This window comes from Chrysochloris asiatica, unplaced genomic scaffold (assembly GCF_000296735.1).
Source record: "Chrysochloris asiatica unplaced genomic scaffold, ChrAsi1.0 scaffold00017, whole genome shotgun sequence".
In the NCBI taxonomy this organism is placed as follows: domain Eukaryota; kingdom Metazoa; phylum Chordata; class Mammalia; order Afrosoricida; family Chrysochloridae; genus Chrysochloris; species Chrysochloris asiatica.
The window spans coordinates 31,229,715-31,287,559 of record NW_006408535.1 but is presented as its reverse complement, the minus strand read 5'-3'; the positions used below and the strand labels follow the sequence as shown (position 1 = coordinate 31,287,559).

Here is a 57,845-nt window from a genome sequence, read left to right as displayed (position 1 = left end):
CTCTCATTGCATCTTTGTGTGTGTTCTTTCCTTATCTCTGTCGCCGCCAGTTCTCCCTACTTCGTGAACCGAATTCCCCTGTCGAGGCCAGACCCTGACAGGTTTACACTGAGGGGACCTGACCACTTGCCTTGATGTCTCCTGGGCAAGCAACTTGCTTGTTCTTGTAGTAACAGTCAGTCTGCCTATATTGTTTTGTTCTTCTGTTGTCCTTTGATGCTTTCTGCATCATTCAATAGTTTGCCCCTGGAACCCTTCATTTTGACAAGATGAGGCTTGAATTTTTTATTCAGTTCTTTCAGCTTGAGAAATGCTGAGCATGTTCTTCCTTTTGGTTTTGTAATTGCAGGTCTTGGCACATTTCATTATAATGCTTGACTTAGTCTTCTCAAGCTGTCCATTGAAATTTTCTGTTCAACTCTTTTACTTCCTCATTTCTTTCATTTATTTTTAGCATTTATATGCTGGAGAACAAATTTCAGAATCTCTTCTGACACCCATTTTGGTCTTTTCTTTCTTTCCTGTCCTTTTAACGACCTTTTACTTTCTTCCTGTAGGCTGTTCTTGATGTCATCCCACAGCAATTCTGGTCTTCAGTCATTCGGGTCTAATGCATCAAATCTGTTCTTAATATGATCTTTAAATTCAGGTGGGATACATTCAAGGTCATATTTTGGCTCTTGTGGATTTATTTTAATTTTCTTCAGCTTTAGCCTGAACTTGTGTATGAGCAATGATGGTCTGTTCCATAGTCTACACTAGTCATGTTTTGGAGGATGATATGGAGTTTCCCCACAATCTCTTTCCACAGATGTAGTCAATTTGATTCCTGTGTATGCCATTTGGTATGTAAATTTGAATACTATTGGTATTAACTGATCTTCTTTGTTGTTGTAGTTAAGTGCCCTTGAGACAGTTCTGACTCATTGTGATGCTGCATAGGGCTTCCAAGGAGCAGTGATGGGTTTGAACCACTGATCTTGTGGTTAGCAGTCCAGTGCCTGTCCTACAATACGAAAACAGGACTACAGTCTTCTTTGTAGACTTGTGGATACTATCCTTTCACAGAGAGCTTTATACTTTAAGACAGATCTTGAAATGTTCTTTTTGATGATGGATGTGATTCCCTTACTCTTCATTTTTTCATTCCCAGCATAGTAAACCATGTGATTTTTAGATCCCAAATTACCAATACCAGACCATTTCAGCTCACTTATGCTTAGAATTTCTATGCTTATGTGTTTTGTCCCTGGGTCCCTTAAATTTTTCTGTTTTTTTTTTTTTTTGACATCTTGCCTCCACCAGCTTAGATCTTCATCTCTGTATTTTTTTTCCAAGTCCACATGTAGAGGCAGTGGAGAAATGGACAAGAGCTACCTGACATTTTTCTTTGCTCCATGTCTGTTTATCTCTTTGTAACATTTTCATTATCACTGATTTTAGTGGTTGGTGCATTTGAATACTAGTGATATTAACTGGTCTTTTGTTGTTGTTGTTGTTAAGTGCCATTGAGTCAGTTCTGATTCACAGTGACCCTGTGTAGGATTTCCAGGTGGTGGATTTGAACTCAGTTTGTGTGTTTCATCATTATAGGGCATGTTTGGAATTTCTCTAGCAATTTTTCTTTATGGTTTCCTTCACTGTATGTTCTGGTGCCTATTATGACCTTTTTAATGAACAGATTGGGGTAAGTGGGTAGAAAGTGGGGCCAATATTGTTTAGAAGGCAGGGAGATTTGGTGCCTTTACTTTTATAGTTGCTTTTGGGGGATGTTGTTATCTCTGCAAATAGGTCTACAATAAACAAGTTTAACCCTAGGATACATGATGGATTCTTTAGTAATTTAAGTCTTGTCTCTATATATTGTCGTTGGTATGTGCCGTGGAGTCGGTTTCGACTCATAGCAACCCTGCACAGGGTTTCTGAGGCTGTAAATCTTTATGGGAGCAGAAAGCCTCATCTTTCTCCTGCGGAACAGCTGGTAGTTTCGAACTGCTGACCTTGAGGTTAGCAGCTCGATTTGTAACCACTATGCTACCAGATAGGCCTGATCATCTCAGAGGGGTATGTGGGGACAATCTATACTTGAAAATTTTAGTATGTATTATAGAAGACTTGGGACGCAGCAAGGATATTGCCTTTGAAACATTTGGCTACTTACAAACACCTTTGTATTTTTGGTCTTATTTTTTAGAGGCGACACATTTTGTAAAATGTGGAGAATATTTTTGCTTTGAACTATTCTCAAGTAGAAGAGACAAATGAAGAGGTTTCTAGTGAGATATTTATGGAAACTAAGTTCTAGGATGCATATGGGGCATTTTGGGCACTTGTTGAAGTGGTGTTAGTACTAATTTACTTGATAGTCACAGGTGAGGTTTCATTTGTCAGTGGATGTTGAATCCCTGGTGTATATTACAGTGGTTAGTACAGTGGCTAGACAACTCATACTATGCTAATTGCTAAGGTTTGGATCTCTTCCATACTTGAAATCTGTTGGTTTTATTGTCCATTTATTAAATAGCTACATAAGTTGGTCTAGTGACAGGAAATGCCTTTGAAATGAAAAACTTTTAATAATACCCCCGAGTATTCATTGATGGTAAGTTCAATTACAGTCTTGTAATCATCACTTCAAGATCCTATGTCAAATAGATAAAAATCCTAAAGCTTTCAAGCCGGAAAGTCACCCTGTGTAGATACTTGTGCTTCATGAGTTTATATACTGGGCTTCTATATCAGGGTTAAAAAGAAGAATTGAATTATTAGAGAAAGTTCAGGAACAGGTGGTAAGTATCTAATGTCAGTTAGAGAATTTACTTTTGTCCTGTATACAAGTGCTACTGGTCTTATATAGAAGAGTATTACTTTGGCCTTTTAAAGATAGTCAGAATTTCATCAAACTACTGGTTTGACTGACTTGATTGGATGATAGTAAACTTTTCTACCCTCTTTCTGCTGCCCCTTTATAAAGTGATAATGATTTTTGTTACTTAGTTAAGGTTGATGTTGAGGAAAGGGGAGATAATTGGATCTTCAAAGGAAGCTTAGCTTCTGTGAGTGATGAATGAAAAGTGGTTTTCCTGTACACCTCAACTTCTCCATATTTCTATCTTTAAGGCCATTGCAAAGAAGGTAATTAAAGGGAGAGACATATGACTTGTTTCTAAGTAATGAAAATAAAATTAAATGACTTGTCCAATTGTATCCAGAGATGTGATATATAAGTTGGTTAAAGGACTAAAAAACACAGAATCTAAAAATGTATCTCTTATTTAACTCACAAAATAGGTCTTCAATCAGCAATGTTCATTAGCTTAGCTGGATAACAATAGAATCTAAGACTACCAGGCTTTGATTTGACAATGGTTTCTTAAAAATGTTTATATTTTCTTGCTATAAAATTTTAAGCTTAAAATCAGTATCAGGTCATATCTTCCATACTATACTAGTTAATATATACTTTTATTAATTAGAAATAATTATTTTACTTCACTAATAAATGTTACCATCTCTAGTATTGAAATTGGTGGTCACTGAGTACCAGATTCTGGGACTTGGTAAAATTAAATTCTAATACAGACAAGCCTTGGAGATATTGTGGATTAGGTTTCAGACTACTGCAATAAAGTAGTTATCTCAATAAAATGAGTAACTATATTGATCTATATTATTATTATTTGGTTTCCTAGTGCATATAAGTCCTGGTGTGACCCTGTAAGATCAGTACTGGATTAGTCACCACAAGGTTGGTGGTTCAAATCCACCAGCTACTCCTTGGAGCTCCTATACAGGTCACTATGAGTTGAAACTGACTTGACAGCACTTGAGAATAACAACAATGCATATAAAAGTTGTGTTTATAGTAGACTATAGTCTATTAAATATGCAATAGCATCATGACAATATTTAAAATACTGCCAGAATTACCAAAATCTGACACAGAGACACAAAGTGACACATGCTGTTGGAAAAATGGCACCAATAGACCTCCTCGACCCATGGTTACCACAAACCTTCAATTTGTAAACAACTCAATATTTGTGAAGCACAATAAATCAAAATACAGTAAAATGAGGGCTGGCTGTCATGCTTGTGGTAGTTACTGATTGAAATGGAGATAAATAGGCTTACTATTTTATTGGGCCAGAAAGAAGGCAAAAATATTGAAAAGAACAAATGAACAAGTTGAAAAGAAGTAAAAGGATTAGAAAATCCATGGACCATTATTAAAAATGCAAAACAAAACAGAAAAGCAGTTACTAATATCCAAGTCAGAGTTTTTGTTTTAACTTTGTCTTTTAATACTATGCTTTCTCCCTGTTTTATTTCTAGAGAGAATTGTGAAACAATGAATGAAAGAGCTTTATAACACTTGGCTAAAATTTCCCTGCATAATTGGAGAAAATTGGTAAGTTGTACTACCTTTACCTATGTGCTTGGCATGCTTTTAAGTATGCACTTACATTCATGTTGCATGTGCATGGTATTAAGCAAGACCCTATCTCAACCACTTGTTTAGTTATATCTAATAAGCATGTGTTTAGAGATTTACTAGATGGTCTTTTTTTTTTCCTTTAATGACTTTTTTTTATGATTTATTGTGAATTATGTGATAGTATACATGGGAGAACATTAGTTTTACATTCTTTCTATCGTATATTGTCTCATTGCCATGGTTACAATCCCCTCCATGCAATCCTTCCCCCAGGCCTCCCAGGTCTTCAGCACACAGTCACTCTCCCTCTCTGGGTCTAGAGTCTCCAGCTGCTCCATAGCTCCACATCATCATCTCTGGCTCCATTTCAGGCATCACTGCTTTTCTGGGAAGGGTCCCACTCTCTGCTCTTCTCCCTTGATGGTCCTAGGGACCTCCGCTCCTAGACTGAAAAGTTAATCACTCCCCTCCTTGCTATAAAACGTCCACCTTTACATTTCCGACCCTCACAATCAGTCCTGATAACAATTATTCACTATTGTATCACAAGAGACCCGTCTGCATTTCATTGCATCAGCCCTGCCTAGTCAGATTGAATACTACTCACTGGAGATTCTACCTTCCTCCAGGCCCTCTGGGTCTAGGTTCTCTCTTGAAAGCTTGTAAGCCAGTCACTTCTTGCCTTTGTAGCCCCCAGCTCCCCATTTTGGGTAGCCAATGTCCAAGTTGCCCATCCCTGTCTACTCTGTGTGTGGAGGGGGTGGGAATGATTCTTGCTGTAAGGATTTGCTCCCTCTTTTGAGCTACTGCTTCCATAGGTGTAGGTCAAGTTCATCAAATTGTATGAGAATATATATATATATATATATATATATTTTTTTTTTCCCCTCTTCTTTTTACTTCTGGTTGAGATCCAATCTTCCAGTCATCGAAGCCAAGACAAGTAGGTATTATCTGCAAGTGTGGGTGTTCTTATGCATATGCCCTCTCTTCTTATCAGCTGGATGCTTCACTCTCCACTCTAGTCCTCTGTGGCTATGTCACTGACACTGAGCCCAAGGGTCCCCAGGTCTTGCCACACTGCTGGCCAACCAGGTCTTTACCCGGGTTCACATAAGTCTATTGAATGTTGTAGGGCTCAGCTCACTGCTTCATTGCTGTTTTTCCCTCACGTCCCCTTATCGGTGTCGAGCGTGGTCACCGATCACAGCGTGTATTCCCATTGAGTCTTAGTCTTGGAAGGGGGTTTTCTCTGAGGGGACTAGATGGTCTTTTTAATCTATGAGAATCATTTACATTTCTTTTCTGTCTGAGGACTTAGCATACCTTTCCATAGTTGTTGTTGCTTTAAGTGCCACAGAGTTGATTCTGACTCATAGTGACGCTGTTAAAGGAGCAACTGGTGAGTTCGAACAGCTGACTTGCAGTTGAAACTGACCTTGTGGTCTAGTGCATTATCCTGCAGTGCTAGCTTTCCACTAAGGTTCCTAAATATAAACACACACACACACACACACACACACGTAAATACACACATTTTTAGGAGTCTTCAAAATGTCTGGGATTATGATGTGAAGTTTAGATTTTGCCACAGTTCTTGTCCCTTTTTCCTAGGTATCACAAAAAGCGATAGGATTATAGAGTGATTAGAAGGGATCAAGACCATTACTTCTCTCAGCCTCTTTATATTTCCATCCTTAGCACAGTGCCTGGACTATAACAGACACTCATGAATGTTTATAGAATGAATATTGACTATGATACAACCTTCCAAAGAAAAGTTAAATCTCTTCTAAGAGCAGATGCTTCTCAGTCTTTATTTGCTTCTTAGTCTAAACTAGGGAGTTCTTGCTGCTACTGGAGAATGCTTGTTCCTCCTGTGCTCTGAAAGCCAGCATATAGATTAGATTTAGACTGTCCTGGAGAAGCTATGGAGGACTACAATTGAAGCGTGGCAGCTCTGCTCCTTTGAGCTTTCTCTACTCAGGGTCACTCTCTGGGCCATAATTGATTATGGCACACATCACTGGAATGTATGGGGAAGTACTGTTGAATGCTTTCTCTGTGTGTAGAGAAGGGGATCCAATGGTCATTGACCCAAACCAAACCTCTAAAAGCTCAGAGCAACTTGCATTCTCAGAGCTCTTTCCCTATTTTGGTTGACAGCTGGGTAGATTGTTTTCTTATATATTGTGAAGAATATAAATATTTAAAAAGAAACCAAATACATTACTAAAAGAAGAGATTTGGGAGTTGAATGGGTTTAACTCTCTGGAGGCAACTCTTGAGTAGTGAAAAGACCTACAGTAGGAGAACTGAGACCAAGTTTATATGTGTAAGTAGTTTCAGAACCTGGTGTGGATCCATAGGACAAGCACTGGACTGCTAACTGAAAGGTAGGTGGTGAGCCACTCCTAGGAAACCCTATACAGGGTCACTGTGAATTGGAACCAACTGGTTGGCTCACAACAACAACAACAACAACATGTATATATTAATAGCATAAGACATTTGTGTTTAAACACTGATATTTCCTTGGGGACAAATCGTATGATAGAATTAAAAAATTAAGTTTCTAAAGTCACTTATTAGCTCCATTGTGAGGGAAGGATTGTATTCTTTTTCAGGTTACCAAGGAAGTAAGGTTCAGTGCAAGTTAAAAACACTTAATTTTTTTTGCGTATCCACTGTGTGCAAGACCCCATCATAGGTATAAGAGATAAGTCATGTGTGGTTTTTGATTTTAAGAAAATTCCACTTTAATGGGGAACCTGTAAATAGACAAAGAAGCAGTCATGCAAACGGAATGAGGGGATACTGAATGGTTGAAAATCAGGAATGGTGTGTACCAGGATTATAGTCTTTCACCATACTATTCAGTCTGTATGCTGAGCAACTAATCCAAGAAACTGGATTATATGAAGAAGAATGTGGAATCAGCATTGGAGAAAGACTCATTAACAATGTGTAATATGCAGATGATACAACCTTGCTTGCTGAAAATGAAAGGAACTTAAAATACTCACTGAAAAAGATCAAAGACCAAAGTCCTCACAACTGGACCAGTAAATAACATCATGATAAATGGAGACAAGATTGAAGTTGTCACAGACTTTATTTTGCTTGGATCCACCATCAACCTTCATGGAAGCAGCAGTCAAGCAATCAAATGATGTATTGCATTAGGCAAATCTGCTGCATAGGATCTTTTTAATGTGCTCAAGAGCAAAGCTGTCAACTTGAGGATTAAAGTGCACCTGGCCCAAGCCATGGTATTTCCAATGGCCTCATAGGATTGTGAAAATTGGACAATGAATAAGGAAAACTGTAGATGAATTGATGCATTTGAGTTATGGTGTTGGAGGAGAATATTAAAGTACCATGGACTGAATAAAGTACAAACAAATCTGTGTTGAAAGATGTAGAACCAGAATTCTCCTTTGAAGTCAGGATAGCAAGACTTCACCTCTCATATTTTGGACATGTGAAAGGTAGGTGGTGAGGGATCAGTACTTGGAGAAGAATATCATGTTTGCTAAAGTTGAGGGTCAGCAAAGGAGAGGAAGACCCCAACAAGACAGATTGGCATAGTGACAATTGTGAGGATGATGCAGGACGGGACAGTTTTTCATTGTTATGCATAGGGTTGCTATGAGTTGGAACAGACTTGATGGCACCTAACAACAACAAAGTAAATATCTAAAGAACCCTGGTAGTGTAGTGGGTTACGAGTTGCACAAGGTCAGCAGTTTGAGTCTAACAGTCACTCCATAGGAAAAAAGATGAAGCATTCTGCTTCTGTAAGGATTTATAGCCTTGGAAATCCTATGTGGCTATGACTTGGAACAGACTCAACGGCACACAATCACCACTATCACTAAAGTAAATGTGTTATTTTACTTTTACTTTTGATTACAGTTAAATGCCATAAAAGGAGTATAGAAGTGAAGAAATAAGATTTCATTGATGGTATCAGGAAAGCTTTCCTAAATGTAATACTCTTTGAGATTGTTTTGATGGATGAATACTATTTTAATAGCAAATGCACCTGATTTGAGAGTACATTTTTTTGTGTGTAGAGGAAACAGAATAAATAAAGGCAGAGATGTTGTAGGTAGTTATGGCATGCCTTGAGGATAGTAACTTGTTTAACTGGCGATGCAAACTCACCAGCTGCTCCCTGGAAATCCTATACAGGGTTGCTATGAGTTGGAATGGACTCGATGACACTTAGCAACAACAACATATTGGAAACTGGTAGTAGAACTTTGAAGACTTTGAATATATTGTTTAATTTGATCGGTAGAGTAAATACTGAATGATTTTAATTGTGGGTTGAATTTAGACTGTTAATTTGATGATTTGAGTGGTCTAGACTGAAATGAAAAGAGCCAATTAGCTAATGACAGGGATTTTGGCAGTATATTTATTCTTGTCAAGGTTTTTTTAAAATTTCATCTGCAAGACAAGAACAATAATGCCAATACAATGGTGTTGTGATTAAATAGCATGGTGTATATGTGCATAAAATGCTGGCATAACTCCTGATGTGACACTATAGGATAAGCACTGGGTTGCTAACAGCAAGATCAGTGGTTCAAACCCACTAGTTGCTCCTCAAAAAGCCTATACTGGGTTCCTATGTTTCAGAATCAACTTGATGGCACGTAACAATAACAACAACATATTGTAGCAATGATTATTAAATTGATTTTATAGTCACAAATAAGCAATATTTCCTGAAAATAAATAAGCAATTCAGATAGAAATGCAGTCACTTCAATTAGTTCCATTTCTAAAGTATTCAAGAAAAATTAACTTTCATTTCCTACCCTCCTGCCCAAGGTCTTTTGGAAAGCACATTGGATGGATGCACTAAATCGAACAAGAGTGATTGAATTTGTCTTCTTGGGACTTATTGATAACTGGGTGCTGGAGATAATCTTTTTCATGATATTCTCAGTCACTTATGTACTCACTCTTTTGGGGAACATTCTCATTGTGGTTACCATTGTCTTTACTTCACGTCTTCACACCCCCATGTATTATTTCCTGAGCAATCTCTCCTTTATTGATATCTGCCATTCATCTGTCACTGTGCCCAAGATGTTGGAGGGTTTTCTTTTAGAGAGAAAGACCATTTCCTTTGAAAATTGCATTGCACAACTCTTCTTCCTACATCTCTTTGCCTGTTCTGAGATCTTTCTGCTGACCATTATGGCCTATGATCGTTACGTAGCCATCTGCACTCCACTGCACTACTCCAATGTGATGAATATGAGGGTCTGTGTACAGCTTGTTTTTGCTCTCTGGTTCGGGGGTACTATTCATTCATTGGTGCAGACCTTCTTGACAGTTCGTCTACCTTATTGTGGTCCCAACATTATTGATAGCTACTTCTGTGATGTGCCTGCTGTCATCAAACTGGCCTGCACAGATACATACCTCACAGGAATGCTAATTGTGTCTAATAGTGGAACAATCTCCCTTACCTGTTTCCTGGCCTTGGTAACCTCCTACACAGTCATCTTGGTTTCTCTTCGAAAACAGTCAGCTGAGGGGCGCCGGAAAGCCCTGTCTACATGCTCGGCGCACTTCATTGTGGTTGCCCTCTTTTTTGGGCCATGCATCTTCATCTATACTCGACCAGACACCAGCTACTCCATCGACAAGGTGGTATCTGTTTTCTACACGGTGGTTACACCTCTGCTCAATCCTCTCATTTACACCTTGAGGAATGAAGAGGTCAAAAGTGCCATGAAGCAGCTCAGACAAAGACAAGTTGCTTTTATGAAATCATACATATGATCTACACTGGGGCTGTGAAGAGTATGGCAACGCAAAACCCAAACGAACCCCACGGCCATCTAGTTGATTTTGACTTTATAAGACAGAGCAGGATCTCATAGGGTTTCAACAGCTGTAAGTTTTTTTTAATTTTTTTTTTAAAGTTTTTATCGTGCACTGAGTGAAGGTTTACAGAACAGATAACCCATTTTACTTTAAACAAATTATACACTCCGTTTCATCTCAATGATTGCAATCCCCTCCAGGTAACATCTGGTATTCCTCTTCTCCCTTTGGTTCTTATTTCCATTCCACCCTCCTTTCTAACCCATCTGCACTTTGTTCTTAGGTAAATGTTACCCTTTTTGATCTTGAATGGTTGACCACTGCATGGTGAGCATACCTTACTAGTGTTGTCCCCACTTTGCACTTATCTACTGTTGGGCTGAAAATTGGGCCACCAGGGTGAGTTCCTTTTCAGACCTAAAGGATGGCAGAGGGCCATAATCACATGTTCCTCTGGTTTCTTTATGATCAGTAAGCCCTGCCTTTTTTATAGTTTTGAGTTTGTTTCACATTTTCTCCTACTCCATCTGGGACCTACTAATGTAATCCCTTACAGAGCAGTTGGTAGTGGTAACCAGGCAACATCTGGTTCTTCTAGTCTTGGTGTTGTGGAGATTGATGTTCCCGGGCTCCATTACTCCAGTGGACTAATTGATTACACGCCTCTTCAATTTTCATCACTCTTCTTTTTTTGAAAATGGAGAGACTAATAGTAGGACCTTAGATGGCCGTTCATGAGCTTTTAAGATTCCAGTCACTATTCACCAAAGTGGGATGTAGAACATTGTCTTTGTGGATTATGTTATGCCAATTGACCGTGGTGTCCCCTGAGACCATGGTCCTGAGGTCCCAGGTCCAGCAACTTTTTATAATGCTGTAAAGTTTTATGGAAGCACACTGCCACATCTTTCTCCCATGGAGTGACTAGTGGGTTTGAAACCACTGACCTTTTGGTTTGCAACTGAGAGCTTTAACCACTGTGCCATTAGGCTCATATCCTTAAAGAAAGAGCGTAAGTTGAGGTTCAAAATTAAGTGAAATGACATGGAACATTAAAGAGAGGGACTTATTAACTATTTTTAAATAAAAGAAAAGATCATGGTGGAACATATAAAGAAAATGCCTGGAGAGTTTAAAGATTGGGCACAGACTCAGTTTCCGGACCAGGTACAGCTGTGAGAATCTACTTTCCTGATTTATATTTTTCTGTGAGTATTGCCATGAGGAAGCTCTACATTATTCCTGTGTTTTACGTATTATAATGATTTCATTCTTATTTCCAAATATATCTTCAAGCTGTTTATTTAAGACTTTGCTTATTCACTTTGAAATAAACTTTGTTACTTTGGAAAGTAATTCTTGTACTTTTTGGTCAAATTTGGACGCCTTGTAGCCCTTATATTTTAAAGAAATAGAAACGTAGATATATAAAGAAGTTACTTTAAAACTCAACTCTTGTTGTGTACTGTCAAGTTGGTTCTGACTCATAACGATCCTATATAGGATTTCTGAGGCTGTGAATCTTTCCAGGAGCAGAAAATCTCCTGTAGAGAAAAGCATGAAGTCCCTAGTGGATTCAAACCATTGATTCTGTGGTTAACAGCCCAATCAATGTGTAACTCACCAAATCAATAAAATCTACATGTAATAAAATTTACCCATTTTAATTGTATGGCAGTGATGACTTTGACAGAGCTATACATCTATGCAATCACCTACCATCATTACAAACCGTTTTTCATTTTAGACTCTTCCCAGCCAATCCCTCTATCTTGCCCAAATATTCAAGGATATGATTTCCTTCACTGTACATTAGATTAGTCTTTCCTTGAGTTTCATATAAATGTAATCATTCAGTATGTACTGCTTTGTGTCTTTTGCATGTATACTGTTTCTGAGATCAGTCCACTTTGTGGTTATCAGTAGTTAGTTTTTGTTTATTGTTGGAGTCCTGGTTTTGGTTCTGTATGATAAGTATTGGACTGGTAACTGCAAGGTTGGCTGTTTAAACCCACTAGCCCCTCATTGGAAACCCTATATAATGGCACTTGACAACAACAACTGTTTAATTATTTGTGTATACCACAATATACTTATTTATTCATTATTCACATTTGATAAGGTTTGTTGTTGTTAGGTCTCATCGAGTCAGTACTGACTCATAGGGACCCTGTGTACAACAGAACGAATCACTGCCCGGTCCTGGGCCAACCTCACTATTGTTGCCATGCTTGAGCCCATTGATGCTGCCACTTTGCCAATCCATCTCGCTGGGGGTCTTCCTCTTTTTCTCTGACCCCTCACCTTACTGAGCATGATATCCTTCTCCAGCAACTGGTCCCTCCTGACAATATGTCCAAAGTGTGAGACACGAAGTTTGGCCATCCTGGCCTCCAAGGAGCACTCTGGTTGCACTTCTTCCAACACAGATCTGTTTGTTCTTTTGGCAGCCCATAGCACTTTCAATATTTTCCTCCAACACCACTAACTCAAAAGCATCAATTCTTCTACTGTAGACATTTATGTTCATGTCCTTGTATGGATGCATATTTTCATTTCTCTTGCCTATGTGCTGAGGAGCAGAGTTGTTGGATGACGTGGTAAATATGTTTAACTTGATAAGAAGTGAAAAAAACTGTTTTTTCAGAGATTGTACCATTTTCTACTCCCATCAGAGATATGAGACTTCCATATTTAAAAATTTGCTATTATTAATCTTCGGTATTAGCTATTCTAAGAGCTCTGGTAGTGCAGTGGTTACAAATCGGACTGTGAACCACAAGGTCAGCAGTTTGAAATTACCAGCTGTTCCTTGGGAGAAAGATGAGGCTTTCTGCTCCCGTAAAGATTTACAGCCTGGGAAACCCTGTACAGGGTCACTATGGGTCGGAACTAACTCCACGCACATGACAACAACAACAACATTAGCTATTCTAGTGAGAATGTGATCTATCTATCTATCTATCTATCTATCTATATATTTTTTACTGTAGCTTCCATATTTATTTAAATTTTGGTTGTGGAATTTATTTTATCAGATATAATGTAAGTAATCACTGTTTTTTTCAATATCTGTTCTAGTGTGAAGAAAATGTATTCCATACTTCCATTTAATTTTTTTTCACTGAAAGTTTTTGTGTCTCTTATACTTGGATAGACTCTGTTTTAGTTTCTAAATTATTCATCTTTCGTTTTAAAGAGAAATCGAACCCATTTATATCTAGTAATTATAATAGATGTTTGTAAATGCATACATAAATGACTTTTCAAAAACTTTACACCTAATTATTTTAAACTTAAGTAAATGAACTTACATATAATGAGAGATAGATAAAATATTATTTGCATTAGCTACCCAAAATGGGGGGGAGGGCCTACAAAGGCAAGAAGTGACTGGCTTACAAGCTTCAAGAGGGAGCCTAGATGCAGAGGGTGTGGAGGAAGGTAGAATTTCCACTGAGTAGTATCCAATCTATCTGGGTGCGGCTGATGAAAGGAGATGCGGCTAGGTCTCTTGTGATACAATAGTGAATAAAATTGTTATCAGGACTGACTGTGAGGGTTGGAAATGTAAAGGTAGATGTTTTGTAGCAAAAGGAGGGTAGTGATTGACTTTGCAGTCTAGGAGTGGAGGTCCCTGGGACCATCAAGGAAGAAGAGCGGAGAGGGGGACCCTACCCAGAGAAGCAGTGATGCCAGAGATGGAGGCAGAGACGACGACGTGGAGAGATGGAGCGGCTGGGGACTTTAGACCCAGAAAGGGAGAGGGGCTGTGTGCTGATGAGTAGGGGGCAGGCTCGCAGGATGTAGCCTTTGGTTGGTTGATGATGCACGAGGGGATGACTGTAAAGCTAATGTTCTCCCATATAAACTATCACATAATTCACAATAAAACATTAAAAAGAAATCTTGTTTGCTTATTTGACTTGGTGTCACACATTATAAATTAAATTGGACTTTCATTTGCTTTATCTTCTTTCACTGAAAGCATGATTTTCTTTTTTCTAAAATTGTAACAATAGAGACAACAAAACATTTGCCATTTCAACTATTTTCCCATGTACAGTCTAGCCACACCAACTATACTTCCCATGTTGCACAACCATCACCACTGTCCATTTTCTTATGTCAAACACTATTGTCATATGCCAGCTTTGTATTAAGATATATCCTCCTCAGTCTTAGTGAGAACACCAGGGCTCCTGGTGTGGCACTGTAGAATCAGCACTGGACTGCAAACCACAAAGTCAGCAGTTCAAACTCACCAGTTGCTCCCTGGAAACCCTATACAGTGTTGCTATGAGTTGGAAGGACTCTACAGTACTTAGCAACATTAGTAACAACTGAACTAAAAAAGGATGTTGTTGTTAAGTGCAGTTGAGTCAGTTTTGATTCATAGTGCCCCTGTTTAGGATTTCTGAGGCTTTAGAAAATCTTGGTAGTAGCAAAAAACCTCATCTTTCTACTGAAAAGAGGATAGAGTCCCATTTTAAATTCAAACAAAAAATTATCCTGTTTCGACAATCAACTAGTGGTTATGTCATTTAACAAGATGAATCCAGTAAACACAGGTAAGTGTGTACAAACAGAAGGTCTTTACAACCTATGGCACAGCTCTATGCCACAATCACTCACAGTAACTGAACTACCTTCACATGATGCAATAATGCCAGATAAATAAACGTGCTGGTGATAAAAGAAAATTATAAAGTGAACTCAAGATCACTTAGTCTTTTTTCTTCAACTTTATTCATTTATCTTATTATTTTTTTAAACTTTTTATTGTGAATTGAGTGAAGGTTAAACAGACAAGATCATCAGCTTTACTTTGAACCAATTATGCATTTTGTTCATCTCAATGATTACAATTCCCTCCCTGTTAACAGCAGTTATCCTGTTTTTTCCCTATGGCTTCTCTTTTATATTTTATATTTCACAAATGAACAAAGAAAAAATATTTGATGTACATATACAAAACAAAAAAATATATATTAATTTAAATGTCCAAAGGGCACATTTTGCAAGCCAGCCTCCTGCCTGTAGGCACACAGACTTTCTAGTCTATTGGCCTAGAGTCCTCAGCTGCTCTGTCTGTCCATGCCATCGCCTCTGCCACCGTCTCTGCTGTTTCTGTTTTTCTGGGTAGGATCTTATGCTCCACTCATGTGCTTCCTTTTTGATGGTCCTGGGGTCCTCTGTTTCTGAAATGAAAGATTAACTACTCCCTCCTTTTAGTTATACAGCTACAATTACACCTGTGACAATTGTGATTAATCCTGATAACAATTACTCACAACTGAATCATAAAATCCTATCACTATCCTCCTCCACCCCTTTTCACCAGATCCATCTGGAAAAGAGGAAAATGATTCATTGGGGATTCTACCTTACCCCACCTCATTCTGAAGCTAAGTACACTCATGAAAGTTTGTAAGCCAACCAAATTGTGCCTTTATGGTTGGTTACATGCTGTGGAGTCGGTTCTGACTCGTAGCGACCTTGTACAGGGTTTCTGAGGCTGTAAATCTTTTATAGCACCCCCACCCATTTTTGATAGCCAGTGTCTAGATTGCCTGTCTCTATCAACCCAGTGCACTGAGGAAACAAGCTTGATCCTTGATATGAAGAATTTTTCTACTTTAGTTGGAATTTTAAGCATCTGCATTCATAAGCAAAGGTTCAGTTAATCAAATTGTAGCAATTTATGCTTGCTCACAGTATCAAACTTCTTTATCTTCATATGGTTGAGTTCTGGCCAGCTAGCAATCCAAGCTAGGTCAAATAGATACTACCTGCAAGTTTTGGAGTTCATGCACACCTCCCACCACTTCAGACTAACTGGCCATTTCACTCTGAGCTCTAGCCCCCAGTGGCTAGGTCAGTGTCCATGGGCTCTGGAGTTCACATATCTCCCTAAACTTCAGAAAGTCACTTAGTCTTTAAAGTCACAACAACAAAGAAACTGTAGGAATGCAGGTCAAGAGAGGAGATTGCAGCTGGCCAGATAGCCTAGTTATCTAAATCAAGTTGAACCTAAGTCAAAATTTGCTGCAACGAATAAGAAAGGATAGAAAAAACAACAGCCAGGTTATTACCTAGCACACTTTGTTGTTGTTAAGTGCTGTCGAGTTGGTTCCGACCCATAGCGACCCTGTATAGGGTTTCCGAGGAGTAACTGGTGAGCTTGAACCACCTACCTCGTAGTTCAAACAGCTTTGCAGTCCGGCGCATTAACTCACAGCGCCACACCAGGACTCCAGCACTTTAGTGGCCATACAATCAAACTCTATCTTGAATGCACAAATTGAAGAAAAAAAGTCTTTAAAAAGAATATTAACATTCTTGCATGTTCACATTAGAAACTCTATTTCTGGATTAAAAACAATATCCAGTGCTTGCTTAAGAATCACATTTAGACAATATGACTTTCAACATAAATAAGTTTTATAGGAAAAACTTTAATACTAACGTTTTACGATATCCTTTAATACTACTTTCATGTAAAATTAAACAGAGCAACTTAAAATTTCACTAGGAGCATGGGTTTGTCTGATTCAAGAAATGTTTCCAAAATTCATTCAACTATCTTCTGTTCAGGATAAACTGTGCATCATCACAAATCTTATTTAATAACTTTAGGAGAAAGTTGTTAGAAAAATGGAAAATCAACCCACAGGCAAGATGTCCTCACTATTAGGCAAAGAAGTGTTTTTGCACTATTATATGCTATTCTGTTTCACCTGGTGATTCACCTGATTCTGTAGATCAATGTAGTATTGAAAATGTGTTGTTATTATTGTCATTTTACTTAACCTATCTCTGGAGTTTATGATGGCATCTTCCTGAAGTATCACGTTTTCAGCTGCCTGATCCAGAAGCTTGAAATTCTGGGTGCCCTTCTGTACCTGTTTATTGAGTGTGATCACATCAGTACCACAGAAGCTCTTAAACTAACCAGATTGTGTTTGCAGTATCAGTATCCCAGTCACCATCACCTCAGTTAGCAAACACCGAGCATGTGGTTTTTATTTTTATTCCCCTAGTCCTGGTGTGGCACTGTAGGATAATCATTGCACTGCTAATCACAAGGTCAGTGGTTCAAACCCATCAGCTGCTCCTCAGAAACCCTATACAGAGTCACTATGAGTGAAAATGATCTCAACAGCACTTAACAACAACAACTGATGGAGCCCTGGTGGCATAGTGGGCTACCAGTTGGACTGTTAACTGCAGGTTTGTAGGTTTGAATCCACTAGCTGTCTGCAGAAGAAACAGAGATTTATAGTCTCAGAAACCCTGTACAACGTCACTATAAGTCAAAATCCACTTAATTGTACACAGCAACAGTGATGTTGAGCATAGTTTCATTTGCATATTAGCACTTTGTATATCTTCTTTTGTGGTGTATCTGTTCAAATATTTTGTTTGTTTACTACTTTTTGTCTTTTTATTACTATGGTGTAAGAGTTCTTTGTATATTCTAGATGTGAGTCCTTAGTTTGTATATATCTCTTGCCAATGTATTTTCTCACTCTGTGACTTGTAACTTCATTTTCTTAATATTTCATTTTGAAGAGCAAAACTTATAAGTTTTGATAAAGTCCAATTTATTAAATTTGCATTTTTATGTCTCAGGCATTTTGTGTTCTCTATAAAAATCTTTCTCTATTCCAAAGATTGGAAGATTTTCTCCTATTTTTTTTTTTTTCCTAGAAGTTTATAGTTTGGGCTTTAATTTTAGGTCTATGATCCGTTTTGGGTATACTTTTTATATAAAATTGTAGAAATGTATTTTTTTCCTTATATCTAGGTGATTCAGCATCATTTAAACAGACTGCTTATTTTTCTATTGAATTACCTTGGCACCTTTGTTAAAAATCAATTCACCTTTTATTTGTGAGTTTAATTTTGGATACTTTGTTTTGTTCTATTGACCTATAGTCCATCTTTGTGCCAGTAGCACATTGTCTCATTACATTAGCTTGGAATTAAATAGTGTAAATCTCTAAATTTGTTCTTTTTCAAAATTTGTTTTGCCATTTCACATCCTTTGCATACCAATATAAATAAAAGAAAGGCTGTCTATTTCTGTCTAGTGGCACTGTAGGATAATGCTCTGGACTGCAAGGTCAGTGTGAACCACAAGATTGGCAGTTCAAACCTACCAGCCTCTTCTTGGAAGCCCAATTCAAGGTCACTATGAGTTGCAACCAACTTAATGGCACTTAACACGATCAACACAATTTTATAAGAAGGCCTCTTGGAACATTAATTAGGATTGCATTGAATCTATAGATCAATTTGGGTGAGAATGAACATCTTCAAAATGTTCTCATAATCCATGAACATGGTATATTTCTCATTTAACTCTTGTGTAATTTTTCTCAGTAATGTTGGTCATTTTCATTTGCCAATGAAATGTTGGTCATTTCATTAATTTTTTCCCAAGTATTTTATTGTTTTATTTATATATTTAAGAACATTCTAAGGATGAAAAAACTTAAGTTAATTTGAGAGATTGCATGTGGCAGGCAGCTTCTAAGATAGTCCCCAACAATCTCTACCTTCTGTGATCATGCCTTTGTATAGTCCTCTTCTTTGAGTTTGAGTGGGACCTGTGACTTCTAATCAGAATATGATGAGAGTGATAGGATGTCACTTCTGTGATTAGGTTAGACAGGATAGTGACTTCTACGTTGCTAAATGATGCTCTCCTTTGCTGACTTTGATGAAGCAAGTTGCTAAATTGGGGAGGACCATGTATTCAAGAGTCCTGGTGTGGTGCTGTGGGCTAATGCATCAGATTGCAAAGTCGTTTGAACTGCAAGGTTATTGGTTCAAGTTCACCAGCTGCTCCTTGGAAACCCTATACAGGGTCGCTGTGGTTGGAATCAACTTGACAGCACTTGACAATAACAGCAACATGTATCCAAGAACTGAGGGAAGTCTGAGTTCTTAGCCAGCTTAGAACTGAGACCATAGTCTAAAAGCCCTTGGTGGATTGTAATTCTACAACCACTTGAGCTTGACTCTTCAATGAGACCTTAGGTCTAGCCAATGCCTTGATTGCAGCCTATGTGAACCTTAGATCCAACTAAGCCATGCTTGGATTCTTACTTCCAGATCTGTGAGATAATAAATGAATGTTGTTTTAAGTGGCTAAGTTTGTGGTAATTTTTTATGAAGCAGTAGATAGTACATATTGATCGAATTTTTCAAATTATAGTCAAATAATCATTTTCTGGACAATATCAGCATTTCTTATTCCTTCATACCTCCCCAAATTCTGTGTTTGTATACACTGAGTGTGCAGTGACTATATAACTAAAATATATTTTAGCTTTTACTTGTTTATAGTGTTGCTTTATTAAGTGCAGTCGAACCAGTTCCGAGTCATGGCAATGCTGCATAGGGTTTCTGAGGAGCAGCTGGTGCGTTTGAATCACCAACATTGCGGTTCAAACCAACCTTGAGTAGGAACAGCAATATCGAGCCACCTAATCTGGTGTGACACGACAGGATAAAACACTGGACTGCAAGGTTGATTTGAACCACAAGGTCAGCAGTTCAAACCCATCAACTACTCCTTGGATGGGTCTCTATGAGTTGGAACTGACTCAATGGCACTTAACAACAACAACTATTATTTTTAGTTAGTCCACATTGACAAAAGGGAGTACTATTTTTGTGTGTCTATAAATGAAAACCCCTGGTTTAGAAGCCCAGATAATTCTTTCTCAGAACTTTCTGAAGGTTGCAACACTTACATTTTTTATTAGGAGAATAAAAATTTTTTTATTTGGAGAATGAAACAAAACCAAACCAAAATAAAATAATAAAGCATGATTGGAGCTAGAATTCAAGACTACAAGTAAAGGGTTAAAATTAGAATCAACTCTCTATAGGAAACAGGCATGTGTTTACACAGTATGCCTGGTGTTTAGGTGTTGTGGGGGGGTGGCAGTACAGATAAAGTAGGTAAGAATTTTTTTTTTCTACATGCGAAAATGTATCACAGGATCTAGCACCATGAGAACTTAACTAGTTTGTTTTTCAAATCACAAGAAAGCTGTAATTGCAAATTTCATGCTACCCTGGAATCTCAAATGGCACAAGAGTTCTGCTCAGAGTTCCTTAGTTACTTACTGTCTGACAGTGAATCATTCAGATTGGATTTTGTGGCTGCAGATGTTCTGGAAAATCACACAACTTTCCCCTTACGGATGCTGAATAAAGTACACTTGTTCTGTCTTTTCTTGGTTTTACAAAGTTAATTGGACCCAGTTTTCACCAGGGATAATGAATATTAAAGAAAAATAGAGCTGCAAATGTGTATAAAAGGGAGATGGTGCCTTCTTGCTCCCCTCATTAACTTTTTGCCTTTTGTAGTTTTACTTTTAAAAAATTGAAATATAATTCTAATACCATATAATTTACCCTTCTAAAGTCCTGGTGTGGTGCTGTAGGATAAGCAATTAATGCTAACTCTGAGGTTGGCAGGTCAAACCCACCAGTCACTCCTTGGAAACCTTATACAGGGTCGCTATGAGTCAGAACTGACTCAAGGGCACCTAAAAACAACAGAGTACATCTCATTTTTAAAACGGTAACATTTATTTCCATGTAATTATTTAATTTTGTGAAGTTACATAGAATAAATGTAACTTTCCAATATTTACTGTATAATATCAGTGCTATTTGAATAACTGTAGCAGATTTGGAATATGTTTATTTTTTTCTACCTATCTTTCCTTGAGGTAACTTAGAAAAAGTAAAGCTTTATTGCTTAAACAGATTTGTTGAATGAACCTATTCACTGAAACTATTTATTGATTGTGAAGTATCATTATATCATAAATTAAATATGAAAGGAAAGCTCAAATTTCATATAGGAAATTTTTCTTTGTCACATGATGGCTGAATACTGCATAAAGATGGATATGCATTACATTGGTATTACACTAGCATTAAGATTTTTGAGGACTCTATTTAGAAACATGGAATCCTGGTGTGAAGCTGCAGGATAAAGCCCTGGATCACAAAGTTGGTGGTTCAAACTCACCAGCTGCTCCTTGGAAACCCTATACACTTTAGCTATGAGTTGAACTGATTCCACGGCATTTAACAACAATAACAATGTAATATAAGGATCCCTGGTAGCACAGGGCTTAACCATTCAATTGCTTACCAAAATGTCAGTGTTTTCAAACCTACCAGTGGTTCCATGGCAGAAAGAAGTAGTAATCTGCTTCGGTAAAAGATTTACAGCTTTGTAAATCCTATGGGGACAGTTCTACTCTGTCCCACAGGATCGCTCTGAGTTGGAATTTATTTGACAAGTGGGTTTAGTTTATCTAGAACTATATAAGAATATGAACAAGTGTTTAAATAAAACTCCAACAAATGTTGCTGGTTTTGAAGACAGATAAAGGGAGCCAGTAGTCTCAAGAAATTTTAGAAGACAAATTCTCCTTGAGTTCTGGTGTGGTACTGGTGGACTGCAAAGTCGTTTTGAAGTGCAAGGTAGGTGGTTCAAGCTCACCAGTCACTCCTCGGAAACCCTATACAGGGTTGCTATGAGTCGGAACAAACTTGATGGCACTTAACAACAACAAAGAACCTTTCGAAAAGAATGCTATCTTGCTGACACTATGATTTTAGCCCAGTGAAAATGGTGTTGGACTTCTAACCTACATAATCATAAGATAAGAAATTTGTGTTGTTTCAAGCTGCTGGATTTGTGGTAAATTGTTATAAGGTGGTGGTGGTTATGTGCTGTGGAATCCGTTCTGACTCATAGTGAACCTGCATAGGGCTTCTGAGGCTGTAAATCTTTATGGGAGCAGAAAGCCTCATTTTTGTCCTGTGGAACAGCTGGTAGTTTTGAAATGATGACCTTAATATTAAGGTTAGCAGCCCGACTCGTAACCACTAAGCTACCAGAACTCCTATTTTGTTAAAGTAGCAATATAAAATTAATAGAATAATTTATATGGATTTTTTTTTTTTTTTTGTCCAATAAAGGAACCATGTGTGAGTCTATGAAAACTTGAAGATACAGACATGTTGCTACACATAAATAAAAACATGATCAACATACTTGGTCTAATTGAATATATATTAAATATACTTTTCATTAAAATACCCACAGTATTTTTGGTAGAGTTTCTAATAATATTCTAAAATTTATTTTAAAAATTATATAAATGAAAATAGTTAAAAGTTGATTGAATGCATATAGTTCCAAAGTTGTTGATTTCCTGGATTTAATTTGTGTCGGCTTACTGAAGTGTATCGGTTTATTGTGAAACAGAAAGCTCTATTACTAATTACATAGGTAACCAGGAGGGTGATACACTGTGACTGAAGGGACTAGATTCGGTATAGATGAAGATTTTAAAGATGTCCAGAGAGCTACCATATAAAACAGACTCCTGGTATGGCACTGTAGGATCAGATCTGGACTGCGAACCACAGAAGCAAATCCACAAGCTGCACCTCAGAAATCCTATTCAGTGTCGCTATGAGTTGGAATTGACTTGGCACTTAACAACAACAACAACCATATAAAAGAGTTGTAATATCAATTTTAATGGAACTAATAGAGTTCTGGTTAATTCACAGGATTGCAGAGTCAGTTTGAACTGCAAGATCGGCGATTCAAGCTCACAAATTGCTCCTTGGAAACGCTATATAGAGTCACTATGAGAGTTATGGTGTTGGAGGAGAATACTGAAAGTGCCATGGGCTGCCAAAAGAACCAACAGATCCATTTTGGAAGAAGTGCAGCCAGAGTGCTCCTTGGAGGCCAGGATGGCCAAACTTTGTCTCTCATAGTTCAGACATATTGTCAGGAGGGACCAGTCACTAGAGAAGGACATCATGTTTGGTAAGGTGGAGGGTCAGAGAAGAAGAGGAAGACCCCCAACGTAATGGATTGGCCAAGTGGCAACATTGATGGACTCAAGCGTGGTAACAGTAGTGAGGTTGGCCCAGGATTGGGCAGTGTTTCACTCTGCTGTGCATAAGGTCACTATGGGTTGGTACTGACTCAATGGTACCTAACAACAACAATGAGTCGGAACTGACTCAACTGCACTTAACAATAACAACTATGGGATGAACTACAGTACACACAATACTAAAAATATAGCTGACCCTTTTTGTTTATTCTGAAATGAATTAAGAATTGATTGGGACCTTTGAGTCATTATTCGATTCATGTTCTGTTAACTCTCCAAAAAGTATTCTGAAAAATTGAACAGGTCTACACAGGAATCCAGCACATTACAGATTTACACAATACAGAGTGAATGACTAATTTTGGCTCCAAAGGAAAGAGACAAATGATTGAAATGACAGAAAGTATTCAAAAGGACAAAGAATAAAAAGAAGTTTATTGCGTAAACTTGGAGATGCTCATGAAAATATATAAACGCCATTATGGACAAATTAACAAACAAACGTAGCATGTTGGCAAAACCCTACAATTCTCACATAAAACCCAAGTCAGATCAGTTTTACATATTTATGATTAAATGAGGTCCATAAAAATATAAAATGGATCTTATGGCTCACCAGTTTATTGATCATAGGCTCACTGATGGCTCAGATGATTTCCAGCTGCATTTAATCATGGCCTTCTTACTGATGGAGTCCAGTGAACCCTTGATTCCCAATACGCACAAGCTCTTTTGTGTGTATGTACATATTTGAGAAACTTTGCTTGGAATATCCTCTTCAGATCCCCTGTTTTCCCAGTTCTCTCAGCACATGCCACTCTTAGAGCACTTATCACAATGCTCTAAGAACGTGTTACTGTCACAACTAGATTCTACTTGGGATCTTCTCCCATCTCTTAGTGCAAGACTGGTGGGTATGAGCTATTTAGCAAAGAATGCTGCATTGAATGAATTCGCTACATAACTATTTGAATGATTTAATTAAAATAAAATTGTACCATTCCATGTGTGTGCTTAATCCTTCCTGGTGGGTTCCTATTGCACTGAAAAAGATTCAAAACTCCTTTTACTACCCACCTCTTTGCCTTACAATAAGCTGAAACCACACTGGTCTTGCATTTCCTGGAACAACTCGAGGTCTTTCCCAACGGAAGTCTTTGCACCTGCCATTTCCTCTGCCTAGATCACACATTGCCTCTTTTTCTGATAGTCGTTTCCTTTTTATCTTTTGTATCTTAGCTTAAATGCCATTTCCCCAGAGTCCCTCCTTGACCATCAGTCTAAAAGACAGTCTATTCCATGACTCTCTAACAGCATCCTGCATTGTTCTTTTATATAATTTATCATAGTCTAGAATTTATTTGCATACACTTTTTTTTGTGTCTTGTATCTTCATTAGATTCTAAAATCCATGAAACAGATTATATGTATATTTTATTTATGACTATAATCCTAGTACCTAGAATATAATAGGTATTCAGTAAATATTTGCTAAATAAATAAATAGTAAAATATCATCATGTTATTGCTTCCATGACAGATTTTTGCCTGGCTACCTGGTGTGGTGCTGTGGGTTAATGCGCTGGACTGCAAAGTTGGTTTGAACCACAAGGTCAGTGGTTCAAGATCACCAGCTGCTCCTTGAAAACCCTATACAGGGTTGCTATGGGTCAGAATTGACTCGACGGCACTCAACAACAACTTGAGGTTGTCAATAACTTCAGTAGTTTAAGTCTTCTTTCCAAGTCATCAAAGCCATATGAGGGGCTTCAGAAAGTTTGTGGAAAGATTCCAATAGCTTCTCATTCCCTTTTTTCCCATGAACTTTTTGTAGTACCCCTTGTATGCAAATTAGCTTTGTCTGATTTATCAACACTTACTAAATTATTTAAGCAAGTGTCTAAGTCGGGATGGGGAACGTCTGGCCCTCAGACCATGTAAAGCCCTCAAAATCATTTGGTCTGGCCCTGACAAGGTGACTGCAGTTCCAGCCATCACATTGTTGCTGTTGTTAAGTGCTGTTGAGTTGATTCCGACCCAGAGCAACCCTGTATAGGGTTTCTGAGGAGCAGCTGGTGAGCTTGAACCACCGACCTTGCAGTTCAAACTGCTTTGCAGTCTGGCGCATTAACACAAAGCACTGCACCAGGACTCCACCATGACATTGTTATTGTTGTTAAATGCACCATCACATTAGGGGTGAGTGAATTAGATGTTTGACCAAATATAGTAGGCTAATTTTTAAGTTGATGATTTTGTATGGTCTGCGAATGATGCTACAAATTTTGTCAGGAAAAAAGTTTCCCCACGTCTGGTCTTAGTGAATGATATAGGCAAGGGCTGCCAGAAGGTTTGTTTAGATCTTGGTTATCATTTGAGACAAAAGCAGGAAAAAGGCAGCATGGTATAATCAAAATAGCACAAGTTTGCATGATACACTTAGGTTCACATCCTGCCTTCATAATTTTCTAGCTGGGTGACCCTGGCCACGCTCTCTTTGAACTTTAATTTCTCATGTGTAAGTGAGGCTAATAATACCTCCCTCCCAGGACTTTTGTGAATAAATAGATGCAAAGCATCCAGATCAATTTCCAACATATGGAAGATGTTAAAAATCACAGCTATTGTTATGATTGTCAGATATTGGGCCAAAGGACAGTTTTATGAGTCATAAAGTCTGATAGATATGGTATGTAACTTATTCATTGCAAGGCGTTCCTTTGATTTGAAACAGCAAACATCCTAAGGGCTGAGCCATTTTCATTTTTCTTCTTTTCCTTCTTTCTTTCCCATTAGTTTATTTAAAGCATTCTTCATGTCTTCATTCCTAAGGGTATAGATGATGGGGTTCAGCAGAGGGGTGACAGCAGTGAAAAACACTGATACCACTTTGTCTTCTGGGAGGCTGGTGGATGGGCGGGAATAGATGAAGATGCAGTGTCCCAGGAAGAGCGTGACGACGGTGAGGTGGGCTGCACAGGTGGAGAGGGCCTTCCGCCTGCCTTCGGAGATCTGCTGCCTCAGACTCACCAGGATGACTGCATAGGACACCACAAGGACCACAAAGCAGACCACGGAGATCAACCCACTGTTGGAGACGATGAGAATCTCAATGATGTGGGTATCTGTGCAGGCCAGTTTGATCACCTGCGGGACATCGCAGAAGAAGTTGTCAATCTCATCAGGACCACAGTACGGAAGCTTGATGGTGAGGGAAGTCAGGGCAATGGAGTGGATGGTCCCCCCTGACCAGATGGCCACAGCCAATAGCACACATACCTTCCAGTTCATCACTGTCATGTATTGCAGGGGTTTGCAAATGGCCACATATCGATCATAGGCCATGATAGTGAGAAGAAAGATCTCTGTGCAGGCAAAGAGGTGCAGGAAGAACATCTGGGCCACACAGGCATCAAAGGAGATAAGCTTCTCCTCTGACCAGGTGTCCACCAGCATCTTGGGGACAGTGACGGTAGAGTGGCAGACGTCGATAAAGGACAGGTTGCTGAGAAAGAAATACATAGGAGTATGGAGCCGGCGATCATAAATAATAGTTATGACAATGAGGATGTTCCCAATCAGTGTCAAGACATAGAAAATGAGGAATATGACAAACACAGATATCTGAATCTTCTGATTTGTAGACAACCCTCTAAGGTGAAACTGTGTCACTAGGGAAGTTTGATTGAGTAAGGAAGCCTCTTCCATTGTCTTTGTTGGACACTCCTGTCAGTAATAAAAAACATAACAAAAACAACAAAAAAGCCTGACACTTAACATCTGTATCAATCATTATATACATATATATATCAATATATAAATGAGCTCTGGTAGCGTAGTGGTTATGAATTGGGCTGTGAACTGTAAGGTCAGCAGTTCGAAACTACCAGCTGCTCCGCAGGAGAAAGATGAGGCTTTCTGTTCCTGTAAAGATTTATAGCCTCGGAAACCCTGTTTAGGGTAGCTATGGGTTGGAACCGACTCGACGGCTATAAAACTACAGGAGCAGAAAGCCTCATCTTTCTCCCGCGGAGCGGCTGGTAGTTTTGAACTGCTGACCTTGTGGTTCGCAGCCCAATTCATAACCACTATGCTACCAGAGCTCCTTAGTTACCATATACGATAGAATAAAACAGTCCCATAGGGTTTCCAAGGCTATAATCTTTATGGAAGTAGATTCACATTTTTCTCTTGTGAAGCGACAGGTGGGATTGAACCACTGACCTTTTGTTTAGCAGTTAAGCACTTTACCAGTGTGCTACCAGGCTCCTTTTGATCCTACATAGGTAATTGTTAAAAGAGTACAATGCTCTTTACTAGCTAACTAAACTATTGTTTGGTTTTAAGATGACTTTAAGGAATATTTTTTACTTAAGACTAGGTTTAAAGGTTATATTAGGGTAATAGTTTCAGGGATTCATACAGCCTCCATGGCTCAAGAAAAATCTGGATTCCATGACAGTTTGAAATTTTGTTTATTTCCCTCCTTTAAGCAACATTCTTCTATAGAATCTTTGATCAAAATGTTCTGTAATGGTAGCAGGCACCATACAATTCTTCTGGTCTCATGGCGAAGAAGGCAGTTGTTGGTGGAGGCAACAATTAGTCACACAGCTCATTTCTGCCCCCTATTCATGACTCTCCTTCCTCTGCTATTTCAGCCAAATAGACACCAATTGTACCTTGGATGTCACTTGCAAGCTTTTTAAACCTCAAGCACTATGTAATGAAATTAGAGATAGAATAGAAGTGCTAGACATGATGTTGGGGTATTGGTGTGGTGCTGTAGGGTAAGCACTGGACTGCTAACTGAAAGGTCAGTGGTTCAAATCCACCAGCCACTCCTTGGAAACCCTATTCAGGGTTTCTATGAGTTAGAATGGACTAAACAGCACTTAACAACAACAACAACAACAACATGATGCTATGGCCACTTAATTTCTTGAATGTTTATAACCTTCTATCTAGAATTTATGGTCAAATAGCTTATGTTTCTTTAAAAAAATCTCCATTCAGTCATGATAGAAACCTAGTAGGTGTTAAATTTTTGGAATAATAGAATTGAGAATTTTGATTCACAAGAGATATAAAACAACCTTGAATAGCGAGTGAAGAGAGAGAGAGAGAACTGAGAGAGAGTGAGGGAGAGACATGAGAGGGGCCATCCCAGTAATTTATCCCTTGAGGTAGTAAAATATCTGTGCTTAGATTTAGGTTACTGACATTTATGGGTAAATAAATAAACATCTCCCTTCCCATCAAATAAGTGATTTGTCCAAGGCAATGCAAATCTTGACCTTGAACACAATTTTTTTTTTTGAATTGCTCTATTGATTTTCACCTAAACTACTTGTTATCCTGTGGGTTCTATCATGATATACTGAAACTGTAATTTCAATAACCTAGTTTTCAGAGGCCAGAAGTTTTTCACAAAGCTGCTAAATAACTGACAATGTGGCTGTGATATTTTTTGAACAATTTTTTTAAAGGTGGTTGGACAAAACTCTGGAAGCCTTGGAAAATATGGAGAGGGTAAAAGAAGGCTGGCTATTCTCCTACCCCTCACCTGAGGACAAAGTTGCTCAGTAAGTTGGAGGTCAAAGTCCAGGCCTAATATCATTGCCAAATATCGTTGCCATCTTGACTTGATTATTCCCAACTCCTTTCAAAGTCCAGTTCTGTTGGCTACCTTAATAGTCAACAAGTAAAATCAAAATAGCTGTTATAATTTCTTTTAAATTAGCCTATTAGTTAAAAAAAATATTGACCCAAGGAACAGTATTTCTGCTTTTAAAGAAATACATGCATAATATAGGAATGCTGGCAGTGCTGTAGGATAAGAACTGGACTGTTAACCACAAGGTTGGCAGTTTGAATCCACCTGCTTCATGGGAGAAAAATGAAGCTCTCTGCTCCCATAAAGATTTTTAGCCTTGGAAACCCTATACAGGGTCACCGTGAATTGGAATCAATTTGATGGCACAGAACAGCAACAACAAATACATAAGCCACAGAATCTTAGCCCTTAAAGGGATCTGAGAGCTTACCTTTTTCTTTTCTATTTTACAAATAGAGGATATGAGTCCCAGAGAGGTAAGGCAACTGGTCCGCGGTTACCCAGGGTTGGAGATATACTGGGTCTAAAGCCCAGGTTTCCTGAGTTCTAGGATAGGCTTCTTCCCTCTACCTCTACTCAGACCCCAATTTTTGTGGTGGGAGGCAATGTTAAATATATTTGTCTCAGTGACCTTCCTCTTTGTGTCTTAGTTGTTCTGAACCAGCTTGGAGGGGGGCTTATTTTCTGGTCTTTTTCTTGGCACAGCCTTGATATACAGCTTTCCCAAGGGTGATCTATTGAAGGAATTTGCCCCTCCGGGTTCCTTGGACCCTATCGTCCTATGCTATCTGTTTTCCATCACTGATCACTACTAATGGGTATCAGCCCTCCAGATCAGGCTTATCTGCCAGATAAATGAATCATTTCCACAGTTTATGAAAAAGGGCTAGAGGAAGCTGCTGTCTTCAGCTTCTATTTCTCTCTCTCTTCTCAGGTATTTCCTATACTTCAATATGCCGATCTTCTGAAGACAATGGCCATTTTTGTTGCCTATGTCAGAGGAAAGACCCTGATGGTAGTGTCAGATCAGAAAACGAGCAAGTTTAGATTTGTGGCAAAGAAGATATTTTGGGTGCTGGAGAAGCCTTTCAGTTAATATTGAAATTAAATAGAGCTTTGGGCTTGTATTACTATTTACAGCAATACCTTAATGTCGTTGCTGTTAAGTGTTGGAGAGTTGTTGTACAGTGTCTATAGTGACCTGTACAGAGTTTCCAAGGAGCAGCTTGTGAGTTTGAACCACTGAACTTGAGGTTCAAACCGACATTTCAGTCTAGCACATTAACCCACAGCGCTAGAGGTTAACTCTGCTATTTAGAATATTTTTTGAAGGTTGTTTGACATTTTTGCTAAAGTTATTTTAAAAAGTATAATGTTTTATATTTGTTTTCTTAGTAATTTATTGAATTCTAAAAGAAAGGTAGCAAAATGGAAAGCTGAAGAACTGACCAATGTTTATTTCAAATTCATTATAGGAAAGTTTACCTATACAGGCAAGAAGGGTATCAGGATCAGATGCAGATTTGAAATGCCGACTTCTGCTCCCTCATCCTACCAAACTCCAAACTAAATCTGTTGCAGGGAAGTCTATTCTGACAAATAGCAATCTTACAAGGCAGAGTAGCATCGCCCCATAGGGTTCCCAAGGCTGTTAAGTCTTTATGGGAGCTTACTGCCACATAATTCTTCTACAGAGTGACTGGTGGGTTTCAATCACAGATCATTTAATTAGTGACCAAGCCCTTAACTCTTGTGCCACCAGAGTTCCTTTCCCTCATCACAGGATATATATTTTAAATTAAACTTTTCCCCATTATTATTATTTCCCATTTTTGTGGTCTCACACAAAAAATGTTTTGAAAAATGGATAGATATATACCCAACCATAAATAGAAATTTGCTATTAACTCACATAAGGATATGTTGCAAACCAAGTATAGCACACATTTCAGAAACATAAGGAAAACAATTAAGAGCAGAAAAGGTAAAACTAAAATGTATAAAACTCACCCTGGCCTGTTTTTGGTGTTTTTAGCACTTCCAAAGGGAACTGAGTTATCAGTCTTGTAGCTTCAATATCCAGAGTATGATCTTCCAGTAGAAATAACAATTCAGTTGAAGATGGACAAATCAATCCTATTTACCTTGATTTTTCCATAAGGAAGGTGAGAGCTTGCCAAGTTCCCTTGGGTCTTGGTCACAGTCTTTGCTAACAAGTCACAGTAGATATATTTGGTGATGCTTTCTGGTGAGAGAAACCACTGTAGAATTTCTACAAAAATCACAACTTTATATCTACATTGTTGTGATATTTTCATATGTACAAGCATATAACTCTGTACTAAGATTTTCTATAATTGGTCTCCAATCAACTGAAGACATGGTATTGCTATGGTATAATTTAAAAACTTTTTCAGACTGTATTAATGAGTAGGTGGGATTAAAAGCAATTATCAACCACTTTCTCAGGCTGTGGTAGTTTATCTCAATACCTTGAACACAAAGTTATTCAGAAGACCAATGTGACAGAAATATTCTGTTTTCTTTGCAGTATACTTTGTAGGTGCAAGTTTCAGAGGGATTACTCTACTTTCAAGTACTGAAGGGGAATCTGTAGAAAAAGAAAGCATCTGGGGCTGGCAGCTGCAGCAATGATGTTGTTCTACCTGAATTATAAAGGCTCTTGGCTCTTGTGAACTTCTAATCTTAGTCACTAGTTAGAAAAAGTTAATTCTGTAGGGACAGAAGTAACACACGTCATAAGTCATGAAGAAACTTTAATGAGAAAGCAATGAACTACTATTTAATGATTGCCTACTATGTGCTAAGTACGACGTTAGGGATTTTCATGCTGCCTTATTTAATTAATATAAAAACATAGAGATGGGAGATGGGTAATGGACTTGAGACTTTTGCCAATTGTCTGTCAGAAAAGTTAAATGCATTGGCTGTAGAGCCAGACTGTCAGGATGCAAATTCTGTATGTGTGGCACTGTCAGATAAGCACTGGACTGGTAACCACAATGTAGGCAATTTAAACCAACCAGCCACTCTTGGAAACCTTATAAAGTGTCTCTTAGTTGGAACTGACTCAATGGCAAATCGACAATATGAGTAAATTTGGGTAGGTTACTTAACCTCTTTGATTCTCAGTTTTCTCAACTATAAAATGTGCACAGAAATGGTAAATTTTAAAAGAGCTCTTGAAATCTATGCAACATATGTGACATGCACTACCTGCGCTATTACTAATAATGTAACATTATTAAATAATATGCAATTCCGGAAAACAAAACATCATCTGTCAGCCAACTTTTATGGCATTATTGATCAACTGATTAGATACTAGTGAGAATTTAGAGCATCTTGCTCAATCTTTACTTTTCATGAGTTTGGTGGTTAAAATGAATGAAAGAAGAACCCAAAGGAGAGAGAAATGAACACTGAGGAAGATGATATTTTGGGATTGAATTGATTGTTTAGTGTTGTAGGATGGTTGCTGCTGTTGTTACGTGCTGTCCAGTCATTTTGACTCACAGAGAACCTGAATATGGGTTTCCCAGGCTTTAAATCTTTGTGGGAGCAGAAATCCTCATTTTTTTTCCTGCTTTAGGATGGTTGTTGTTGTTAAGTGCTGTCATGTTGGTTCTAACTCAAGTGACCCTGTATATGGTTTCTGAGAAGCAGCTGGTTAGGAGCTACAAAATAAAGGGATGGAACAAAAGGTATGCTTTAAACCCAACTCTCTATGCAACAATATATATAGAGAAGACTGCAATAGAGGGCAAGTGTCAGAAAGTATCTAGAATGCTTACTCCAAGGGCATGTAGTTTGAACTCCTCACTTTTCTTTTTGGATGCATTATCATCGATCAGAGGCCAGACTGGCTGCATTTAAAAACCTAGGGCTTCCTCAACTTGTAGAGATTGCTATGTTAACATGTACTATATACTTTTTTTTTTTTTTTTTTTTTTAACGTTTTATTGTGAATTATGTGATAGTTTACATGGGAGAACACTAGTTTTACATTTATCCTATCGTATATCATTTCATTGCCATAGTTGCAATCCCTTCCAGGCATCATCAATCAACCAAAGGTTATACCCTCCAAGCCTGCTCCCCTGGTGGTCAGCACACAGCCCCTCTCCCTCTCTGGGTCTAAAGCCCCCAGCCTCTCCATCTCTCCACTTCATTGTCTTTGCCTCCATATCTGGTGTCACTGTTTCTCTGGGTAGGATCCCGCATTCCGCTCTTTTCCCTTGATGGTCCCAGGGACCTCCGCTCCTAGACTGCAAAGTTAATCACTCCCCTCCTTGCTACAAAACATCTACCTTTACATTCAAGGTGTCCTGCCTACTCATGTATTCCTCTTGAGTTTCAGTCTTGGAAGGGAGTTTGCTCTGAGGGGTCCTGAGCACTTGTCTTGATGGCTCCTGGGTGAACAGCTTACTTGTTCTTGTAGTAATCAATAAGACTGCTGTTATTGTTTTGGATTTTTCCTGCTGGTCTTTCTTTCACGAAGTATCTTCTGTTCTTCTAGCTGCTCCAGGCTGGTCTACTCGTCCTTTAAAGTGGAAATTTCCTACTTCAGACAATTCTGGATGGGGTTCTGGATTCCACCTATAGTCTTATGCAATGTAAAGGCTCCACAGGAAGCCTCTTTCACTGGGCAAATTCTAGCCCCCTTTAAAGTATTCCAATCAGTTGTATGCTGAAGACGGGCTTACAAGCTTTCCGTAGTGATGTTTCTGGCTATTCCTTTCTCCCCCACCACCGTCAAGTGTCTGTTTTATAATGGCAGGCAAGGGAAACCAAGATTCAAAAGACAGCCAAGCATCTTAACATTATTCCCACTTTTACCCCTTCAAACCATGCCTCAATCCCTGTATCCCAGAGTCCTGTTATTCTAAGGTTGTGTATACATCATCATTTACCTCTGTCCCACTTAGCCCATGCCATTCGTGCCTCTCCCATCAGCCTTGTTCTTCCATTCCTCTCCCCCATCTCGTGTATTGTCCCTCCTCCCCCGCCACCTCCCAGCACCCAAGCTATCCTGTGTCTATTCCCTACCCTGTGCTCTGTCTTCCCCTCCGTCCCCCTTCCTCTGATCCCATACATCCTGGTGATTAGCAAATATATATATAATTTCCTCCCCCTTTTAGGGTGGGTTCTTTTTCTTAGTCTTTTACAATAATGGTCCCATGCAGTAGTTCTCCTTTTGCTACTGACTAATTTCACTCAACATAATGTCCTCAAGGTTCATCCATGTTATGTGGTGGCTTGCAGCTTCCTTGTTGTTTTTCAAGGTAGCATAGTATTCCATTGTGTGTATGTACCACAGTTTGTTTATGAATTCTTCAATTGGTGGGCATTCAGTGCTATGTTTTTATTTTGCATTTTTGTGACCTGATGTTAGGGAATTATCCTTGAAGTATGACTGCATTCAACACACATAGATGTCCTGGTAAACTGTCTTAGCCTGGGTTCTCTCAAAAAGCAAAGCCAATGAAGTTTTTATTTAACCACACACACACGAGGGTGAGTAAAAAATTATCCGCACTCAGTTATATTAGAATGCCTGCACATGTCCACGGCTGATGACGTTGAGCATGTGTGTGAAATGATTCTGTTGATTAGATGAGTGATAGTGGATTATGTGGTAAATCATTTGCAAATCAGCCATGGCTCTGCTTATGAAATAATTCACAATAGACTTGGGTTTAGAAAAGTTTTTGCAAGATGGGTACAGAAACAACTCACAGAAGAGCATAAACAGAAGTGTTTGTACATCTGCAAACAAAATTTGGACCAATACTTAAAGGAGGGTAAAAGTTCCTTAAACAAAAATCATTACTGGTGGTGAGACATGGGTTCATCACTACATACCTGAGAGTAAACAGCAGAGTATGTCAAGGAACATCCTCAATCATCAACCCGGAGAAAGTTCAAAAGTCAACCATTAGCTGAAAAACTGATGCTTACAGTTTTCTGGGATTCTCAAGGGCCAGTATTGAAACACTATCAGGAAAAAGGTTCAACAATCAACAGTGCTCATTACAGTGAGATACTCACTGAAGAGCTAGCGCCTAAACTTCAGATTAAATGCAGAGGACTGCTATCCAAAGGCATTGTGATCTTGCAAGACAATGCAGGTCAGCACACCTCTGCCCACACTGTTGACACTCTGCAAAAACTTCATTTTGAAGTGTTAAACTATCCTCTGTATAGTCCTGATCTTGTTCCATTGGGCTTTCATCTATTTGATCCACTGAAAGCAGCCCTTCAAGGACACAGATTCACCTTTGATGAAGAAGTGAAGACAGTGATGCATTCATGGCTCACAGCTCAGCCTAAAATATTTTTAAATAAGGGAATATGAAAGCATTTTGACAGATGGACAAAGTGTATTGAAAAACAAGGAGATTATGTTGAGAAATGTGTATTCATCTTTTCTAAAAGTTGAATAAAATAAATTCTACAGCTGGAGCATGGATAAATTTTGAGTCACTTTGTGTGTGTGTGCATTGTTGTTGCTGTTGTTGTTAAGTGCTGTAGATTTGATTCTGACTTATAGTGACCCTGTATAAAATTTCCAAGGAGTGGCTGGTGGATTTGAAACAGCGACCTTGCAGTTAATGCTATGGCGCTGTAAGATAAGTACTGGACTGCTAACCGCAAGGTCAGCAGTTAGTGCTCACTAACTGCTCCACAAGAGAAAGATGAGGCTTTTTGCTGCTGCCAAGTAAGATTTACAACCTTAGAAAAAAAAAACCTGTTGATAACATTGCAAAGAATTGGTATTTCTGAATACTTAATTGTATTCTTCAGGAACCTGTACCTAGATAAAAAGGCAGTTGTTTAAACAAAACAAGGGGATATTAAATGGTTTAAATTTTAGGAAAAGGTGTGAACTATGGTTGTAACCTTTCATCAGACTTATTCAATCTGTATGCTGAGCAAATAAAAGTAGAATTGACTTTAATGATGAGGATTGAGCAAAGCTTTCAGGACCTTTATTTGCTGATGGGACACAACTCAAAATGCGAAGCTGAATTGGAACGTATGAAATATCAGTCTAGGAAAACTGCATGTCATCAAAATAAAATGGAACATATAAAGATTGATAACCTAGGCATCAATGAGCTGAAATGGATTGGTATTGACCATTTGAAATGGACAAATATATGGTTCACTATTCTGGGAATGAAAAATTGAAGAGGAATGATGTTGTATTCATCATTGAAATGATCATTTAAAGATCTATCTTGAATGGTACATGGTGGGGATTATAATCATTGTAATGAAACAAAGTATATGATTTGTTGAATGTAAAACTGTAAACTTTCACTCAATTCACAACAAAAACTTAAAAAAAAAAAAAAAGATTTGACTTGAAGTCCAATGCTGTCTGTGATAGGATAATATCAATATACCTACAAGGAACACCAGTTATATGACTAGTATTCAAATTTACATACCAACCTTTAAAGCCAATAATGTAATTGAAGAATTCTATCAACTTCTTCAGTCTCAAATTAATTAAATGTACATTCACTAAGCATCGATTTGAATGGCGATTGGAATGAGGAGGAAGAATTGGTTGTTTGGAAAATAAGGTCTTGGTAATAGAAATGATACCTGCAGATCTCATGATAGGAATTTGCAGGAGCAATGACATATTCACTGCAAATACCTTTTTTTCAACAGCATGAACGTATGGATCTCACCAGATGGAACACATAGGAATCAAATTGATTACAGCTGTCGAGAGAGACAATGGAGAACATCAATATCATCTGCCTAAACTGAGGCAGTCTGAACCAACTGTGGAACAGACCATCAATTGCTCATATACAAGTTCAGGTTGAATCTGAAGAAATCAAAACAACTCCATGAGAGCTCAATATGATTTTGAGTATATCCCACCTGAATTTAGAGACTATCTCAAGAACAGATTAGATACACTGAACATTAATAGCCCAAGACCAGAGGAGTTGTGGGGCGACATCAAGAACATCATGCATAAAGAAAGCAGATGGTCTTAAAAAGACAGGAAAGGGAGAAAACCCCACAATGGATGTCTGAAGAGACTGAATGGTGAAGTAAAAAGAGCTGATCTGAAAAATTTAAAGGGCAGTTCCAGAAGACAAAGTAAAATATAATGAATGTTCAAACAGCTGGAGTTAGAAAACCAAAAGGGAAGAACATGCACAGCATTCTCAAGCTGAAAGAACTTAAGAAAAAAATTCAATATTGAGGGATTCTATGGGAAAAATCCGCCACTCATCTGTCAATTTGTCATACTGTGGTGGCTTGTGTGTTGCTGTGATTCTGGAAACTATACCACTGGTATTTAAAATACCTTTAGGGTTAACCTCTAAAGGTATTTTAAATACCAGTGGTATAATACCTGTAGGGTTACCCATAAGGAGCTCTGGTAGTGTAGTGGTTACGAATCAGGCTGCGAACCTTAACGTCAGCAGTTCGAAACTACCAGCCACTCTGTGGGAGAAAGAAAAGGCCTTCTGCTCCAGTAAAGATTTACAGCCTCGGAAACGCTGTACAGGGTTGCTATGGGTCAGATCCGACTCGATGGCACTTAATAACAACAAGGGTTACCCATGGTGGACAGATTTCAGCTGAGCTTTCAGACTAAGACAGAGTAGGAGGAATGAGAGGCCGATCACTTCTGAATGGTTGTTGTTGTTGTTGTTAAGTGCCATTGAGTCGGTTCCGACTTATAGCAACCCTGTATAGGGTTTCTAAGGGGCGGCTGGTGAGCTTGAACAGCTGACCTTGCGGTTCAAACCAACCTTATATAGTCCAGTGCATTAACCCACTGAAAACCTTATGAATAGCAGTGGATCATTGTCAGATATAGCGCCAGAAGATGAGCCCCTCAGGTTGAAAGGCATTAAAAATACGACTGGGGAGGAGTTGCTCCCTCAAAGTAGAGTTCACTTTAATGGCATGAGTGGAGCAAAGCTTTCATTTGCTGATGTGGCACAACTCGAAATGCAGTTGATGTGGCAGAACTGGAAATGGGAAGAAACAGTTGCAAACATTCATTATTAATTGGAATGTGGAAAGTAAGAAGTATGAATCTAAGAAAAATGGGAATTGTTAAAAATGAAATGGAATGTATAAAGATCGGTATCCTAGGCATTAGTGAGCTGAAGTGTACTAATACTGGCCATTTTGAAACACACAATCACATGGGTTACTATGCTAAGAATGACAAACTGAAGAGGAGTGGTTTTGCATTCACGGTCAAAAAGAGCATTTTAAGATCTATCTTGAAGTTGCGTGCTATCTGTGATAGGATGATAGCCATACACCTATAAGAAAGGCCAGTAAATGCCACTATTATTCTAATTTATGCACCAACCACTAAAACCACCAATGATGAAACAGAAGAATTCTCCTAACTAAGATAAGTACTGGCCTGCAAACCTCAAGTTCAAGACATCAAATCCACCAGCTGCTCTCAAGACACTGTGTAGGGTTGCTCTGAGTCGGAACTGACTTGACAGCACAAAGCAGCAAAAGCAGCAACAACAACTAATTGCTTCAGTCTGAAATTGATTAAGCATGTAATCACTAAATGTTGATAATTGCTGGTGATTGGAACGCAAAAGTTGGAAGCAAAGAGGAAGGATCAGTAATTGAAAAATAATGGCCTTGATAATAGAAACAATGTGGGAGATACCATGACAGAATTTTGCAAGACCAATGACTTCATTAGAAATACCTTTTTTCAACAATACAGATGGTGACTATACATGTGGACCTCACTAAATGTAATTTACAGGAATAAAATGGACTACATCTGTGAGAAGAGGTGATGGAGAAGCTCAATACATCAATCAAAACAAGGCTGGGACAGACTGTGGAACAGACCATCAATTGCTCATGTGCAAGTTCATGCTGAAGCTGGGGAAAATGAAAACAAGTTTATGAGAGCCAAAATATGAACAGAGTCACCTGAACAGAGAGTACATCTCAAGAACAAATTTGATGCATTGGCCACCAACCACTGAAGACCAGAAGAGCTATGGCATGACATCAAGACCAATATGCATGAGGAAAGGAAAAGGTCATTAAAAAGATAGGAAAGAAAGAAAATACTAAACTAGATGTCAGAAGAGACTGAAATTTGCACTTGAGCATAGAGAAGCTAAAGCTTCTCTATGAAATGAGAAAATAAAAGCTTCATAGGAAATTTCAAAGGACAAGCTCAAGCAAAGTATTATAATAAAATGTGCAAAGACCAAAATGGGAGAATATGCTCAGCATTTCTCAAGCTGAAAGAACTGAATAAAAATTCGAGCCTCAATTTACAATGGTGAAAGATTCTATGAGTAGATATCGAAAGACGCAGGAAGCATCAAAAAAAGATGAAAGGAATACACAGTCATTGTATGAAAAAGAGTTGGTTGATATTCAACCATTTCAAGAGGTAGTATATGATCAAGAATCCATCAGATTGAAGGAAGAAGTCCAAGTTGCCCTGAAGGCATTGGACAAAAACAAGGCTCCAGGAATTGATGGACTACAAATTGAAGTGTTTCAATAAACTGATGTAACATTGGAGGCATTTACTTGTTTTGCCAAAAAATTTGGAAGATCTGGGATCGGAAGAGATCTATATTTCTGTCCATTTCAAAGAAAGTGATCCAATGGAATGTAGAAATCATCAAACAATATCATTAATAGCACGTGCAAGTAAAATTTTGCTGAAGTACATTTACAGGGAGCTACCAGAAATTCAAGCTGGACTCAGAGGAGGACTTATAAGGAGGGATATTATTGTTGATGTCAGATGGATCTTGGCTAAAAGCAAAAAATACCAGAAAGATGTTTACTGGTACTTTATTGACTATTCAAAGATTGTGTGGATCATAACAAACTGTTGATAACATTGTGAAGAATGGATATTCCAGAACACTTAATTGTGCTCATGAAGAACATGTAAATAGACCAAAAGGCAGTTGTTTGAATAGAACAAGGGGATGTTGAATGGTTTAAAATTAGAAAAGGTGTGTGCCAGGGTTATATTTTAAAATCATACAATCTGTATGCTGTGCAAATAATCTGAGAAACTGGATTATATGAAGAAGAATATGGCCTCAGGATTGAAGGAAGATGCATTCACAACCTGAGATACGCAGATGATGCAACCTGCTTGCTGGAAATGAAGAGGAGTTAAAATACTGATGAGAGGAGTTAAAATATTGACTAAAGGAGAGGAGTTAAAATATTGACTAAAGACAATAGCTGTTAGTGTGGAATCTACTTCAGTGTACATAAAACAAAAATCTTCACAACTCAACCAATACATTTGTTGTTATTGTTAAGTGCCATTGAGTAGGTTCCGACCCATAGCGACCCTGAATAGGCTTTTTGAGGAGCGGCTGGTAAGCTTGAACCACGCATTTTGTGGTTCAAACTGACTTTGCAGTCCAGCAAATAAACCCACAACATCATGGTAAACGGAGCACAGATTGAAGTTGTCAAAGACTTCATTTTACTTGGATCCACAATCAACACTCAAGGACATAGCAGTCAAGAAAAAAAGTCATATTGCTTTAGGCAAATCTGTTGCAAATGACTTCTTTAATGTGTGAAAGAGCAAAGATGTCAATTTGAGGACTAAGGTGAGTTTGATCCAAGTCCTGGTATTTTCAATGCCCTCATATGCATGTGAAAGTAGGAAAATGAATAAGTAAAACCCTAGAAGAATTGATACATTTGAACTACTACGGTTCTGGTGATGAATATTGAAAGTAGCACGGACTGCCAGAAGACCAAACGTATCTTGGAGTAAGTACAGCCAGAATGCCCCTTAGAAGCAAGACTTCCTTTCTTTTTGTTTGGACACATTGTCAGGAGGAATTAGTCCCTGGAGAAAGCCCTTATGATTGGTAAAGTGGAGGGTCAGTGAAAAAGAGGCAAATCCCTAGCAAGCTGGATTCACACACTTGGGCAGCAACAATGGGCTGAAACAAAAACAGTCGTGAAGACGGCTCAGGATTGGGCAGTGGTTCGTTCTGTTGTGCATAGGGTTGTTATGAGTGGCCACTGACTTAATGGCACATGTTGTTGTTGTGGTGTGCCGTGTAGTTGGTTCTGACTCATAGAGACCCTGTACAGGGTTTCCAAGGCTGCAAATCTTTACAGGAGCAGAAAGCCCCATCTTTCTCCCACGGAACAGCTGGTAGTTTCGAACTGCTGACCTTGAGGTTAGCAGCCGGATTCGTAACCACTACACTATGACAATAATAATATGAACAAAATGTTGAATGATGCAGAAATCATAAAAAAAGAATTTTAAAGGAATACAACAGTATCACCGTACCAAAAATGATTGGTTGACGTTCAACCATTTCAATAAGTAGAATATGGTCAAGAAAAATGGTGTTGAATGAATCTGCCCTGAAGGCACTGATGAAAAAGAAGTCTCCAGGAATTGATGGAATGCTAACTGAATTTTTTTAGAGCGATGAAAATATTCTTAAATTGGATAATGGTTGCATAACTCTATGACTATACTAAAAAACACTAAATTGTACAGTTTAGTAATGTTAACTGTATGGCATATAAATTGTAGCTAAATAAAAATGTTATTAAAAAAATAAAATAGAGTTTCACAAGAGTTACAGACAATAAAGATTAATATGATTACATATACAATTCTGCATTAATAGAAATAAACAATAATCTATAAGTGGATATGTAAGCAGACAGGCAAGGTGAACAAGTGTGAGTAGGCAAAAGGGACTACACTCACAACAATATATAGGTTTGGCAGACTATATTTCTACAAACATATACATTTTTGTTTTGGCTTATAATAAGAAAGGCTAGTTCTCACTTGCATTACATTTGTGGGTTCACTCCATGAGGTCTCCACCTTGAGATGAATGAGGAGACTTTCTGGGAAGTTGCTGGTCCCATGGCAGACAGAAAATGGTCCTGGCAATTCATGCACTGTTTTTTGTGTTTTTTTGTTTTTTTAATAGGAACCCATTGCCTTTTATTTGCATCTCTCAGAATACTGTACAAAGGAAGTGAAAATCATATTCACATTTTTCTTAGAAAGATTTTGAGGTGAAGGTTCCCTATGATACACAGGCTGGGGGTGAGGTACTAGGAGGCAGAAAGCAGGGCCTCATCTCCTCCCTTAGGCCCCTGGGAGAGGGCACAGATGCCCACAGCTTTTTGGAAGTAATAGAGAGACCCTGTGGGGCTGAGGAGAGGGTAGAAGGCTCCTCTTCAGGCCTGTGCACAGGTTCCAGCCCCACTTTCTTCCCCTCACAGGTAGAAGAGGCAGTGCCTACAAACCCCTCCTCCCTCAGCCCTCCCTCCCGGATTGGGTGAGCACATATTCCCAGTGTGCGTGCCACACAAGAGGGCCCTGATCTGTGCCATCTGCATGAGCAAACTATGAAGTAAGGGGTCCCGGGACCCATGAATTCTGTCCAAGCTCTCCACACCGCTCACACCACTGCAGAAGGCAATATCAAACGGGACCTATTAAGCATGACAACTCAGGGACCTCTGCCATCCAACTCCATCCCTTTAGCCAACCCAGGACCTTCAAACCAGAGCAGCCTCCCTTTCCTATTACCACTGCCATTCTGCGGGTAAAAGTCCTCTTCCCTCTTCTGAGCCTACTCCCTGCCTCCCTGCCAAGTTGAATCTAGCTTGTCTCCATATCTCCTTCCCTTCCCTCCCCCACTTCCACCAGGACCAGGATGGCAGGGCCCCTGGCTCTGTACCTCTGGGATCGGGACATGCACACCCAGCCCACCAACTCTCTCTCACTCTCCCCAGCACACTCAGTGAGTTTGCCAGAAGCATGAGACTTGAGGTAGCTCTCTGCCCAGAGGGATAAGTCAACATCACATGCCTGCTCCCAGATATACAAGCACACTGAGTCTGAGTGTAAGCCTAAAGACTGAAAAATTAAACAATCTAGAATTGTACCGTCCCTTCTGGGCCCCGTACAGGTGTTAAAGTGCTTTGTACGAACGAGGGTGAGCAGGGAAGTTCCCTGGCCTCCTGTCCCAACCTCATGGACCTGTGACTGGGGAGCCCAGCCCATTCCATGACTGCCCCCTCAGAGTCTCTATTCAAAAGGAAAAGATCAAAACAATCAGAAGGGGTTGAAGCCCCAAGAGGAGGGCCTACCCCAACCCCAACTCCACTACAAGCTACTCCAAGTCATCTACTGGGGGAAGCAAGGGGTGACCTAGGGCCCAGAGGCTCAGCCTCCACCTCTGGCAGCTTCCAGAGGCTCCTCTGTCTTCAGCATTGCGGCATAGGTCTTTGACCTCAGCCCTACCAGCCTGGGCAGGGGGCTACACCTTCAGTACTTATTGATCCCCAAAATCCACACTCTGTGGAGCTGGGGCAGCTTGGGGATGAGCATGCTCATCAAGGACACAGTGTTGAGGAAGAAATGGATCTGGTCGTACTTGGTGTAGAAACTGGTGAGGAAATACAGCACAATAGGCGTGATGGTCAAGCACTCTAGAGAGGCCGTGAACTGAACCCCATAGTCCATCTGATCCCAGTGGGTCAGCAATCTTGCCTTGCTCTGGTCCAGGGTCTCAAAGAGTGTCCCCATCACTTGTGCAGGAAGATGTATGTGCCCATGTTGTGGATGAGGTTGGTGAGGGTCCAGACGACAGGATGAAGGGGATGCTGAGCAGCACCACATGCAGAAGCCCAATGGTCAGCTTGTAGGACAGCCAGATGACACAGCTGTTCCTCACTCTGGTGTTGGGGTTCACCTCACCATGAGCAGTGCCCACATACATCCTGCCACCCTTCTCCCCACCATTGCTCTCTTAGCTTCTATCAGGCCTTGGAACACAGGTGGTCAGTGGGAAAGTTAAGTCAGAGTACCAATATGCTCCCCCACCCATGGGGCCAGAGGTCCAGGGCCCAGAAGAGGTGCCCAGGGGTGGTGGTGGGGGCCGCTGCTGCCCTAGCATCAGTAGAAGGACATTGTGTCAATGTTGCCCCCGTTTAATTGATAAAAGCATATCTTTTGACTACTCCCAATTTTCTAATTCTCTCACAAAGACTGACATCACTAAAAAAGACCCAAAGTATTTGGTGAATAGTAATGCAGTCTATTACAATATTAGGATTCACTGAGATACTGCATATAAAATGCATATCATAGTGAACATATACATGCATATTGTAAATACATACATACTTTTGATAGAAATGGAATGTATAAACATTGATATCGTAGGCATTAGTGAGTTGAAATGGACTGACTGGTATTGGTCATTTTGAATCTGACAATTACAGTTTATGGTAAAGTGGAAGGTCAGTGAAAAAGAGGAAGACCTCCAGTGAGATGGATTGGTACAGTGGCAGCAGCAATGGGCTCCAATGTAGCAATGATTGTGATTGGTGAAGGACCATGCAGTACTTCCTTCTGTTGGGCATAGGGTTGCTTTGAGTCAGTGCCAACTCGATGGCACACAACAACTAAATGCAGTCTGTCACAATGTTAAGAGGATTCACTGAAATATTATGTATAAAATGCATATTACAGTGAACCTATTTATGTTGTTGTAGTTGTTAAGTACTGTTGAGTAGATTCCAACTCACAGCAACCCTGTATAGGGTTTCCAAGGAGCAGCTGGTGAGCTTGAACCACTGACCTTGCAGTTCAAACAGCTTTGCAGTCTGACGCATTAGCCCACAGCGCCACACCAGGACTCCCAACCTATTTATACATACTGTAAATATATACTTGTTTTTAATAGCGCAAACAGGGAGCAAAGGTATATAAATTTCTTAGCCATAAGCAAATATCTAAAGGCTTGGAACCACAATTTAGGGTGCAAATCAGTAGATTATTTAATGTCTTCTCTTGACGTGGCACTGTAGGATCAGCATTGGACAGCAAACCACAAGTTAGCAGTTCAAACCGCAAGCTGCTCTTCGGAAACCCTATACAGGGTCACTATAAGTCGAAACTGACTCAATAGCACTCAACAACAACAACCGACATAGTTTTTAAAACTCCAACCAAATGACTTTTTCTTGATAAATGTGTGGAAAGGTGTTGATGAATTGCATGAATTACAATTGTGATGGTTAACAGAGTTAGTTTTGATTGTAAAAACTTGGAACTATTATGGGTGTAATGTGAGCCATCTCAGAAGCAGGAATGGGAGACCTTACTACCACCAAATAAGAATTAGATTAGATTAGAATAGAGAGCCACATGGGAGGGATGATTTGGTGCCATTTGTTGCACAGGGGATATTAAGGTCAATCGGTATAACATAGTTCACAAAAACAAAATTTCCAAAATGAATAAAAATATATAAGACATGAAACTCTAAACATGGAAAAATTGCTTAGCAATTTTGCAAAGGTAAGCCTCGACTTTTGTTATTGAAAGATTCTCTGGGCAAATTATTGAATGATGCAGAAAGCATCAAGGTAAGATGGAAGGAATACACAGAGTCACTGTACCAAAAGGAAATGGTGAATGTCCAACCACTTCAAGGGTATCATATGATCAAGAGCCAATGATACTGAAGGAGGAAGTCCAAGATGCATTGAAGGAAATGGCAAAGAACAAGGCACTAGGAATTGATGGAATAAAAATGGAAATCTTTCAAGAAAGTGAGGCGGCACAGGAGGCACTCACTCATCTCTGCCAAGAAATTTGGAAGACAACTATCTGGCCGACAGATTGGAAGAGATCCATATTTGTGCCCATTCCAAAGAGAGGTGACCCAACAGAATGTGGAAATCATCGGACAATCTCTTTGATATCCCATGCAAGTAAAGTTTTGCTAAAGATAATACAGAAATGGCTACAATCATACATTGACAGAGAACTTCCCGAGGTTCAAGCCAGATTCAGAAGAGGCCATGGAACGAGGGATATCATTGCTGATGTCCAATGGATCTTGGCTGAAAGCAGAGAATACCAGAAAGATGTTTACCTGTGCTTTGTTGACTACGCAAAGGCTTTCGATTGTGTGGATCATGACAAGCTCTGGACAGCACTGTGAAGTATGAGTATTTTGGAACACTTAATTGTGCTTATGAGGAGTCTGCACCTGGACCAAGAGGCAGTTGTTCAAATAGAACATGGGGACACTAAATGGTTTAAAATTAAGAAAGGTGTGTGACAGGGTTGTATTCTTTCACCATACTTATTCAACCAGCATGCTGAGCAAATAATCTGAGAAGCTGGGTTCTATGAAGAAAAATGTGACATCAGGATTGGAGAACGACTCATTAAACAACCTGTGATATGCAGATGATACAACCTTGCTTGCTGAAAGTGAAGAGGACTTAAAATATTTACCGATGATGATCAAAGAGCACAACCTTTGGTATGGATTGCATCTCAATGTAAAGAAAACAAAAATCCTCACCACTGGACCAATAAACAACATTCTTATAAACAGAGAAAAGATTGAAGTTGTCAAGGACTTTATTCTTCTTGGATCAACTATCAACACTCACGGAAGCAGCAGTAAGGAAATCAAATGACATATTGCATTAGGTAAATCTGCTGCACAAGACCTTTTTCAAGTGTTGAAGATATCAGCTTGAGGACTAAAGTGCACTTGACCCAAGCCATGGTGTTTTCAATAACCTCATATGCGTGCGAAAGCTGGACAGTGAATAAGGAAGACCATAGAAGAGTTCATGCTTTTGAGTTATGGTGTTGGAGGAGAATATTGAAAGTGCCATGGGCTGCCAGAAGAACCAACAGATCTGTGTTGGAAGAAGTGCAGCCAGAGTGCTCCTTAGAGACAAGATGACCAAACTTCGTCTCTCATACTTTGGACATATTGTCAGGAGGGACCAGTCACTGGAGAAGGATATCATGTTTGGTAAGGTGGAGAGTCAGAGAAGAACAGGAAGACCCCCAACGTGATGGATTGGTCAAGTGGCAGCACCGATGGACTCAAGCGTGGCAACAGTAGTGAGGGTGGCCATGGATCAGGCAGTGTTTTGTTCTGCTGTGCTTAAGGTTGCTATGGGTTGGTACTGACTCAATGGCACCTAACAACAACAACAACAACAACAACAACAACAACAACAACAACAAGGTTTTTCTAACAATAATACATAATGCAGAAGTTATGCAAGAAAAGGCTGATAAATTTAACTACATATAAGTTTAAAAAAATCAGCATGGCAAAAAACAGTCTGTGGTGCAGTGAATTACTTAATATGGTACTTTTAGACATAGTCCTTCAATGTGTAAATCCTGGCCTCTATGCCTATAGTTATGGTCTCATTTTGAAGTGAGTTGTCTGTCATGTTAATGAGGAAGAATTAAGGTGGAATGTATCTTGAGTCCCTGCCTTACTACAGGTTGTGACTCAAGTAACCACCCTTAGTTTCTGTGGGGGTGTGGCCTGCAAATTAGCCATCTTTGATATCTAAGTTAAAACAAGAACTAACTTCCTGTTTTAAGTTGTTCCTTTATATGGCAAACTGCCAGCTTCTGCTTACTTAAGAAAATCAGAAGGCTGAGGTCTCAGAACTGGCTGAGATAAATCTGGCCTGTCTAACATGTGCAGTAATGACCAGTATTTTCTCATCCTGATGTTTTGATGTCATGAAGCTGAAAACACATCACTATCAATGCCCTATTTATGGCCCCTCCACCTCTCCTGACTGAAGATGCTCAGAAGACTAGTTCTTGTGCTAAATCATCCTGCTGAGCACCAGTCAGACACTAGATACCATCCTAAAAGACGTATGGCCCAGAACTCTGGGAGGCTTGGTGACAATAAGTTCTGGTGCCATCTTTTGCTTGGTCAACTAAGTCAGACCTTCTACTTCTTTTACTTTCCGTGGTTTTTGTATCTCTGTAGTCATGCTGAGCAACATTTGGGAAAGTTCCTATCTCTAACTCATCTCTGTCTGACCTCTGGTTCTTGGGACTTGAGTTGGTGGTCTATCATCTGACTTGATTCATCAACCTAAACAACCACATCAGCCCTTTTCTTGATGATTTGTGCGTTCTTTGAGATGTTGCAGTGAATTGTGAAACCTTGGGACATGAGGCAGAATGCTGAAGGAAGGAGTGGTAGTTGATATCAGAGATGATGGGATGGTATAGCATTTTGGAAAAGTTAGACATTTGGGACATCTTTAACCTCCATCTCATAGGAGACCAGTCTTGTGCTGATCCTTCTAAAAGAAATTATTCTTACACAGCCATAAATAAAATCTGAAAGACAGCTGGCAAACTGGGGAAAATATTTGTAAACTACAAGACAACATTATAAATTAATGTATTGACTATACCATTCAAGCCATCACTGTGCAAAGGGTCACTATTAATTGCTATGCTGGGACTACAGATATACACTGGGACTTTCTCAGACTAACTGAGCTGTATGCTCACCCTTGTTACATTTAAATGGTTTCTGTAAAAACATTAAGGCAGAGATCAAGAACCCAACTAAAAAAATGGGTAAAGGATACGAAAAAATGATGATGATGACAAGAATAAGGGAAACACTTATATGGTGCTAATGATAGCCTAGTCAAGGTTTTCAGTTTTTGTTTTAAAATAATCTTTTATTGCACATTTGGTGACAGTTTACATTGTAAATTAAGTTTCCATTTGTTAATTTCTATGCATATTGTTCAGTGATATTGGTGACATTTTCCACAATGTGTCATTCTCATTATTTCCATTCCAGTTGTTCTATTTTCATTAATCTAACTTTCCTGCCTCCCTTACCTTCTTATCTATATTTTAGAGAAAATGTTGACCATTTTGTTTCATATAGGTGATTTTTAAGGGACTATAGTACCCACTAAGGAGCTCTTGTAGCGTAGTGGTTACGAATCGGGCTGCGAACTGCAAGGTCAGTTGTTTGAAACTACCAGCTGTTCTGCGGGTGAAAGATGAAGGTTTCTGCTCTCATAAAGATTTACAGCCTTGGAAACCCTGTACAGGGTCGCTATGAGTTGGAACCGACTCCACGGCACATAACCACTACCACCATAGTACTCACTGGTGAGATTTTTTTTTTTTCTGGATCAATCTATTATGAACTGAAGAGTGACTTCTGGGAGTGGTTTCAGTATAAAGTTTAAAGGATATTTTAGGGTTATAGCCTCAGGGGGAAGTCATGGTGTGGGGCTATAGGATAAACATTGGACTGCTAACTGCAAGGCTGATGCTTCAAACCCACCAGTCACCCCTTGGAAATGCCATACAGGGTTACTCTGATTAGGAACTGACTCGATGGCATTTAACAACAAGCCTCAGGGCATCTCTAGGTTCTACTGGTCTAGTAAGTCTGACCTTTTAAAAGGACTTGAATCTTGTTCTACATTTTCCTCCCATTCTGTTCAGGATCTGTTGTTATCCTGGTGAGACGGGAGCCATCTAATTCTTCAGGTCTCTGGCTAGACAGAGCTGTGGTTCATGTAGTCCTGTAAATTAGTTTATTTTGCCAGTATTTGATCTTCTTGTTTATTTTTTGCTCTAGGCAAAAAGAGACCCATAGTAATATCTTAGAGAGTCATTCATAAGTTTTTAAGACGTCAGGTGGGAATCACCAAACTAGGATGTAGAACATAAACTTTACGAGCTATGTTAATCAAGCACTATACATGTTACAATACTATCACCTCACTCATAGTAAGAGAAATGAAAACCTACACTGAAATATCATTTTCACCTATTAGATTTGAAAGATCTAATAGTTGCATGTGGATGCTGAGGGTTTGGAAAAATAATAACTCTCCTATGTTCTAGTAGGAATATAAATTTCTGCATTGCCTTTTGAGGGCAATTTGGCAGTATCTACCAAAATTATAATGTCTGTTGCTGTGGGTTAATACGCTAGACTGCAAAGTCAGTTTGAACTGCAAGGTTGGTGGTTTAAGCTCACCAGTTGCTCCTTGGAAACCCTCTATAGGGTCATTATGGGTCAGAACCTACTCAACGGCACTTAACAACAACAAACTCTTTGAATCAGCAATCTGATATTTAAAAATTCATTTTTTTTGCTTGCTATTTAGGACATTATATTTGTACAAGTCTATTTATTGTAAAATATTTGTATTGGCAAAGAACAGAAAATAAGATAACTTGAATGTGCCTCAGTAAGTGCTTATCCTGGAGTTCTGGTGTGGAGCTATGTGTTAATGCGCTATACCACAAAATAGGTTTGAACCCTAAGATCAGTGGTTTAAGCTCACCAGCTACTCTTCAGAAACCCTACACAGGTTTTGGGTTGGTACTATGGGTTGGAATGACTTAATGGCACTTAACAACAACAACAACAACGTATATATGGAGTCCTGTTGTGATGCTGTAGAATAAACACTGGACTGTTAACCACAAGGTTGGTTCAAACCCATGAGCTGCTCCTTGGAAACCCTACACAGGGTTGCTGTGGGTCAGACCTGATTTGATGGCACTTAACAATAACACATATATGTATTTGTTGTTACTTCGTGACAACAACATATATATTTACATATAAAACAAATCTGGCAAGGCTCTCCCTTCCTCTGGATCCTACATTTGACTCATCATCATCTTATCTCCAGTACTTTGGACTTGAGCTAACATCCTATCATCTAACTTTAGAATTCTCCAGTTTCTATAGTCCTCTGAGTCAATAGTTTTCCATTTGACCTGAAGATTTTGGGATTCACTAGCTTCCACAGTCCTGTGAGGCAACAGCTTGTTGTCTGACCTGCTGATTGGGGGTTCCTCAGGCCCTGCAACCATGTGAGTTGGGAGATGTCTTCAGCCTGCCTCTTGACTTATAGATTTAGGATTTACCAGCCCCTTCAACTGCAGGTCAATTGCAGGAGCCAATTCCTTGAGATAAATCTTTCTCTCTCTTCTTCTCCACACCCACACATGTACTTCATTGGTTTTGCTTCTCTAGAGAACCCAGCCTAAGACATTTGGTACTGAGAGTGGTTCTAGAGAAACAAAATTGTAAGGATACATTTTCTAAATTGGTTCTCATGTCTGGATTGTCTTATAGGTGCTGATGACTCTGCCTTCAGTAGTAGAGGGCACTGCTGATCCATGGTACAAGATGGCAATAAAAACAAGACAACTATCACTACTAATAGATTGCACATTTGTGAGAAATAAAACTCAGGTTATTGCATATTGAGTATTTTTTATAATTTTGCCAGAATGAGAAATATAAGGAAGTTGATTGGTTGGTTACTAGTTTCACTAGACAAAGTGGTGAAAGAGAGATAAGCTCAGGGCTTAAGTTGTTGTTGTTGTTGTTGTCAGGTGCCATCGAGTTGGAACCGACTCATAGCGACCCCATGCACAGCAGAACGAAACAATGCTCGATCCTGGGCCAACCTCACCACCGCTGCCACCCCCGAGTCCATCAATGATGCCACCTGGCCGATCCATCTTGTTGGAGGTCTTCCTCTTTTTCTCTGACCCTCCACCCTACCCAGCATGACATCCTTCTCCAACGATTGTTTCCTCCGGACTACATGTCCAAAGTAGGAGAGACGAAGCTTAGCCATCCTGGCCTCCAAGGAGCATTCTGGCTGCACTTCTTCCAAAACAGATCTATTGGTTCTTTTGGCAGTCCATGGCACCCTCAGTATTCTCCTCCAACACCACAACTCAAAGGCATCAATTCTTCTACGATCCTCTTTATTCACTGTCCAGCTTTCGCATCCATATGAGGCTATTGAAAACACAATGGCCTGGGTCAGGCGCACCCTAGTCCTCAAGCTGACATCTCTGCTCTTCAATACTTTAAAAAGTTCCTGTGCAGCAGATTTGCCCAGTGCAATACGTCGTCTGATCTCTTGACTGCTACTTCCGCGAGTGTTGATAGTTGATCCAAGAAGAATGAAGTCCTTGACAACTTCAATCCTTTCTCCATTGATAAGAATGTTGTTTATTGGTCCAGTGGTGAGGATTTTTGTTTTCTTGACATTGAGATGTAATCCATATCGAAGGCTGTGCTCTTTAAGAGTCACAGTTAAAGCTCAAGACCCAAAAGTTGCTACTTTGGCCCTGAATGAAAGCCTTATTTCTTGTAGTAACCAAGCTGATATTGCCAAAAAAAAAAAAAACCTCAGTGTTATCATAAGAGTAGATGAATTACAATGCCAAAGGAATTCCCAATCTGAAATAGTGTCTGAAGTTAAAGTGAGAACATTGATTGGAAAGAAATGGGACAGGGGCTGTCTTGGATTGAGTTGCATCCCATCCCCAAATATGTGTCAAGTTGGCTGGGCCATAATTCTCAATGCATTGGCAGTTATGTAAGGATATAATTTGTAAGTTAAATAACAATGTAATATCTGCCATGATGTGATCATCCAGTCAGGTATAAGGAAATTAGGGGGAGATTCAACACCTATCCCTGGAGTGTGATCCACATTATCTTTGCTCTTTCAAGAAACAAAAGGAGAGAGAACTGAGAAGAGATTGAAGGGCCTACTACCACCAAGAAAGATGAGCTGTGAGTAGAATGTGTCCTTGTGCTGAGAACCTCATAGACACAATAAAACAGTGATGCCAAAACACATGGAAATCTCCAAGGGTTATGGAGCTCACAGATGTTGAAAGCAGACAAGGATCTTTCTCAAAGCTGACTGAGGAAAAAATCCCTTCCCCTAGAGTGAACATTCTGATTTTATTTCTAGCATTCTAATCTGTGAGGCTAGAAAGAGAAACCAAAAAGGAAGAACAGCATTTCTCAAGCTAAAAGAACTTTAGAAAAAATTCACACTTTGACTTGCAATATAGAAGGATTGTATGAGCAAAATATTGAATGATGCAGAATGCATCAAAAGAAGATGTAAGGTATACACCAAATAACTATACCAAAAATGGAACTAACTGAAAAGAACGCAAAAGAATGATATTTAGGTGCTTTCAAAGGAATGACAGAAATATCGAGGAAAGCAAGAGCACAGAAAAAACGTAAGAAGAATCCAGAAAAACACTATAAGAATAAGCAAAAGAACCAAAAATGTGAATTTTAAAACAATACAAAATTTGCAATTAGAAACATAGATTAACAGTAAGATTTCAGAAATGAACAATTCAGTAAAAGGGCAAAGGAGTAGATTTGAAGCTATGAAAACCTGAATTAGTGAGCTTAAAGATAAATCTCTTAATACTAGTATGTTAGAAGAACAATCAGAAAAAAGAAGAAAAAAATCTGAAGAAAATCTAAGAGTTATGTGGGACACCATGAAAAGGAATAAGTTACAGGTGATTGGAATTCCAGAACAGGAAGAGATACTACACAGAATAGAGAAAATTGTTAAAGAGTTGTTGGAAGAAAATTTCCCAAACAACATGAAAAACAAGAGGATAAGCATATAAGAAGCTGAACAAATCCCAAACAGGATAGACTTCCCCCCACAAATCATCAAGACATGCTTTCCAAAACCAAAGACAAGGAAAGAATCCTGAGAACATCTCGGGAAAAACGAAAAGTAACCTATAAAGAAGAACCAATAAGACTAAGCTCTGATTTCTCAGCAGAAACCATGCAAGCAAGAAGGCAATGGGATAGCATACACAAAACTCTGAAAAAAAAAAAAAAAAGTCATCACAAGAACCATATACTCAGCAAAACAATTCCTCAAAATATGATGGCAAAATTTCCAGATAAACAGATATTAATGGGATTTGCAATAACGAGACCAACTTTATGAAAAATACTAAAGGAGGTTATTAGGACTGAGAACCAACAACAGCAGACAACAACCTGAGATTGACATACATGACAACACCACCCAGAACTCAATCCAGATATAGAAGTATTTAAAGTAAAACAAACCTATATGACTGAGTATAGAGAACCAGAGATATCAATTTATAATGAAGTCAACTACAAACTCTTGTCAACAAATGGTGCTGGCAAAATTGGAAATCTATTTGCAGAAAAATGTAACAAGACCCATATACAAAAATGAACTCAACGTGGATTAAAGAACTAAATGTAAAGCCTAGAACTATAAAGATCATCAATGAAAAAATAGGAGCAAACTCAGTGGCTTTGATATAGGCATAACTACACTATCAAATGTGAATGAAAACACACAAATAGAAGACAAAATAGATGACTTGGATCTGTTAAAAATTAGACACTTGTGTGCATCAAAGGATTTCACCATAATAATATTAAAGAATGCACATATCAGAAAAAATATTCGACCAGGGCATATAGACAAAGGACTACTCCCCAGAATTTATAGAATTCTTTAACACTTCAACAAGAAGACAAATAATCCAATTAAAAAATGGGCAGAAGACATGAACAGCTGCTTCACCAAAGAAGACTTTCAGTCAGTCAACAAACATACGAAGGAATGATCATTTGCCATTAGAGAGAGATGCAAGTTAAAGCAACAATGAGATATCTTACAACAGCATTAATAGCAAAGTTCCAAAATAAGAAAATACCAAATGCTGGTGTGGAGAGGCTGGAGCCCTCCTACACTGCACTGCAAAAAGGTGCAACCACTGTGGAAAATGGTATGGCTCTTGTCTTAAAAAGCTGGGACTAGAAATACTGTGTGACCCAGCAGTTCCTCTACTTGGTATGTTTCCTCAAGAAATAAGAGCTGTGAAAGGACTAGATATATGCAAATATATATTCACTGGAGCACTATTCACAATAGAAAAAAAGATGAAGACAGCCTAAATGCCTATCAACAGAAGAATGGTTAAGCAAACTTTGGTACATATACACAATGGAATATTACACAACACTAAAGAACAACAATTATCTGCAAAATACCTCATGAACTGGATGAACCTGGAGAACATTATGCTGAGTGAAATTAATCAGTAACAAAAGGACAAATATTGTATGAGACCACTATTGTAAAATGTTAAGAAAGTATTTTCTTGCTAAATGAACCATTCTATGATGGTTACTGGGGGATTGAAGGGGACAGGGAATTATTCATGGGCTGGAGGGTATACACACGCTAATCAGTGATTGGGCAGGCAATATAGAACAAGAGGGAGTTTGGCAGAGGAAAGATGGAGGTAGCAGGAGACAGAGGAAGGAGTGCAAAGTTAAAGGAAATAGAGATAAATACTGTTAACTGATGGCACATGGAAGAGATTGCAATAATTGCAATGAAGCAAAGTGTATGATTTGCTGAATTAAAACCTTATGATCTGTTCGGTAAACCTTCACTCAATTCACAAGAAAAAGTTAAAAAAGAGAGAAATGGTAGATGTTCAACCATTTCAAGAGGTAGCATATGATCAAGAACAGATGGTACTGAAGGAAGAAGTCCACGCTGCACTGAAGGCATTGGTAAAGTCAAGGCTCCATGACTTGATGGAATACAAATTGAAATCTTTCAACAAACTGATGAAGCACTAGAGTCACACACTCATCTATGCCAGGAAATTTGGAAGACAACTACCTGGCCAATCGACTGGAAGAGATCCATATTTGTGCCCATTCTAAAGAGAGGGAACCCAACGGAAAGTAGAAATCATCAATCAATATCAATGTCATATGCAAGTCAAATTTTGCTGAAGATAATTCAAAACAAACTGCAACAGTACATCTATTGGGAACTGCCAGAAATTCAAGATATATTCAAAAGAGGACATGGAACTAGGGATATCATTGCTGATGTCAGATGGATCTTGACTGAAATCAGAGACTATCAGAAAGATGTTTACTTGTGCTTTATTGACTATGCAAACGCTTTTGACTATGTGGATCAAGGAAAGCTATGGGTAACATTGTGAAGAATGAGTATTCCAGAACATTTGATTGTGTTCATGAGGAACATGTACTTAGATCAAGAGGCAGCCCTTCCAACAGAACAAGGGGACACTTAATGGTTTTAAATCAGGAAATGTGGGCACCAGGGTTGTATCCTTTTACCATACTTATTCAATCTGTATGCTGAGCAAATAGAGAAGCTGGATTATGTGAAGAAGAATGTCGCATCAGGATTGGAGGAAGACTCATTAGCAACCTGCAATATGCAGATGATACAACCTTGCTAGTTGGAATCAAAGATGACTTAAAATAATTACTAGTGAAGATCAAAGACCACAGTCTTCAGTATGGATAGTATCTCAGTGTAAAGAAAACTAAAGTCCTCATTGCTGGATAAATAAATAACATCATGATAAATAGAAAAAAAATTATAGCTGTCCAAGACTTCATTTTGCTTGCATCCACAATTAACTCTCATGGAAGCAGCAGTGAAGAAATCAAGTAACATATTGCAAATCAGCTGCACAAGATCTCTTTTAAGTGTTCAAAAGAAAATATATCAGTTTGAGGACTAAGGTGCACGTGGCCCATGCCTGCCACGATATTTTCAATAGCCTTATATACATGTGAAAGTTGGACAGTGAATAAGGAAGACCACAGAAGAATGGATGCATTTGACTCACTGTGTTGGAGAAGAATATTGAAAGTACCATGGGCTTCCAGAAGAACAAAGAAGTCTGCTTTGGAAGAAGTACAGCCAGTATGCTCTGTAGAAGACAGGATGGCAAGGTTTTGTCTCTTATACTTCAGACATGTTATGAGGAGGGATTATGGTTGTTGCTAAGCATATCATGTTTGGTAAAGTGGTGGGTTAGCGAAAAAGAGGAATACCCCCAATGAGAGGGTTTGGCACAGTAGCAGCAGCAATGGGCCCAAGTGTAACAATTATGAGATTGGCACAGGACTGGGCAGTGTTTAGTTCGGCTGTGCATAGGTTCATGTAGAGTCAGAGCCAACTTGACAGTACCAACAACAATCTGAGAGAAAACAAAGCTTTGTTAATACCTTGTGGTATTACTGCTATAGCGGTACTAGATAACTAAGACAGAATTTGGCACTGAGAGAGTGGGGTGCTGTTTAACAGATACCTAATATGTGGGAAAGGAGCTCTTGTAGGGTAGTGGTTATGGATCGGTCTGTTAACCTCAGGGTCAGCAGTTCGAAACTACCAGTTGTTCCATGGGAGAAAGATGAGGCTTTCTGCTTCTGTAAAGATTTACAGCCTCAGAAACCCTGTACAGGGTCACTATGAGTCGGAACTGACTCCACAGCACATAACCACTACCACCACCAATATGTGGAAGGTCAGTTTGAACTGAAAGGTCGGTGGTGCAAGCTCACCAGTCACTCCTTGGAAACCCTATAGAGGGTCGCTATAAGTCAGAATGCACTTGACAGCACTTTTGCTGACCCTCCATTTTACCAAGCAGATGTCCTTCTCCAGGGACTGGTCCCTCCTGATAATATGTCTGAAGTATGAGAGACAAAGTCTGGTTATTGTGACTTCTAAGGAGCATTCTGGCTGTACTTTTTCCAACACAGATTTGGTTGTGCTTTTGGTAGTCCATGATAATTTTAATGTGCTCCTCCAACACCATAACTCAAATGCATCAACTCTTCTATTGTTTTCTTTATTCATTGTTCAACCTTTACATACATATAAGGTTATTGAAAATAACATGGCTTGGGTCAGGAGCACCTAAGTCCTCAAACTTGAACACTCTAAAGACGTTTGGGCAGAAACAGAGTTTTCCGATTCTCTTTCTACAGATGTAGTCCATTTGATATCTGTGCATTCTATCTGGTGAGGTCCATGTGTGTAGTTGTCTTTTATGTTGTTTAAAAAAGAGATTTGTGTAAAGAAGTCATTGTTGTTGATGTTTATAGGTGCCATCGAGTCAGTACCGACCCATAGCGACCTTATGCACAGCAGAACGAAACATTGCCTGATCCTGGGCCAACCTCACTACTGTTGCATGCTTGAGTCCATCGATGTTGTTACTTGCCCAATCCATCTCGTTGGAGGTCTTCCTCTTTTTCTTTGACCCTCCACCTTGTCAAACATGATATCTTTCTCCACGACTGGTCCCTCCTGACAATATGTACAAAGCATAAGAAATGAAGTTTGGCCATCTTGGCCTCTAAGGAGCACTCTGGCTGTT

The 57,845-nt window shown here is 39.1% G+C and overlaps 2 protein-coding genes and 1 pseudogene across 2 annotated transcripts; 1 reads left to right on the top strand and 2 right to left on the bottom strand.

Moving 5' to 3' along the window:
- The first annotated feature begins 9,304 nt into the window (after positions 1-9,304).
- Positions 9,305-10,246, top strand: LOC102828352 (olfactory receptor 4E2-like). The gene has a single exon (XM_006835462.1). It carries the CDS (start codon positions 9,305-9,307, stop codon positions 10,244-10,246), a length of 942 nt encoding a protein of 313 aa, XP_006835525.1.
- Positions 10,247-26,013: 15,767 nt separating this feature from the next.
- Positions 26,014-26,961, bottom strand: LOC102827961 (olfactory receptor 4E1-like). Its single transcript, XM_006835461.1, has one exon. The coding sequence runs from the start codon at positions 26,959-26,961 to the stop codon at positions 26,014-26,016; it is 948 nt and encodes a 315-aa protein (XP_006835524.1).
- A 16,280-nt stretch (positions 26,962-43,241) lies between these two features.
- LOC102827582 lies at positions 43,242-43,704 on the bottom strand (annotated as a pseudogene).
- Between the last annotated feature and the right edge of the window lie 14,141 nt (positions 43,705-57,845).

Bases quoted from the DNA above. Each gene is read 5' to 3' on its own strand.
- LOC102828352 (XM_006835462.1), top strand. From the start codon at position 9,305: ATGGATGCACTAAATCGAACAAGAGTGATTGAATTTGTCTTCTTGGGA.
- LOC102827961 (XM_006835461.1), bottom strand. From the start codon at position 26,961: ATGGAAGAGGCTTCCTTACTCAATCAAACTTCCCTAGTGACACAGTTT.